Raw genomic sequence first — 72,089 nt, 5'->3', positions numbered from 1 at the left:
ACCCGTCCTCTGGTGGAGCTCATTGGACCCGTCCTCTGATTGCTTGACCATTTTCTTCTCTCTCGACTCAGTGTTTGCTCGCGCAATGATGTTTCATCTTGCTTGCGCACGCCACCTAGTGCTCGTTCGACTTTTGCATTGGATTTGACACCATAAAGCTAGTGGATAAATGAAGATAGCTCACTCAGGCCGTTTACCATTGTCTACTTAAGGGAGTGGCTCTCCCATAGACACCAATGCGATAGCAGCTGGGTATGGTCTACATAGTTCATTGACTTTTCATTGAAACAGAGAAAAAAACGAGGGAGTGGGATGTCTCACTTCCTCTTCCGTCTCTCTGGTGAAGCTCCTGATATTCACCTGGCTAGAGGTTATGTGGTGGGGTCCAGCTGAGGCTGATGGGAGATCATCAGGGTGGAGATGAAGAGGGGGGGGGGGGTATCTGTGATGGTACCGAGGGGTAAAGCAGGGGATCCTGATACGGGATGGTCAGCAGACTGTAAACAGTTATAAAAAGTTAATAAAAGTTATTTGTATTTGTTAGGTAAAGTGTAGATATACTGTCTTTATGAGCACATCAATATGATATTTACAGCAGAACGTTTTTTCTTTTGTCTTTGTAACACGAACACATGCATCGTTTTTTTTTTTTTTAACAAAATAATTTTCTTCTCTCTTGACTGTTTTCTTCTGTACGACGTTTGTGCAATGTCCACATGCAGCCTTCGTCTGTAGGTGTCACGTCCTGACCATAGTTCTTATGTGTTTTGCTTGTTTAGTGTTGGTCAGGACGTGAGCTGGGTGGGCATTCTATGTTGTGTGTCTAGTTTGTCTGTTTCTGTGTTCAGCCTAATATGGTTCTCAATCAGAGGCAGCTGTCAGTCGTTGTCCCTGATTGAGAATCATATATAGGTGGCTTGTTTTGTGTTGGGGATTGTGGGTGGTTGTTTCCTGTCTCTGTGTTTGTGGTCTGCACCAGATAGGACTGTTTTCGGTTTTCACATTTATTGTTTTTGTTGTTTGTAGTGTTCACACATTCTTTATTAAATATGTTGAACACTAGCCGCGCTGCATTTTGGTCCTCTCCTTCATCCCAGGAAGAAAGCCGTTACAGAACCACCCACCAAACTAGGACCAAGCAGCGTGGCAACGGGCAGCAGCGACAGCAGCAGCAGCAGCAGCGGGACCAGGAGAAATGGACTTGGGAGGACGTTTTGGACGGCAAGGGTTGCTACACATGGGAGGAGATCCTGGCTGGAAATGATCGCCTCCCATGGGAACAGCTGGAGGCAGCTAGGAGAGCAGAGGCAACCGGAGAGAGGAACCGGCGTTATGAAGGTACCAGTCTAGCACGGAAACCCGAGAAGAAATCCCAAAAATGTCTTGGGGGGGGGGGATAAAGGGTAGTGTGGCGAAGTCAGGTAGGAGACCTGCGCCCACTTCTCATGCTTACCGTGAAGAGCGGGAGTACGGGCAGACACCGTGTTATGCGGAAGAGCGCACGGTGTCTCCTGTACGTGTGCATAGCCCGGTGCGGGTTATTCCACCTCCCCGCACTGGCCGGGCTAGATTGAGCGTTGAGCCAAGTGCCATGAAGCCGGCTCAACATATCTGGCCTCCAGTACGTCTCCTCGGGCCGGTGTACATGGCACCAGCCTTACGCATGGTGTCCCCGGTTCGCCTACACAGCCCAGTGCGGGTTATTCCACCTCCCCGCATTGGTCGGGCTACGGGGAGCATGCAACCAGGTAAGGTTGGTCAGGCTCAGTGCTCAAGGGAGCCAGTACGCCTGCACGGTCCGGTATATCCGGCGCCACCTTCCCGCCCCAGCCCAGTACCTCCAGTTCCGGCACCACGCACCAGGCTTCCAGTGCGTCTCCAGAGCCCTGTTCCTCCTCCACGCACTCTCCCTGTGGTGCGTGTCTCCAGCCCAGTGCCTCCAGTTCCGGCACCACGCACCAAGCCTCCTGTGCGTCTCCAGAGCCCTGTACGCACTGTTCCTGCTCCCCGCACTAGCCTTGAGGTGCGTGTCTCCAGTCCGGTACCACCAGTTCCGGCACCACGCACCAGGCCTACTGTGCGCCTCAGCAGGTCAGAGTCGGCCGTCTGCCCAGCGCCATCTGAGCCATCCGTCTGCCCAGCGCCATCTGAGCCATCCGTCTGCCCAGCGCCATCTGAGCCATCCGTCTACCCAGCACCATCTGAGCCAGACGTCTGCCCAGCGTCATTAGAGCCGCCCGTCTGTCCCGAGCTATTAGAGCCGCCCGTCTGTCCCGAGCCGTCCGTCAGTCAGGAGCCGCTAGAGCCGTCCGTCAGTCAGGAGCCGCTAGAGCCGTCCGTCAGTCAGGAGCCGCTAGAGCCGCCAGCCAGTCAGGAGCTGCCAGAGCCGCCAGCCAGTCAGGAGCTGCCAGAGCCGCCAGCCAGTCAGGAGCTGCCAGAGCTGCCCGCCAGTCATGAGCTGCCCGCCAGTCATGAGCTGCCCGCCAGTCATGAGCTGCCCTCCAGTCATGAGCTGCCCTCCAGTCATGAGCTGCCCTCCAGTCATGAGCTGCCCTCCAGTCATGAGCTGCCCCTCAGCCCGGAGCTACCATTAGTCCGGAGCTGCCCTTCAGTCCAGAGCTGCCTCTCTGTCCGGAGCTGCCCTTCAGTCCGGAGCTGCCCTTCAGTCCGGAGTTGCCCCTCTTTCCTGAGCTACCTCTCTGTCCTGAGCTACCTCTCTGTCCTGAGCTACCTCTCTGTCCTGAGCTACCTCTCTGTCCTGAGCTACCTCTCTGTCCTGAGCTGTCTCCTCTATCTAGGGGGGACCTTTGTGAAGGTTCCTAGACCAGGGTCGGGGGCGAGGGTCGCCACTCAAAGGACGCTAAGGAGGGGGACAAAGACAATGGTGGAGTGGTGTCCTCGTCCTGCGCCGGAGCCGCCACCGCGGACAGATGCCCACCCAGACCCTCCCCGTTAGTTTTAGGGGTGCGTTCGGAGTCCGCACCTCAGGAGGGGGGTACTGTCACGTCCTGACCATAGTTCTTATGTGTTTTGCTTGTTTAGTGTTGGTCAGGACGTGAGCTGGGTGGGCATTCTATGTTGTGTGTCTAGTTTGTCTGTTTCTGTGTTCAGCCTAATATGGTTCTCAATCAGAGGCAGCTGTCAATCGTTGTCCCTGATTGAGAATCATATATAGGTGGCTTGTTTTGTGTTGGGGATTGTGGGTGGTTGTTTCCTGTCTCTGTGTTTGTGGTCTGCACCAGATAGGACTGTTTTCGGTTTTCACATTTATTGTTTTTGTTGTTTGTAGTGTTCACACATTCTTTATTAAATATGTTGAACACTAGCCGCGCTGCATTTTGGTCCTCTCCTTCATCCCAGGAAGAAAGCCGTTACAGTAGGTATTTTAGTTCTGGGATTTGTCTACCTGGGAAAGATATAACATTGGACGTAAGGAGAGAAAAGACTAAAACTAGCCAGTTATAGAATATTGTGTTGTAGGACAGCTGAGCTGACTGAAGACAGACGACTACTTGCAGTAGCTGATATCGTTTCCACGGTAACATGTATTTACATGATGTGATAAAACGGCCTTAGTTTTTGACTTATGCTCAGGTAAAACCATTTGGCCAATTTATACTCCTAAATGTTTGAAAACCTAAAAGCATTGTATTTGGGACATATTTCTCACTAAACCCTAAACCTCAACTAAATCTTGTAATGAATAATGTGGAAATTGAGCAAGTTGAGGTGACTAAACTGCTTGGAGTAACCCTGGATTGTAAAACTGTCATGGTGAAAACATATTGACACAACAGTAGCTAAGATGGGGAGAAGTCTGTCCATAATAAAGCACTGCTCTGCCTTCTTAAACAACACTATCAACAAGGCAGGTCCTACAGGCCCTAGTTTTGTTGCACCTGGGCTACTGTTCAGTTGTGTGGTCAGGTGCCACAAAAAGGGACTTAGGAAAATTGCAATTGGCTCAGAACAGAGCAGCACGGCTGGCACTTAAAAGTACAGGCTGTATCACAACCGGCCGTGATTGGGAGTCCCATAGGGCGGCGCACAATTGGCCCGGCGTCGTCCGGGTTTGGCCGGTGTAGGCCGTGATTGTAAATAAGAATTTGTTCTGAAAGGAATGTTATAATATCTGTGCATTATAGGAACACCTGTAATTACAAAAGTACAATGATGAATGTTTTGCTTTAGCTTTGAGATGAAGAATCATGCACCTTGCAAGTGCATGAAGAGGTCAACTGTACAAAAGTCAGATGTCTTTGTGTTGGAACTATACCTTCAATTCCTGTTGATACTATGTTCTAGTCTTACTTCTGCCTAACACATGATAGCAATAAGAGGAAGAAGGATTGGGAAACTAACTGCAAATAACAATAAACTGAACTCTGCCTAGCAGGGACATCTTTGTATTAGCAACTATTAATTATGAGCTTATATGGTATTAAAGTTAAGGGACATCACCTTGGGCGGGGTGATCCTCAGTAGGGGATTAAAAGGGAAAACACCATCTTTAGTGAGTGTGTTACTTGCACATTACTGTAAGTGTAAACTCCGGGTTGTAAATCCGGGTTACAATCCTTATTAAACAAACTAACCTCAGATCAAAGAAGTTTCCTGTGGTCTCTTGTGTAAACACAGGGCAGAATTCCCTTACAGTAATTAAATGACTTGACTATAGTTAAATAAAGGTTCAATTAAAATAAATACACAGAGAGCTAACATTAATTACATGCAGCACGGCTGGCTCAAAGTGGAGGAGAGATCGACTTCATCAAATCAAATCAAATTTTATTAGTCACATGCGCCGAATACAACAGGTGTAGTAGACCTTACAGTGAAATGCCGAATACAACAGGTGTAGTAGACCTTACAGTGAAATGCCGAATACAACAGGTGTAGTAGACCTTACAGTGAAATGCTGAATACAACAGGTGTAGTAGACCTTACAGTGAAATGCCGAATACAACAGGTGTAGTAGACCTTACAGTGAAATGCCGAATACAACAGGTGTAGTAGACCTTACAGTGAAATGCCGAATACAACAGGTGTAGTAGACCTTACAGTGAAATGCTGAATACAACAGGTGTAGTAGACCTTACAGTGAAATGCTGAATACAACAGGTGTAGACCTTACAGTGAAATGCTGAATACAACAGGTGTAGTAGACCTTACAGTGAAATGCCGAATACAACAGGTGTAGACCTTACAGTGAAATGCTGAATACAACAGGTGTAGTAGACCTTACAGTGAAATGCTGAATACAACAGGTGTAGTAGACCTTACAGTGAAATGCCGAATACAACAGGTGTAGTAGACCTTACAGTGAAATGCCGAATACAACAGGTGTAGTAGACCTTACAGTGAAATGCCGAATACAACAGGTGTAGTAGACCTTACAGTGAAATGCTGAATACAACAGGTGTAGTAGACCTTACAGTGAAATGCTGAATACAACAGGTGTAGTAGACCTTACAGTGAAATGCTGAATACAACAGGTGTAGACCTTACAGTGAAATGCTGAATACAACAGGTGTAGTAGACCTTACAGTGAAATGCTGAATACAACAGGTGTAGTAGACCTTACAGTGAAATGCTGAATACAACAGGTGTAGACCTTACAGTGAAATGCTGAATACAACAGGTGTAGACCTTACAGTGAAATGCTGAATACAACAGGTGTAGTAGACCTTACAGTGAAATGCTGAATACAACAGGTGTAGTAGACCTTACAGTGAAATGCCGAATACAACAGGTGTAGTAGACCTTACAGTGAAATGCTGAATACAACAGGTGTAGTAGACCTTACAGTGAAATGCTGAATACAACAGGTGTAGTAGACATTACAGTGAAATGCTGAATACAACAGGTGTAGTAGACCTTACAGTGAAATGCTGAATACAACAGGTGTAGTAGACCTTACAGTGAAATGCTGAATACAACAGGTGTAGTAGACCTTACAGTGAAATGCTTGGTTACGAGCCCCTAACCGACAGTGCAGTTTTAAAAAATACGGATAAGAAAGAGATAAAAGTAACAAGTAATTAAAGAGGAGCAGTTAAAAGAACAATATATAGAGGGGGGTGCCGGTACAGAGTCAATGTGGAGGCTATATACAGGGTATTACACTACAGAGTCAATGTGGAGGCTATATACAGGGTATTACGGTACAGAGTCAATGTGGAGGCTATATACAGGGTATTACGCTACAGAGTCAATGTGGAGGCTATATACAGGGGGTGCCGGTACAGAGTCAATGTGGAGGCTATATACAGGGTGTTACGGTACAGAGTCAATGTGGAGGCTATATACAGGGTATTACGGTACAGAGTCAATGTGGAGGCTATATACAGGGTATTACGGTACAGAGTCAATGTGGAGGCTATATACAGGGTATTACACTACAGAGTCAATGTGGAGGCTATATACAGGGTATTACGGTACAGAGTCAATGTGGAGGCTATATACAGGGTATTACGGTACAGAATCAATGTGGAGGCTATATACAGGGTATTACGGTACAGAGTCAATGTGGAGGCTATATACAGGGTATTACGGTACAGAGTCAATGTGGAGGCTATATACAGGGTATTACGCTACAGAGTCAATGTGGAGGCTATATACAGGGGGTGCCGGTACAGAGTCAATGTGGAGGCTATATACAGGGTGTTACGGTACAGAGTCAATGTGGAGGCTATATACAGGGTATTACGGTACAGAGTCAATGTGGAGGCTATATACAGGGTATTACGGTACAGAGTCAATGTGGAGACTATATACAGGGGGTGCCGGTACAGAGTCAATGTGGAGGCTATATACAGGGGGAACCGGTACAGAGTCAATGTGGAGGCTATATACAGGTGGTACCGGTACAGAGTCAATGTGGAGGCTATATACAGGGGGGTGCCGGTACAGAGTCAATGTGCGGGGGCACCGGTTAGTTGAGGTAGAATGTACATGTAGGTAGAGTTAATTAAAGTGACTACTTTAATCACTACTTGTATTTATGAGAGGTATTGACATGTTTAAAGCACTGAGCTGTCTGTTTGAACTACTGGCACACAACTCAGACACCCACCCATACCCCACAAGACATGCCACCAGAGGTCTCTTCACAGTCCCCAAGTTTCAGAACAGACTATGGGAGGCGCACAGCACTACATAGAGCCATGACTACATGGAACTCTAGTCCACATCTAGTAACTCATGCAAGAGGTAATATTAGATTTAAAAACCAGATAAAAATACACCTTATGGAACAGCAGGGATTGTGAAGCAACACAAACACAAGACACATGTATGCACACACACAATAACATATAGTATTAGTATTAGCACACACACAATAACATATAGTATTAGTATTAGCACACACACAATAACATATAGTATTAGTATTAGCACACACACAATAACATATAGTATTAGTATTAGCACACACACAATAACATATAGTATTAGTATTAGCACACACACAATAACATATAGTATTAGTATTAGCACACACACAATAACATATAGTATTAGTATTAGCACACACACAATAACATATAGTATTAGTATTAGCACACACACAATAACATATAGTATTAGTATTAGCACACACACAATAACATATAGTATTAGTATTAGCACACACTAATAACATTTAGTATTAGTATTAGCACACACACAATAACATATAGTATTAGTATTAGCACACACACAATAACATATAGTATTAGTATTAGCACACACACAATAACATATAGTATTAGTATTAGCACACACACAATAACATATAGTATTAGTATTAGCACACACTAATAACATTTAGTATTAGTATTAGCACACACACAATAACATATAGTATTAGTATTAGCACACACACAATAACATATAGTATTAGTATTAGCACACACACAATAACATAAGCACTATACACACACGTACACATGGATTTAGCACTGTAGATATGTGGTATTGGATTAGGGGCCTGTGTTGTGAAATCTGTTATGAATGTATTGTAATATTTTAAAAATTGTATAACTCCCTTAGTTTTACAGAACCCCAGGAAGAGTAGCTGCTGCCTTGGCAGGAACTAATGAGGATCCATAATAAACCCCAGGAAGAGTAGCTGCTGCCTTGGCAGGAACTAATGGGGATCCATAATAAACCCCAGGAAGAGTAGCTGTTGCCTTGGCAGGAACTAATGGGGATCCATAATAAACCCCAGGGAGAGTAGCTGCTGCCTTGGCAGGAACTAATGGGGATCCATAATAAACCCCAGGAAGAGTAGCTGCTGCCTTGGCAGGAACTAATGGGGATCCATAATAAACCTCAGGAAGAATAGCTGTTGCCTTGGCAGGAATTAATGGGGATCCATAATAAACCCCAGGAAGAGTAGCTGCTGCCTTGGCAGGAACTAATAGGGATCCATAATAAACCCCAGGAAGAGTAGCTGCTGCCTTGGCAGGAACTAATGGGGATCCATAATAAACCCCAGGAAGAGTAGCTGTTGCCTTGGCAGGAACTAATGGGGGTCCATAATAAACCCCAGGAAGAGTAGCTGCTGCCTTGGCAGGAACTAATGGGGATCCATATGTAACCCCAGGAAGAGTAGCTGCTGCCTTGGCAGGAACTAATGGTGATCCATAATAAACCCCAGGAATAGTAGCTGCTGCCTTGGCAGGAACTAATGGGGATCCATAATAAACCCCAGGAAGAGTAGCTGCTGCCTTGGCAGGAACTAATGAGGATCCATAATAAACCCCAGGAAGAGTAGCTGCTGCCTTGGCAGGAACTAATGGGGATCCATAATAAACCCCAGGAAGAGTAGCTGCTGCCTTGGCAGGAACTAATGGGGATCCATAATAAACCCCAGGAAGAGTAGCTGCTGCCTTGGCAGGAACTAATGGGGATCCATAATAAACCCCAGGAAGAGTAGCTGCTGCCTTAGCAGGAACTAATGGGGATCCATAATAAAGATCCATAATAAACCCCAGGAAGAGTAGCTGTTGCCTTGGCAGGAATTAATGGGGATCCATAATAAACCCCAGGAAGAGTAGCTGCTGCCTTGGCAGGAACTAATGGGGATCCATAATAAAGATCCATAATAAATCCCAGGAAGAGTAGCTGTTGCCTTGGCAGGAATTAATGGGGATCCATAATAAACCCCAGGAAGAGTAGCTGCTGCCTTGGCAGGAACTAATGGGGATCCATAATAAACCCCAGGAAGAATAGCTGCTGCCTTGGCAGGAACTAATGGGGATCCATAATAAACCCCAGGAAGAGTAGCTGCTGCCTTGGCAGGAACTAATGGGGATCCATAATAAACCCCAGGAAGAATAGCTGTAGCCTTGGCAGGAATTAATGGGGATCCATAATAAACCCCAGGAAGAGTAGCTGCTGCCTTGGCAGGAACTAATGGAGATCCATAATAAATACAAATACTTCCTATTCTTGAAGACTGGAAATCTAACAGACAGTTTATTCTGTAGGCCTGAAGATACCTAATCGTATTATTATCTGTAGTAGAAAGACTGGAAATCTGACAGACAGTTTATTCTGCAGGCCTAAAGATACCTAATCGTATTATTATCTGTAGTAGAAAGACTGGAAATCTGACAGACAGTTTATTCTGTAGGCCTAAAGATACCTAATCGTATTATTATCTGTAGTAGAAAGACTGGAAATCTGACAGACAGTTTATTCTGTAGGCCTGAAGATACCTAATCGTATTATTATCTGTAGTAGAAAGACTGGAAATCTGACAGTTTATTCTGTAGGCCTGAAGATACCTAATCGTATTATTATCTGTAGTAGAAAGACTGGAAATCTGACAGACAGTTTATTCTGTAGGCCTGAAGATACCTAATCGTATTATTATCTGTAGTAGAAAGACTGGAAATCTGACAGTTTATTCTGTAGGCCTAAAGATACCTAATCGGATTATTATCTGTAGTAGAAAGACTGGAAATCTGACAGACAGTTTATTCTGTAGGCCTGAAGATACCTAATCGGATTATTATCTGTAGTAGAAAGACTGGAAATCTGACAGACAGTTTATTCTGCAGGCCTAAAGATACCTAATCGTATTATTATCTGTAGTAGAAAGACTGGAAATCTGACAGACAGTTTATTCTGCAGGCCTAAAGATACCTAATCGTATTATTATCTGTAGTAGAAAGACTGGAAATCTGACAGACAGTTTATTCTGCAGGCCTGAAGATACCTAATCGTATTATTATCTGTAGTAGAAAGACTGGAAATCTGACAGACAGTTTATTCTGCAGGCCTAAAGATACCTAATCGTATTATTATCTGTAGTAGAAAGACTGGAAATCTGACAGACAGTTTATTCTGCAGGCCTAAAGATACCTAATCGTATTATTATCTGTAGTAGAAAGACTGGAAATCTGACAGACAGTTTATTCTGCAGGCCTAAAGATACCTAATCGTATTATTATCTGTAGTAGAAAGACTGGAAATCTGACAGACAGTTTATTCTGCAGGCCTAAAGATACCTAATCGGATTATTATCTGTAGTAGAAAGACTGGAAATCTGACAGACAGTTTATTCTGTAGGCCTGAAGATACCTAATCGGATTATTATCTGTAGTAGAAAGACTGGAAATCTGACAGACAGTTTATTCTGTAGGCCTGAAGATACCTAATCGGATTATTATCTGTAGTAGAAAGACTGGAAATCTGACAGACAGTTTATTCTGTAGGCCTGAAGATACCTAATCGGATTATTATCTGTAGTAGAAAGCAATGGGTTAGAAGAAGCCTAAATAACAAAACTCATGCAACATCCATTTGTGGCCAGTTTATGTAAAACTCTAACATTGATTTATCCTGCAATAGATGTACAAATAAATATCAATAGAAAAACAGGTCAAACAAACATACATCTATACTATCTGTCACTCTATCTAGCTGTCTGTCTGCCTGCCTGCCTGTCTGTCTGTCTGTCTGTCTGTCTGTCTGTCTGTCTGTCTGTCTGTCTATCTATCTATCTATCTATCTATCTATACTGAACAAAAATATAAACGCAACATGCAACAATTTCAGTTCATAGAAGGAAATCAGCCAATTGAAATAAATTCATTAGGCCCTAATCTATGGATTTCACATGACTGGGAATACAGATATGCATCTGTTGTTCATAGATACCTTAATAAAAAGGGTAGGGGTGTGGATCAGAAAACCAGTCAGTATCAGGTGTGACCACCATTTGCCTCATGCAGCGCTACACAATATCTCCTTCACATAGAGTTGATCAGGCTGTTGATTGTGGCCTCTGGAAGGTTGTCCCATTGCTCTTCAATGGCTGTGCAAAGATGCTGGATATTGACGGGGGCTGGAACACACTGTTGTACAAGTCGATCCAGAGCATCCCAAACATGCTCAACGGGTGACATGTCTGGTGAGTCTGCAGGCCATGGAAGAATTGGGACATTTTCAGCTTCCAGGAATTGTGTACAGATCCTTGCAACATGGGGCTGTGCATTATCATGCTGAAACATGTGATGGCGGCGGATGAATGGCATGACAATGGGCCTCAGGATCTCGTCACAGTATCTCTGTGCATTCAAATTGCCATCGATAAAATGCAATTTTGTTCGTTGTCCTTAGCTTAAGCCTGCCCATACCATAACGCCATAACTCTGTTCACAACCGCTTGCCCACACGACGCAATGCACGTGGTCTGTGGTTGCGAGGCCAGTTGAACGTACGGCCAAATTCTCTAAAACGAAGTTGGAGTCGGCTTATGGTAGAGACATGAACATTCAATTCTCTGACAACAGCTCTGGTAGACATTCCTGCAGTCAGCATGCCAATTGCACAACCCCTCAAAACTTGAGACATCTGTGGCATAGTGTCCTTTTATTGTCCCCAGCACAAGGTGCACCTTTGTAATGTTCATGCTGCTTAATCAGATTCTTGATATGCCACACCTGTCAGGTGGATGGATTATCTTTGTAAAGGAGAAATGCTCACCAACAGGAATGTAAACAAATTTGTGCACAAAATGTGAGAGAAAGCTTTTTGTGCGTATGGAAAGTTTCTGGGATAATTTATTTCAGCTCATGAAACATGGGACCAACTCTTTACATTTTGCGTTTCAATTTTGTTCAGTATAATATGACTAAATGTGTTTCTTTCTGTGCTGCAGGGGCAGTCAAGAAATGGAACGGCAAGGCCACAGAACATGACATAAGCAGAGCTGTGGGAGACCACCTCACGCCCCTGGTAGAGCCGGGGGTGGTGTTTACCACTCCACCACGGCTTCAGCAGGCTGGAAAAGTGGGATTGATCTGTTTGATCCATTTGTTTGTTTCAGTTTTCAGTAGTTGAATCCTTTGAAAAATGTTGAAATCAACAAAAATGCACTGGATTGGTTGAAAGTGATAAACTAACATACCATGCACAATTTTGACATAAAAACTGAATTGATACTGTTTTCATACTAAGATGGACCAAGATAAACTTTTACACATATTTGTTCATTGGTTTTGCAAATAGTCTGTTGATTCAAAGCAAGCTTTATTTATATTTATTATTTATTTTTATAGCACATTTTAGACATGGAAGCAAATCAATTCGCTTCAAAGAAAGAAATCATTTAAAAAATGAATGAAAATAAAAACTGAAATATTTACTACACAACAGGGGATAACAAACTAAAGAATAATAAATAAAAACTGAAAGACTAATGAGCATTCTAAGGAAATGACATTGATTAAAAGAGTAAGAATAGGATGTAATATCCAACCAGAAATATAAGCTTGTTTTACTACATTGTTAGTCAACAATATAATCGTAAAAACAAATTGTCAGTTGGTTGCATAAATAATTATGATTACTAAAATGTTACATGTAATGTAAATATGTTGAAATATCAAAACCAAATGTACACTCCTTTGTTATTAGTATTGGCAATAATTAACTTAAAGGTGAGGCATGGAATAATAAAACATGTATCTTTTGTCAGGCTGAATGTTTGAATATATGAGGTGATTTGAGTCATGCTTCTTCAGTAGTGGAATAAAGACAATTATCACTTGAATGTTGCAAAGAAATACTGGAGTGATGTAGGATTGTTAATAAAATTTGTTCATGGACCCATTTTTTAATACTGCATCCATGGAATACAAAAGGTAAAAACGTTGATAAAAAAATAAGTCTTTAATACTTAAAAAAAACAACGTAGATTTGACTTCGGTCTTCTTTTCAATTACATTTTGCTAGAAATACCAAAGTCAAAACATAGTTTTAACGCGTCCAAATCAATAACCAATATGCAGAAACAGTTTGTGATATATTGAAAAACCTAAACATAAAATGTACGATCTACACAAACACACTAATAATCATATTCCTTGTATTATTAAAACGAGCACCTTTATAAACTGTACAAGCACCAAAAACACTGTTGTTTTGACAAGTGGCAATAAATTACGGACATCGATCGGGTAAAAAAAATCAGGTTGTATGTGCTGTTGAAACTAACACAACTAAAAAAAACACATGGAAATGGGAGATATATTTCACCTCACTGGTTAGAGGACAACCTGCAGAAGACAGTCAGCTACATTTTGGAGAGATGCATTTACATTTAGGGGTCGCTAGAACGAAGAGAAACGCAACACTTATTTGTCATCACTCATAACGATATCACGTTGAAATCAATTGCGCGAGAGGGGGGAGATGAGGTTGCACGTCCCATTAAAACTAACAGCTCAAACACCACACAGAATCTGGGAATAATGTGTACATCACTGGTTAGAGGACAATTTGTAGAAAACATCTATCTACATTTTGAAGTGTTATATTTTGATTCAAGTGGGTCACCAACGTGGTAAGTGTAACGCAGCTCTTTTTGTTAAATCTCATAAATAGTACTCTTCCATTTCAGAGCCTGGATTTTCCCCCTGAGGCTAATATCCATATCATGCTGCAATCAATAGAACAGGGGGCAAACGTTTAGGATTCTACATTGTGACATTATTAACTAAAATAGTATAAGATTTCTTTCCTGTGTGAATTCTCTGCTGTGATTGTAATGTAGATGATTTTGAAAAGGTCTCCCCACAGTCAGAGCAGTAGATTCCCTCATGTGTGTGTTTTTAAATGTGCTATCAGGCTGCTTGAGTAAGCAAAACTCTTCCCACATTGAGTACAGCTATAAGGCTTCTCTCCTGTGTGTGTTCTCTGGTGTGATTTTAAATTTCCTGCGATAACAAAACTCTTTCCACAGTCAGAGCAGTGGAAAGGTTTCTCTCCCGTGTGTGTTCTCTGGTGTATAGTCAGCTGGCTAGGTGAAGTAAAACTTTTCACACATTGACCACAGCTATATGTTTTCTCTGCAGTGTGAATTCTCTGGTGTACTTTAAGTGAATCTGATCTTGAATAACTCTTCCCACAGTCTGAGCAGCAATGGGATTTATCTCCAGTGTGAATTCTCTGGTGTACTTTAAGTGAATCTGATCTTGAATAACTCTTCCCACAGTCAGAGCAGCGGTGAAGTTTCTTCTTCCCTGTGGGTTTCCGTTGATGTTTCTTGAGGTGTTCTGATGTGGAGAGTCTCTTCTCTGCATCATGATGTTGTTGAGACTCCCCAGAGGATCCACGATAGTGTCTCTCTCCTGTAGACTCCCCAGAGGATCCACGATAGTCCCGTCTCTCTCCTGTGTGAACAACAAAGTCAGACAGATGGTTAAAGGCCCACAACAGCAGAAATCCACTGTTCATTTTAGCTAAAAGGTGATGCCCATGATGTTGTGTACAAACTTATTTAACAATTGTCTTAATGATTTCTGCCCAGTGCTCGACCTATAAGCCCAGACAGATAGTGGAGCGTGGGCAAGCAAGTACAATACAAACCAAGAAAAGGGAAATAAATTAAGCAAGCAAGAAAAGCCATATTTAGTCTTATTTTTTCCACATAAGTATATTGGATGATTGTAGGCTAGAAATACAGTATTACAGTTGCAGAAACCTGCAGCTACACTACTTCCAGTCACCAATATTGGCCCCTTTCTGTGTTTGCTAAAGTTACTGCACGAGGGCGATGCACATGCAATTTGGTTGTAGAAACTCCTTCCTGCTAATGAGGAAACCGCTAGTTATGGATGTAGTATATCTACCTGGAGAAAAAATGGTGAGCGAAGATTTTAGTTTTTCACAATGTATTCTGAATATTACAGCATGTGCTATCAGCGCAAGATCAGGAGTGCTACTCAAGGAAACTCACATTAAGTTCTGTCTCTATTCACTAACTCACCACCGTGATGGAAAACTCAGGGGATTTCTCATAGGCTGACAGCAAAAATAGCCTCCATTTCCAGGTTGCTTATGAGTGCATTTCACACTACTATTGGATTAGAATTGTAACGCTCATTTGAATGTCCTGCTTAATATAGTGTTTTTGTCATCCTCGCAATTCAACTGCTTTATACTTAAAAAACACTACTACTTCAACCAGTAAAATGCTCTTTGGCTAGCTTTGCTACCAGCCTGTCAATGAGCGTTAGCATTCAAGCTAACAACTGCTGTGTCCAAAATAGGTATTTTGCAACTATCCCAACCAAATATTATCTTAGCGACTGTTCAAGCAACAATCAAAACAACAATTGTAAAGCCATCTCAAATCAACTGCTTTATACTGTTGGATTCTAGCTTGAATGTAACTATTCGTACCAGAACTTATTGATTACTTTACATGTATAATGAATGTATGTGTTGAGGTCAATGGAGGATAAGGTCGAGGCAGATGGAAAGTTACTGAGTGAGATAAGGGGGAGTGCAGAAAGTCAAAACATGTTATTGTTAAATCTCATTGCTCCAAAGGACGGAGGCAAATAAGGGGGTGGGGCAGAAAGTCAAAACATGTTATTGTTAAATCTCATTGCTCCAAAGGAGGGAGGCAAAGGGTAACAGTCCTTGTTTCAGTCACTGACAGCCGTGGAGTAGGGACTCAGCCCGAGGTCAGGTCAGGTGACGTGAGAAGGAACAGTTCTGTTAAAACACATATATACTTACATGCACACAAAGGTTCTAGCAGGAGGTGGGGCCATGACTACACCGGTGAGAGGAGCCAATGAAGTTCCTGACTAGCAACAGAGATGTATTGGCTGTCCTGACTAGTAACAGAGATGTATTGGCTGTCCTGACTAGTAAACAGAGATGTATTGGCTGTCCTGACTAGTAAACAGAGATGTATTGGCTGTCCTGACTAGTAAACAGAGATGTATTGGCTGTCCTGACTAGTAAACAGAGATGTATTGGCTGTCCTGACTAGTAAACAGAGATGTATTGGCTGTCCTGACTAGTAAACAGAGATGTATTGGCTGTCCTGACGAGTAACAGAGATGTATTGGCTGTCCTGACAAGCAAACAGAGATGTATTGGCTGTCCTGACTAGCAACAGAGATGTATTGGCTGTCCTGACTAGCAAACAGAGATGTATTGGCTGTCCTGACTAGCAAACAGAGATGTATTGGCTGTCCTGACTAGTAAACAGAGATGTATTGCCTGTCCTGACTAGTAAACAGAGATGTATTGGCTGTCCTGACTAGTAAACAGAGATGTATTGGCTGTCCTGACTAGTAACAGAGATGTATTGGCTGTCCTGACTAGTAAACAGAGATGTATTGGCTGTCCTGACTAGTAAACAGAGATGTATTGGCTGTCCTGACTAGTAAACAGAGATGTATTGGCTGTCCTGACTAGTAAACAGAGATGTATTGGCTGTCCTGACTAGTAACAGAGATGGATTGGCTGTCCTGACTAGTAACAGAGATGTATTGGCTGTCCTGACTAGTAACAGAGATGTATTGGCTGTCCCGACTATAGCAACAGAGATGTATTGGCTGTCCTGACTAGCAAACAGAGATGTATTGGCTGTCCTGACTAGCAAACAGAGATGTATTGGCTGTCCTGACTAGTAAACAGAGATGTATTGGCCGTCCTGACTAGTAACAGAGATGTATTGGCTGTCCTGACTAGCAAACAGAGATGTATTGGCTGTCCTGACTAGTAACAGAGATGTATTGGCTGTCCTGACTAGCAAACAGAGATGTATTGGCTGTCCTGACTAGTAACAGAGATGTATTGGCTGTCCTGACTATAGCAACAGAGATGTATTGGCTGTCCTGACTAGCAAACAGAGATGTATTGGCTGTCCTGACTAGCAAACAGAGATGTATTGGCTGTCCTGACTAGCAAACAGAGATGTATTGGCTGTCCTGACTAGTAAACAGAGATGTATTGGCTGTCCTGACTAGTAAACAGAGATGTATTGGCTGTCCTGACTAGTAACAGAGATGTATTGGCTGTCCTGACTATAGCAACAGAGATGTATTGGCTGTCCTGACTAGCAAACAGAGATGTATTGGCTGTCCTGACTAGCAAACAGAGATGTATTGGCTGTCCTGACTAGTAAACAGAGATGTATTGGCTGTCCTGACTAGTAAACAGAGATGTATTGGCTGTCCTGACTAGTAACAGAGATGTATTGGCTGTCCTGACTAGTAAACAGAGATGTATTGGCTGTCCTGACTAGTAAACAGAGATGTATTGGCTGTCCTGACTAGTAAACAGAGATGTATTGGCTGTCCTGACTAGTAAACAGAGATGTATTGGCTGTCCTGACTAGTAACAGAGATGTATTGGCTGTCCTGACGAGTAACAGAGATGTATTGGCTGTCCTGACTATAGCAACAGAGATGTATTGGCTGTCCTGACTAGCAAACAGAGATGTATTGGCTGTCCTGACTAGTAAACAGAGATGTATTGGCTGTCCTACTAGTAACAGAGATGTACTGGCTGTCCTGACTATAGCAACAGAGATGTATTGGCTGTCCTGACTAGCAAACAGAGATGTATTGGCTGTCCTGACTAGCAAACAGAGATGTATTGGCTGTCCTGACTAGTAAACAGAGATGTATTGGCTGTCCTGACTAGTATACTTAAAAAACACTACTACTTCAACCAGTAAAATGCTCTGTGACTTGCTTTGCTACAAGCCTGTCAGTGAGCATTTAGCATTCAGGCTAACAACGGCTGCATCCAAAATAGGTATTTTGCAACTATCAGAAACAAAATATTATCTTCGCGACTGTTCAAGGAATATTCAAAACAACAATTGTAAGCCTATGAGAACCCAACAAAAAGTGTTTTTGTTTAGAAGTAATAACCTGGTAAATCTAGACTGTTGAATGGTCCTGACTAGCAACAGAGATGTATTGGTTGTCCTGACAAGCAACAGAGATGGTGAACAGTTTATTTAGAAGTAATAACCTGGTAAATCTAGACTGTTGAATGGTCCCAGATGGTGAACAGTTTATTTAGAAGTAATAACCTGGTAAATCTAGACTGTTGAATGGTCCCAGATGGTGAACAGTTTATTTAGAAGTAATAACCTGGTAAATCTAGAATGTTGAATGGTCCCAGATGGTGAACAGTTTATTTAGAAGTAATAACCTGGTAAATCTAGACTGTTGAATGGTCCCAGATGGTGAACAGCAGTTATTTTCCCCCACGGTGGCCGTTGTACTTGTTTATGACGTGACTCGGAGTCATCGGGTTGTCATGGGCTGCATGGGGTGTTTTGGTTTCACTCTGGGTTGAGTCGACAAACAGAGAGGAGACAAAGACTCTCCTATTTCAGCGGCTGATAATACAGGGGGCGATCCAGCATTGGTCCATTTTGGTTTTAAAATTTCATGCAGTTCCACATATGAACTTACAGGGACAGAAGACTTTATACACTGAGTGTAGAAAACATTATGAACACCTGCTCTTTCCATGACAGACTGACCAGGTGAATCCAGGTGAAAGATATGATCCTTATTGATGTCACTTGTTAAATCTCATAAAGTTATATAAGTAACTAAACTATTTGGAGGCCAGATATCCCAGCTCATTAAGATAAACAAATAACTCAAAAATGCTACTCAGTTTGCCGCTCAAAACAAATATTAGACAGCAGGGCTCTTGATCCAGGAAGTGATTATCTGCTGTTACCAAGCAACGCTTGATCTTGGAAGAAGCTAACCACTTAGCTAGATAGCTACTACATTTACTGAACAAAATATAAACACAACAGGCAATAAGGAAATCAGTCAATTGAAATAAATAAATTAGGCCCTAACCTATGGATTTTACATGACTGGGCAGGGCCAGCAAAAATGGGTGGGCCTGGGAGGGCAAAGGTCAATCCACTGGGGAACCATGCCCAGCCAATCCGAATGAGTTTTCCCCCAGAAAAGGGCTAAATGACAGTCATAAATACTCAACACCAAATTCTTTAAAATGATGTTGGAGGCGGCTTATTGTAGAGAAATGAACATTCAACTCTCGGGCAACAGCTGTGGTGGAAATTCCTGCAGTCAGCATGCCAATTGCACTGCTCTCCCTTAAAACTTAATACATCTGTGGCATTGTGTTGTGTGACAAAACTGCACTTTTAGAGTGGCCTTTTGTTGTCAGATCCAGAATTGATGTGTTTCTCATTTCTCCCCCGTTTACAGAATGTAAAAGATCTAATGCCATTAAGATGGGGTTACTACACACAGTAAAAATAAGAAACAAGAAGCAACATTTTTTGATAGATGAGCTTTTGAATAAATGTAAAATATTTTGGGAGAAGGATTTTAAATGTATTTATTTTTTTAAACTAGGCTACCTGCCACCCCAATAAACCATTTAAACTATTTATTTTCAGTATTTTAATAAATGTGAATATTTTTGCAACTTTTTTAGTAAATACCTGCAGTCAAATTGTCAGGTTTCATACACATTTTGACAGGCAAGTCAGTTAAGAACAAATTCTTATTTACAATGTCGGCCTACCGGGGAACAGTGGGTTAACTTCCTTGTTCAGGGGCAGAACGACAGATTTTTACCTTGTCAGCTCGGGGATTCGATCCAGCAACCTTTCGGTTACGAGCCAGCTCTAACCGCGAGGCTACCTGCCGCCCCAATACCCGTTTAAACTATTTATTTTCAGTATTTCAATAAATGTTAATATTTTTAGCTACTTTTTTAGTAAATACCTGCAGTCAAATCGTTCAGGTTTCATACACATTTTGACAGTTGGAATTTCATGACATCTCCATGACTTTTAACGTAATTTCCATGACCAACAATTTGCAGCGTCTTTATGTATGTTATGAAAAGTAAGAGTGGTATCGACACCATGGGAGGCTGCTCTCTCTCTATGTATGTTATGAAAAGAGTGGTATCGACACCATGGGAGGCTGCTCTCTCTCTATGTATGTTATGAAAAGTAAGAGTGGTATCGACACCATGGGAGGCTGCTCTCTCTCTATGTATGTTATGAAAAGTAAGAGTGGTATCGACACCATGGGAGGCTGCTCTCTATGTATGTTATGAAAAGTAAGAGTGGTATCGACACCATGGGAGGCTGCTCTCTCTCTATGTATGTTATGAAAAGTAAGCATGATGTAGTAAGGACACCATGGGAGGCTGCTCTCTCTCTATGTATGTTATGAAAAGTAAGCATGATGTAGTAAGGACACCATGGGAGGCTGCTCTCTGATCCCATATACCAGCTCATTAAATATATCAAAGGTCCTTGTAGAATGTTGCGTTTATATTTTTAGTTCAGTATTATTAGAGTGTTCCGGATTTACATTTACTACGTTACGTCTCCCAGGTCAACGGCCTGGTGTAGGATCCTTTAGGGATGGCCTGGTGTTGGATCGTTTAGGGCCAAAGTAGTGGGATGGTCTGGTGTAGGATCCTTTAGGGATGGCCTGGTGTAGGATTGTTTAGGGCCAAAGTAGTGGGATGGCCTGGTGTAGGATCCTTTAGGGATGGCCTGGTGTTGGATCGTTTAGGGCCAGAGTAGTGGGATGGCCTGGTGTAGGATCCTTTAGGGCCAGAGTAGTGGGATGGCCTGGTGTAGGATCGTTTAGGGATGGCCTGGTGTTGGATCGTTTAGGGCCAAAGTAGTGGGATGGCCTGGTGTAGGATCGTTTAGGGCCAGAGTAGTGGGATGGCCTGGTGTTGTATCCTTTAGGGCCAGAGTAGTGGGATGGCCTGGTGTAGGATCGTTTAGGGCCAGAGTAGTGGGATGGCCTGGTGTTGTATCCTTTAGGGCCAGGTGTAGTGGGATGGGCTGGTGGGTTTTGGGGGAAAGTGTATAGGTACAGGGTTAGATGGTAGATCGTGTATAAGTACAGGGTTAGCAATACAACATCTAGTCTGACGAAAAGTCACATGAACCTGAATAAGGGTTCAACGATATGGCCGTTTTGATAGTGAGAGCGTGACCTTGCCCTCTAGTTCAACAACTGCAGTGGGTGTTTCTGTTTTAAGACAGTACTTACTGGGGTTAATCAAATGTCCAATATCCTCCTCTTCTTCTTCCAATATGACAGTTACCTCTCCCTCCTCCTTCTCTTCCTTCACTGCAACAGCCTCATCCTCTACTTGTTTTACTGTGACATCCTCCTCTTCCTTCTCTTCTTTCACAACAACGTTCAGCCACAGACCCTCTTTCTCCGTCCAGTAGACCTCTTCTTTAGCAGGAGAGTAGTTTAGTGAACTCATGGTCGGGGATGTTAGCTAACAGTTAGCTAGCTAGGCTAGTGCTAACTTAACCAGCCAGCTAGCTACGTTAGCTGACTAATAACAACAACGTAAATATGAAATTAAATGGGATAACTAGCTAGACGACAGAAGTATGTTTAAAACACAGTGGATTATATACATGAACGCGTCTAAAGAGCTGCAATGTTTCAGCTAGCAAGCTACCGAGGTGGCTGACCACTGTCGTTTAACTATAAAATAACATGGCTGTCTAGCTGCGTTGTCCATAGTTACTACAGCCACAAAGTCAACATTGGCTAAATATTTATGAAAACAGAAATTTACTTTTGGTCTTAATTGAAGGTTAGGAATAATCTTAGCAGTGTGGTTAAGGTTTAAAAATCAGATTTTAAGAAGAGAAGTTGTAGAAATGAGTGGCGTTTAGCAATAATTATGACTTTGTGACTGTGGTAACTAGTGACGACCGACTAGCTGATGTTGAAAAGAAATGTTCCTTCCACTATCACCACAGAACAATGAGACAGATAATTCACCGGATGTAGAAATATGAAGCATCCGCTTGGCGTTTCCACTCACTACAAAATAGTGTAATGTCTTTATTATTTTGGGAACTTCTGTGAGTGTAATGGTTACTGTTCATTTTTATAGTTTATTTCACTTGTGTATATAATCTACTTCACTTGCTTTGGCAATGTTAACATATTGAAATGACCCTGGGTTTATAAGCGCGGATATCGACTCTGCCGCTGGAGCAGGCTTTTGCGGCACAGCCGATAGCGCGCTGGACTTCGGGCTAGAAGGTCGAGGGTTCGCTCCCTGCCGTTTCATTACAATATGTTTCCCATGCCAATAAAGCACCTTGAATTGAATTGAAAACCGGTAGTGGGAAAAGAAGGTACGAGATGGATTGTGGCCTTTCTCTCTGACCCTCTGGTTCCTTTCATATAATGTGATATAATATTATTATTGGAAATAAAATAAAATCTATTAATGAAATTGTTTTAACTTTTAGTTATAAAATATAACATTCCCTCATCTGCGTTACCCACTCCAATCAGCAGAGGGCGCTGTGGGTGTTTCAGGCAAGTCTGCCAGAATGTGACGTGGTGGTGAATCGGACTCTTCTTTAAACAACAACAGCTAGTTGGTCGTCACTAGTTACCACAGTCACAAAGTCATAATTATGGCTAATCCTCGCCCAATTCTACAACTTCTCTTCTTAAAATGTGATTTTTAAACCTAACCTTAACCACATTGCTAATCTTATGCCTAACACTAACCTTAAATTAAGAAAAAAAAAACATTTTTGTTTTCATACATATTTACGATAGCCAATGTTGACTTTGTGGCTGTAGTAACTATGGACAACCCAGCTAGACAGCCATGTTATTTTATAGTTAAACGACAGTGGTCAGCCACTTCGGTAGCTTGCTAGCTGAAACATTGCAGCTCTTTAGACGCGTTCATGTATATTATCCATTGTGTTTTAAACTCACTTCTGTCGTCTAGCTAGTTATCCCATTTAATTTCATATTTACGTAATTTCATATTTACGTTGTTGTTATTACCGTAGTCAGCTAACGTAGCTAGCTGGCTGGTTAAGTTAGCACTAGCCTAGCTAGCTAACTGTTAGCTAACATCCCCGACCATGAGTTCACTAAGCTACTCTCCTCCTGCTAAAGAAGAGGGGGTCTGCTGGACGGAGAAAGAGGGTCTGTGGCTGAACGTTGTTGTGAAAGAAGAGAAGGAAGAGGGGGATGTCACAGTAAAACAAGAAGTAGAGGATGAGGATGTTGCAGTGAAGGAAGAGAAGGAGGAGGGAGAGGTAACTGTCATATTGGAAGAAGAAGAAGAGGAGGATATTGGAGATCTGATTAACCCCAGTAAGTACTGTCTTACAACAGAAACTCACACTGCAGTTGTTGAACTAAAGGGAAAAGTCACGCGGTAACAGAATCACACTCCCACAATCAAATCAATATTTATTATACAGCAAGCACATTTCAGGTTAATCATGTGCATTACAGGAAATAAAAACGAATGAAGAAAAAAAACACAGAAATATTTACTACACAACAAAAAAGAGGATAAAAAAAAATAAAAGAGTAACAATAAAAACGTAACTACTGTAATGAAACGGCAGGGAGCAGGTCTCGAACCCTCGACCTTCTAGCCCGAAGTCCAGCGCGCTATCGACTGTGGCGCAAAAGCCTGCTCTAGCGGCAGAGTCGATTTCCGCGCTTGTGAACCCAGGGTCGTTTCACTACTTTAGAAGCACGCTAAGGAAAAGCAAAGCTAAAAAGGTGTGTTTTTAATATCTCTTTTAAATATGTTCACAGTTTCGGCCCCCCTCAGGTTCTCTGAGAGGCTATTCCAGAGGCTGGGGGCATAGTAACTAAAGGCTGGGGGCATAGTAACTAAAGGTTGCCTCTCCATGTTTCTTGGTCCTAGACTTTGGGATTATAAAAACGCCCATATCTTCTTTTTATAATCAGAGCCAAGTCTTGCTCTTGTCAACCCTTCTTCTTCTTCATGTGACTTTTCACATGAAGAAGCTGTATTGATGCCTTTCGCAGGTCAGAGTGTGGTTTTGCACATTTTGGTCACTCCCCCCTAAACGATCCAACACCAGGCCATCCCACTACTCTGGCCCTAAATGATCCTACACCAGGCCATCCCTAAAGGATCCTACACCAGGCCATCCCACTACTTTGACCCTAAAGGATCCTACACCAGGCCATCCCACTACTCTGGCCCTAAAGGATCCTACACCAGGCCATCCCACTACTCTGGCCCTAAAGGATCATACACCAGGACATCCCACTACTCTGGCCCTAAACGATCCTACACCAGGCCATCCCACTACTCTGGCCCTAAACGATCCAACACCAGGCCATCCCTAAAGGATCCTACACCAGGCCATCCCTAAAGGATCCTACACCAGGCCATCCCTAAAGGATCCTACACCAGGCCATCCCTAAAGGATCCTACACCAGGCCATCCCTAAAGGATCCTACACCAGGCCATCCCTAAAGGATCCTACACCAGGCCATCCCTAAAGGATCCTACACCAGGCCATCCCTAAAGGATCCTACACCAGGCCATCCCTAAAGGATCCTACACTAGGCCATCCCTAAAGGATCCTACACCAGGCCATCCCTAAAGGATCCTACACTAGGCCATCCCTAAAGGATCCTACACTAGGCCATCCCTAAAGGATCCTACACCAGGCCATCCCTAAAGGATCCTACACTAGGCCATCCCTAAAGGATCCTACACCAGGCCATCCCTAAAGGATCCTACACCAGGCCATCCCTAAAGGATCCTACACCAGGCCATCCCTAAAGGATCCTACACTAGGCCATCCCTAAAGGATCCTACACCAGGCCATCCCTAAAGGATCCTACACCAGGCCATCCCTAAAGGATCCTACACCAGGCCATCCCTAAAGGATCCTACACCAGGCCATCCCTAAAGGATCCTACACTAGGCCATCCCTAAAGGATCCTACACTAGGCCATCCCTAAACGATCCTACACCAGGCCATCCCACTACTCTGGCCCTAAAGGATCCTACACCAGGCCGTCCCACTACTTTGGCCCTAAAGGATCCTACACCAGGCCATCCCACTACTCTGGCCCTAAAGGATCCTTCACCAGGCCATCCCACTACTCTGGCCCTAAAGGATCCTACACCAGGCCATCCCACTACTCTGGCCCTAAAGGATCCTACACCAGGCCATCACACTACTTTGGCCCTAAACGATCCTACACCAGGCCATCCCACTACTTTGGCCGCTTTGATCAGTCTCTACACTTCGACATCCCATGAAAGCAAAATTATTAATTTTTAAAACATGATTTGAAGCTTTACATATAAAATTGTTATATGGTTTTTAGTTAAGACAGACTGACATGATTAAATAAAAAATATATAAATATATTTCAATCTGTATGTAACTAGGCAAGTCAGTTAAGAACAAATTCTTATTTACAATCACGGCCTCCTGCCGGGACGGGGGATGAAAAATAAATGCAATAAAAATATAGGCGTAACCACACAGCATGACAAGAGAGACAACACGACATAAAGAGAGACCTAAGACGACAACACAGCATGGTAGCAACACAGCACGACAAGAGAGACAACACTACATAAAGAGAGACCTAAGACGACAACACAGCATGGTAGCAACACAGCATGACAACATGGTAGCAGCACAAAACATGGTACGAACATTATTGGGAACAGACAACAGTACAAAGGGCAAGAAGGTAGAGACAACATTACATCAGGCAAAGCAGCCACAACTGTCAGTAAGAGTGTCCATGATTGTATTTATGATACATATATATATTGTGTGGTTTTAAGGTAAGAGACTGATATGATTGTATATATGATGCATATATACATATATATATATTATATTATATATTATGTTATATGGTTTTTAGGTAAGAGACTGATATGATTGTATATATACACTGCTCAAAAAAATAAAGGGAACACTTAAACAACACAATGTAACTCCAAGTCAATCACACTTCTGTGAAATCAAACTGTCCACATAGGAAGCAACACTGATTGACAATAAATTTCACATGCTGTTGTGCAAATGGAATAGACAAAAGGTGGAAATTAAAGGCAATTAGCAAGACACCCTCAATAAAGGAGTGATTCTGCAGGTGGTGACCACAGACCACTTCTCAGTTCCTATGCTTCCTGGCTGATGTTTTGGTCACTTTTGAATGCTGGCGGTGCTCTCACTCTAGTGGTAGCATGAGGCGGAGTCTACAACCCACACAAGTGACTCAGGTAGTGCAGCTCTTCCAGGAGGGCACATCAATGCGAGCTGTGGCAAGAAGGTTTGCTGTGTCTGTCAGCGTAGTGTCCAGAGCATGGAGGCGCTACCAGGAGACAGGCCAGTACATCAGGAGACGTGGAGGAGGCCGTAGGAGGGCAACAACCCAGCAGCAGGACCGCTACCTCCGCCTTTGAGCAGGAGGAGCACTGACAGAGCCCTGCAAAATGACCTCCAGCAGGCCACAAATGTGCATGTGTCAGCATATGGTCTCACAAGGGCTCTGAGGATCTCATCTCAGTACCTAATGGCAGTCAGGCTACCTCTGGCGAGCACATGGAGGGCTGTGCGGCCCCACAAAGAAATGCCACCCCACACCATGACTGACCCATCGCCAAACCGGTCATGCTGGAGGATGTTGCAGGCAGCAGAACGTTCACCACGGCATCTCCAGACTCTGTCACGTCTGTCACATGTGCTCATGTGCTCAGTGTGAACCTGCTTTCATCTGTGAAGAGCACAGGGCGCCAGTGGCGAATTTGTCAATCTTGGTGTTCTCTGGCAAATGCCAAACGTCCTGCACGGTGTTGGGCTGTAAGCACAACCCCCACCTGTGGACGTCGGGCCCTCATACCACCCTCATGGAGTCTGTTTCTGACCGTTTGAGCAGACACATGCACATTTGTGGCCTGCTGGAGGTCATTTTGCAAGGCTCTGGCAGTGCTCCTCCTGCTCAAAGGCGGAGGTAGCGGTCCTGCTGCTGGGTTGTTGCCCTCCTACGGCCTCCTCCACGTCTCCTGATGTACTGGCCTGTCTCCTGGTAGCGCCTCCATGCTCTGGACACTACGCTGACAGACACAGCAAACCTTCTTGCCACAGCTCGCATTGATGTGCCCTCCTGGAAGAGCTGCACTACCTGAGTCACTTGTGTGGGTTGTAGACTCCGCCTCATGCTACCACTAGAGTGAGAGCACCGCCAGCATTCAAAAGTGACCAAAACATCAGCCAGGAAGCATAGGAACTGAGAAGTGGTCTGTGGTCACCACCTGCAGAATCACTCCTTTATTGAGGGTGTCTTGCTAATTGCCTTTAATTTCCACCTTTTGTCTATTCCATTTGCACAACAGCATGTGAAATTTATTGTCAATCAGTGTTGCTTCCTAAGTGGACAGTTTGATTTCACAGAAGTGTGATTGACTTGGAGTTACATTGTGTTGTTTAAGTGTTCCCTTTATTTTTTTGAGCAGTGTATATTATGTTATATGGTTTAAGGTAAGACAGACTGATATGATTGTATATATGATGCATATACACTGCCGGTCAAAAGTTTTAGAACACCTACTCATTCCAGGGTTTTTCTTTATTTTTACTATTTTCTATATAGTAGAATAATAGTGAAGATGTCAAAACTATGAAATAACACATATGGAATCATGTAGTGATCAAAAGAGTGTTAAACAAATCAAAATATATTTTATATTTGAGAATCTTCAAACAGCCACCCTTTGCCTTTATGACAGCTTTGCACACACTTGGCATTCTCTCAACCAGCTTCATGAGGTAGTCACCTGGAATACATTTCAATTAACAGGTGTGCCTTCTTAAAAGTTAATTTGTGGAATTTATTTCCTCAACGCGTTTGAGCCAATCAGTTGTGTAGTTACAAGGTAGGGGTGCTATACAGAAGACAGCCCTATTTGGTAAAAGACCAAGTCCATATTATGTCAAGAACAGCTCAAATAAACAAAGAGAAACGACAGTCCATCATTACTTTAAGACATGAAGGTCAGTCAATACGGAAAATTTCAAAAACTTTGAAAGTTTCTTCAAGTGCAGTCACAAAAACCATCAAGCGCTATGATGAAACTGGCTCATGAGGACCGCCACAGGAATGGAAGACCCAGAGTTACCTCTGCTGCAGAGGATAAGTTCATTAGAGTTACCAGCCTCAGAAATTGCAGCCCAAATAAATGCTTCACAGAGTTCAAGTAACAGACTCATCTCAACATCAACTGTTCAGAGGAGACTGCGTGAATCAGGCCTTCATGGTCGAATTGCTACAAAGAAACCACTACTAAAGGACACCAATAAGATGAGACTTGCTTGGGCCAAGAAACACGAGCAATGTACATTAGACCGGCGGAAATTTGTCCTTTGCTCTGGAGTCCAAATTTGAGATTTTTGGTTCCAGCCGCGGTGTAATTGTGAGACGCGGTGTGGGTGAACGGATCTCAGCATGTGTATTTCCCACAGTAAAGCATCGAGGAGGTGGTGTTGGGGTGCTTTGCTGGTGACACTGTCTGTGATTTATTTAGAATTCAAGGCACACCTAACCAACATGGCTACCACAGCATTCTGCAGTGATACGTCATCCCATCTGGTTTGGTCTTAGTGGGACTATCATTTGTTTTTCAACAAGACAATGACCCAACACACCTCCAGGCTGTGTAAGGGCTATTTTACCAAGAAGGAGAGTGATGGAGTGCTGCATCAGATGACCTGGCCTCCACAATCCCCCGACTTCAACCAAATTGAGATGGTTTGGGATGAGTTGGACCTCAGTGAAGGAAAAGCAGCCAACACGTTCTCAGCATATGTGGGAACTCCTTCAAGACTGTTGGAAAAGCATTCCAGGTCAAGCTGGTTGAGAGAAAGCCAAGAGTGTGCAAAGCTGTCATCAAGGCAAAGGGTGGCTGCTTTGAAGAAACTCAAATATAAATATATTTTCATTTGTTTAACACTTTTTTCTTGGTTAGTACATGATTTCATACGTGTTATTTCATAGTTTTGATGTCTTCACTATTATTCTACAATGTAGAAATATAGAAAAACCCTTGAATGAGTAAGTTTTCTAAAACTTTTGACCGGTAGTGTACATTATGTTATATGGTTTTCAGGTAAGACAAACTGATATGATTGTGTCTATGATGCAACATCATATAACATCTATAAACTCTGACCACTGGTTATTAGTTAATGTTCTATAAACTCTGACCACTGGTTATTAGTTAGTGTTCTATAAACTCTGACCACTGGTTATTAGTTAATGTTCTATAAACTCTGACCACTGGTTATTAGTTAATGTTCTATAAACTCTGACCACCTGTTATTAGTTAATGTTCTATAAACTCTGACTACTGGTTATTAGTTAATGTTCTATAAACTCTGGCCACCGGTTATTAGTTAATGTTCTATAAACTCTGACCTCTGGTTATTAGTTAATGTTCTGTAAACTCTGACCACTGGTTATTAGTTAATGTTCTATAAACTCTGACCACCGGTTATTAGTTCTATTAGTTAATGTTCTATAAACTCTGACCACTGGTTATTAGTTAATGTTCTATAAACTCTGACCACTGGTTATTAGTTAATGTTCTATAAACTCTGACCACTGGTTATTAGTTAATGTTCTATAAACTCTGACCACTGGTTATTAGTTAATGTTCTATAAACTCTGACCACTGGTTATTAGTTAATGTTCTATAAACTCTGACCACTGGTTATTAGTTAATGTTCTATAAACTCTGACCACTGGTTATTAGTTAATGTTCTATAAACTCTGACCACCGGTTATTAGTTAATGTTCTATAAACTCTGACCACTGGTTATTAGTTAATGTTCTATAAACTCTGACCACTGGTTATTAGTTAATGTTCTATAAACTCTGACCACTGGTTATTAGTTAATGTTCTATAAACTCTGACCACCGGTTATTAGTTCTATTAGTTAATGTTCTATAAACTCTGACCACTGGTTATTAGTTCTATTAGTTAATGTTCTATAAACTCTGACCACTGGTTATTAGTTAATGTTCTATAAACTCTGACCACCGGTTATTAGTTCTATTAGCTAATGTTCTATAAACTCTGACCACTGGTTATTAGTTCTATTAGTTAATGTTCTATAAACTCTGACCACTGGTTATTAGTTAATGTTCTATAAACTCTGACCACCGGTTATTAGTTCTATTAGTTAATGTTCTATAAACTCTGACCACTGGTTATTAGTTAATGTTCTATAAAGTCTGACCACTGGTTATTAGTTAATGTTCTATAAACTCTGACCACTGGTTATTAGTTCTATTAGTTAATGTTCAATAAACTCTGACCACTGGTTATTAGTTAATGTTCTATAAACTCTGACCACTGGTTATTAGTTCTATTAGTTAATGTTCTATAAACTCTGACCACTGGTTATTAGTTAATGTTCTATAAACTCTGACCACTGGTTATTAGTTAATGTTCTATAAACTCTGACCACTGGTTATTAGTTATATTAGTTAATGTTCTATAAACTCTGATCACTGGTTATTAGTTAATGTTCTATCAACTCTGACCACTGGTTATTAGTTAATGTTCTATAAACTCTGACCACCGGTTATTAGTTAATGTTCTATACACTCTGACCACTGGTTATTAGTTCTATTAGTTAATGTTCTATAAACTCTGACCACTGGTTATTAGTTAATGTTCTATAAACTCTGACCATCGGTTATTAGTTCTATTAGTTAATGTTCTATACACTGACCACTGGTTATTAGTTAATGTTCTATAAACTCTGACCACTGGTTATTAGTTAATGTTCTATAAACTCTGGCCACTGGTTATTAGTTCTATTAGTTGATGTTCTATACACTGACCACTGGTTATTAGTTAATGTTCTATAAACTCTGACCACTGGTTATTAGTTAATGTTCTATAAACTCTGACCACTGGTTATTAGTTCTATTAGTTAATGTTCTATAAACTCTGACCACTGGTTATTAGTTAATGTTCTATAAACTCTGACCACTGGTTATTAGTTCTATTAGTTAATGTTCTATAAACTCTGACCACCGGTTATTAGTTAATGTTCTATAAACTCTGACCACTGGTTATTAGTTCTATTAGTTAATGTTCTATAAACTCTGACCACTGGTTATTAGTTAATGTTCTATAAACTCTGACCATCGGTTATTAGTTCTATTAGTTAATGTTCTATACACTGACCACTGGTTATTAGTTAATGTTCTATAAACTCTGACCACTGGTTATTAGTTAATGTTCTATAAACTCTGGCCACTGGTTATTAGTTCTATTAGTTGATGTTCTATACACTGACCACTGGTTATTAGTTAATGTTCTATAAACTCTGACCACTGGTTATTAGTTAATGTTCTATAAACTCTGACCACTGGTTATTAGTTCTATTAGTTAATGTTCTATAAACTCTGACCACTGGTTATTAGTTAATGTTCTATAAACTCTGACCACTGGTTATTAGTTCTATTAGTTAATGTTCTATAAACTCTGACCACCGGTTATTAGTTAATGTTCTATAAACTCTGACCACCGGTTATTAGTTAATGTTCTATAAACTCTGACCACTGGTTATTAGTTAATGTTCTATAAACTCTGACCACCGGTTATTAGTTAATGTTCTATAAACTCTGACCTCTGGTTATTATGTTTGTCTTTGGCAGGCGAGAGACCAGACTCTCACTGTGACAGTGGAAAGGGTCCTTCAGGGGAACGAGACCCAGAGACGCCCAAACCAGCGAGACCACACCACTGCTCCCAGTGTAATAAAAGTTTTAAGTGGTTATGTAAGCTGAAAAAGCATGAGAAAATACACACAGGGGAGAAGCCTTTCCAATGCTCCCAGTGTGGAAAGAGTTTTACCCAGTTAGGGACCCTGAAAAGGCACGAGAGAATACACACAGGAGAGAAGCCTTTCCATTGCTCCCAGTGTGGAAAGGGATTTACACGGTTAGGGAACCTGAAAAAGCATGAGGGAACACACACAGGAGAGAACCCCTTACAATGCTCTCAGTGTGGAAAAGGTTTTACCAAGTTAGGGAACCTGAAGGAGCATGAAAGGACACACACAGGGGAGAACTCTTACCATTGCTCTGTGTGTGGAAAGGATTTTACCAAGTTAGGGAGCCTAAAAGTACATAAAAGAATACACACGGGAGAGAAACCTTTCCAATGTTCCCAGTGTGGAAAAGGTTTTACACGGTTAGGGCATCTGAAGGAACATAAAAGAATACACACAGGAGAGAAACCTTTCCAATGCTCCCAGTGTGGAAAAGGTTTTACCCTATTAGGGAACCTGAATATGCATGAAAAAACACACACAGGAGAAAAGCCTTTCCAATGCTCCCAATGTGGAAAGAGCTTTACACAGTTAGGGAACCTGAAGGAGCATGAAAAGACACATACAGGGGAGACATCTTACCATTGCTCCCTGTGTGGAAAGGATTTTACACGGTTAGGGAACCTGAAAAGGCATGAGAGAATACACACACTCTTTCCAATGCGCCCAGTGAGGAACAGGAGTTGGAAACGGTTCAGGGAACAGAACTTAAAACTGGAAAAGAGCAAAACATTTGAGGAACAGAAACAGAACAGATAACGAAAGTGATCTCCACTGTTCAAGAACAGAACCGTTAACGAAAGTGATCTCCACTGTTCAAGAACAGAACCGTTAACGAAAGTGATCTCCACTGTTCAAGAACAGAACCGATAACGAAAGTGATCTCCACTGTTCAAGAACAGAACCGTTATTTTGAAATCTTGAGAACCCGGTTAATGTTATTTTAAAGTAATTGCCTAGTGGAAATTTAACTTTTCAAAGTTCATATTCTGTTAAAGCCATACCAAAAGAATGTCTACTCATATTTTATACACCTGTGAGAAAAGGGTGTAGCTGAAATAGCAAAATCCACTCATTTGAAGTGGTGTCCACATACTGTTGACCATGTGGTGTAACTCATCAATGTTCCCATCAGTATTATTCCACCATGTTAGAGAGAACACAGGTGCAGATTGTAAAACACATTTGATTAATGCAAACGTTTTTTTCTGAATAAAAATAAAATGTGTAACGCCACTAGTGAACGTTCATTATATACATCTACGTATTGTTACATGTAGGAGCAGTATGGACCTAGTCTGTTCATTATATACATCTACGTATTGTTACATGTAGGAGCAGTATGGACCTAGTCTGTTCATTATATACATCTACGTATTGTTACATGTAGGAGCAGTATGGACCTAGTCTGTTCATTATATACATCTACGTATTGTTACATGTAGGAGCAGTATAGACCTAGTTGCTTATTTTGATGCTTTCTGTTTGTTTTAATGACTGAATAAGAAGTTGCCTTAAATGCAGATCTGTGGTAGATGTTACATTTTTTATTGTATTCTCACTCATTAAAAATCTTCACTAATCAATCAACACTTGCTTCTCTTTGTACGTCTCAATACAATATTGTTAGCTATTTAGATAAATACAATTTTTTTAAACTTTGTCTGGAAATTACATGTATTTTCCATCTAGTTCCAGGACAGTAGCTTCAGCCCCACATCACACACAATTCTTATTGACTTTGAGCTACTTTTTGATTGGTTCTCATATGCATGCTATTTGCATGCGTAACGCCCACACACCTCCTCGTCATGTTGCTAATTATCCCTGTAATTATCCCTGTATATACTGTCATTGTATTATCACCATGAATTATCCTTGTATAGACTGTTACTGTATTATCACCATGAATTATCCCTGTATATACTGTTACTGTATGTATTATCACCATTAATTATCCCTGTATATACTGTTACTGTATGTATTATCACCATGAATTATCCCTGTATAGACTGTTACTGTATTATCACCATGAATTATCCCTGTATATACTGTTACTGTATTATCACCATGAATTATCCCTGTATATACTGTTACTGTATTATCACCATGAATTATCCCTGTATATACTGTTACTGTATTATCACCATGAATTATCCTTGTATATACTGTTACTGTATTTATTATCACCATTAATTATCCCTGTATAGACTGTTACTGTATTTATTATCACCATGAATTATCCCTGTATATACTGTTACTAAATGTATTACATATGTATTCATGCAAACGCATCCTAATAACAAAGACAACATGTATAACCATCCTAATGACAAAGACAACATGTATAACCATCCTAATGACAAAGACAACATGTATAACCATCCTAATGACAAAGACAACATGTATAACCATCCTAATGACAAAGACAACATGTATAACCATCCTAATGACAAAGACAACATGTATAACCATCCTAATGACAAAGACAACATGTATAACCATCCTAATGACAAAGACAACATGTATAACCATCCTAATAACAAAGACAACATGTATAACCATCCTAATAACAAAGCCAACATGTATAACCATCCTAATAACAAAGCCAACATGTATAACCATCCTAATAACAAAGCCAACATGCATAACCATCCTAATGACAAAGACAACATGCATAACCATCCTAATGACAAAGACAACATGCATAACCATCCTAATGACAAAGACAACATGCATAACCATCCTAATAACAAAGCCAACATGCATAACCATCCTAATGACAAAGACGACATGCATAACCATCCTAATGACAAAGACGACATGCATAACCATCCTAATGACAAAGACGACATGCATAACCATCCTAATGACAAAGACGACATGCATAACCATCCTAATGACAAAGACGACATGCATAACCATCCTAATGACAAAGACGACATGCATAACCATCCTAATGACAAAGACGACATGCATAACCATCCTAATGACAAAGACGACATGCATAACCATCCTAATGACAAAGACGACATGTATAACCATCCTAATGACAAAGACGACATGTATAACCATCCTAATGACAAAGACGACATGTATAACCATCCTAATGACAAAGACGACATGCATAACCATCCTAATGACAAAGACGACATGCATAACCATCCTAATGACAAAGACGACATGCATAACCATCCTAATGACAAAGACGACATGCATAACCATCCTAATGACAAAGACGACATGCATAACCATCCTAATGACAAAGACGACATGTATAACCATCCTAATGACAAAGACGACATGCATAACCATCCTAATGACAAAGACGACATGCATAACCATCCTAATGACAAAGACGACAAGTATAACCATCCTAATGACAAAGACAACATGCATAACCATCCTAATGACAAAGACAACAAGTATAACCATCCTAATGACAAAGACAACATGTATAACCATCCTAATGACAAAGACAACATGTATAACCATCCTAATGACAAAGACAACATGTATAACCATCCTAATGACAAAGACAACATGTATAACCATCCTAATGACAAAGACAACATGTATAACCATCCTAATGACAAAGACAACATGTATAACCATCCTAATGACAAAGACAACATGCATAACCATCCTAATGACAAAGCCAACATGCATAACCATCCTAATGACAAAGCCAACATGCATAACCATCCTAATGACAAAGACAACATGTATAACCATCCTAATGACAAAGACAACATGTATAACCATCCTAATGACAAAGACAACATGTATAACCATCCTAATGACAAAGACAACATGTATAACCATCCTAATGACAAAGACAACATGTATAACCATCCTAATGACAAAGACAACACGTATAACCATCCTAATGACAAAGACAACACGTATAACCATCCTAATGACAAAGACAACACGCATAACCATCCTAATGACAAAGACAACACGCATAACCATCCCAATGACAAAGACAACACGCATAACCATCCCAATGACAAAGACAACACGCATAACCATCCCAATGACAAAGACAAAACGCATAACCATCCCAATGACAAAGACAACACGCATAACCATCCCAATGACAAAGACAACACGCATAACCATCCCAATGACAAAGACAACACGCATAACCATCCCAATGACAAAGACAACACGCATAACCATCCCAATGACAAAGACAACACGCATAACCATCCCAATGACAAAGACAACACGCATAACCATCCCAATGACAAAGACAACACGCATAACCATCCCAATGACAAAGACAACACGCATAACCATCCCAATGACAAAGACAACACGCATAACCATCCTAATGACAAAGACAACACGCATAACCATCCTAATGACAAAGACAACACGCATAACCATCCTAATGACAAAGACAACATGCATAACCATCCTAATGACAAAGACAACATGCATAACCATCCTAATGACAAAGACAACATGCATAACCATCCTAATGACAAAGACAACATGCATAACCATCCTAATGACAAAGACAACATGCATAACCATCCTAATGACAAAGACAACATGCATAACCATCCTAATGACAAAGACAACATGCATAACCATCCTAATGACAAAGACAACATGCATAACCATCCCAATGACAAAGACAACATGCATAACCATCCCAATGACAAAGACAACATGCATAACCATCCCAATGACAAAGACAACATGCATAACCATCCCAATGACAAAGACAACATGCATAACCATCCCAATGACAAAGACAACATGCATAACCATCCCAATGACAAAGACAACATGCATAACCATCCCAATGACAAAGACAACATGCATAACCATCCCAATGACAAAGACAACATGCATAACCATCCCAATGACAAAGACAACATGCATAACCATCCCAATGACAAAGACAACATGCATAACCATCCCAATGACAAAGACAACATGCATAACCATCCCAATGACAAAGACAACATGCATAACCATCCTAATGACAAAGACAACATGCATAACCATCCTAATGACAAAGACAACATGCATAACCATCCTAATGACAAAGACAACATGCATAACCATCCTAATGACAAAGACAACATGCATAACCATCCTAATGACAAAGCCAACATGCATAACCATCCCAATGACAAAGCCAACATGCATAACCATCCCAATGACAAAGCCAACATGCATAACCATCCCAATGACAAAGCCAACATGCATAACCATCCCAATGACAAAGCCAACATGCATAACCATCCCAATGACAAAGACAACATGCATAACCATCCCAATGACAAAGACAACATGCATAACCATCCCAATGACAAAGACAACATGCATAACCATCCCAATGACAAAGACAACATGCATAACCATCCCAATGACAAAGACAACATGCATAACCATCCCAATGACAAAGACAACATGCATAACCATCCCAATGACAAAGGCAACATGCATAACCATCCCAATGACAAAGGCAACATGCATAACCATCCCAATGACAAAGGCAACATGCATAACCATCCCAATGACAAAGGCAACATGCATAACCATCCCAATGACAAAGGCAACATGCATAAGCATCCCAATGACAAAGGCAACATGCATAAGCATCCCAATGACAAAGGCAACATGCATAAGCATCCCAATGACAAAGGCAACATGCATAACCATCCCAATGACAAAGACAACATGCATAACCATCCCAATGACAAAGACAACATGCATAACCATCCCAATGACAAAGACAACATGCATAACCATCCCAATGACAAAGGCAACATGCATAACCTTGTAATAATTTTTAGATTACAACAACATTCAGTTTTCCATTGCTCCCATTCACCCACACAGGAGCTGAGCATAGGGTCTCTGTCTGATCACAAAGTCGGTGAGCAGCCTTTAAGCTAGCTAGCAAAACGGCTAATGGCTCATTACCAAGTGGTCTTAAACATACAAATAACACATTTTACATTGTTTTAAACATGTTTGCTACTGACTAAATAACACACAGTAACATCTGTGACATTCTGACATGAAGAAATACATTCGAAATTGCATTCATACCTAAAATGAGGATATATGGAAATAAATTACTTGGAGATATAGCTACGGCTTCAAGTCACTTTAAGTATATACTGTATATATTTCACCTTTATTTAACCTGGTAAGCTAGTTGAGAACAAGTTCTCATTTACAACTGTGACCTGGCCAAGATAAAGCAAAGTCACTAATGAGTGAGCTGGGAATCGCCGAGCGCCCCCGATAGGAATTCTTAGGTATAACCAATCAAAACTCAGATCAGACATCAATAGAGCACACAGATCGTTTTGTCAACATTTAGATAAATGAAAAGCATATTTACTTCCTGGTGGACATTATGATTCTGTTTTTTATTTTTTATTATTTAATTAGAATTAAAAGTGCCTTATGAGAAATGTCTGTTTCCATTGCAATCAATCTGTCACGATCGTCTTTAGGTGAAAGAGAGGACCAAGGCGCAGCGTGATATAAATACATAGTTGTATTTATTTAAGAACGATGAAGAACACTAAAACAAACTGACGACCGTGAAGCTATACAAACAAATAAGTGCAGACACTGGCAACTTACAACATAGACAATTACCCACAACCTACCTAATGACTATGGCTGCCTAAATATGGCTCTCAATCAGAGACAACGATAGACTGCTGTCTCTAATTGAGAACCAATCCAGGCAACCATAGACTTACATAAACACCTACACTGAACACAACCCCATGAACTCTACAAAAAAAACCTAGACAATACAAACACCCTATACGAGACAAAAACACACAAACATCCCCCATGTCACACCCTGACCTAAACTAAAATAATAAAGAAAACAAAGATAACTAAGGCCAGGGCGTGACACAATCCAAATTTCAATCAAATGTATTTATATAGCCCTTCTTACATCAGCTGATGTCACAAAGTGCTGTACAGAAACCCAGCCTAAAACCCCAAACAGCAAGCAATGCAGGTGTAGAAGCACGGTGGCTAGGAAAAACTCCCCTAGAAAGGCCAAAACCTAGGAAGAAACCTAGAGAGGAACCAGGCTCTAAGGGGTGGCCGATCCTCTTCTGGCTGTCCCGGGTGGAGATTATAACCATTCCATTCTCCTTCCTGGCTATAATTTACTACATTACAGGTCCCTCTCAAATGCCCGCTGGACAAGCTGGGATTTTCGTTGATGTGACATGCTCTGTGTTCAGAGTCTGTGTTCACTGAATACGTACTTCAGGGTGGAGAAGGAGTTTTCACACATTGCTGTAGAGGCCTCAAAAAGGGTTCATCGTGTTTCAGTGCCAACAGCACAGACAGCAATGCTGCTGACAAAGCCACCGCCGTATCTCTGAAGAACACTGAGTGGGGCTCCATTCGTTGTTGCTGACTGTTGTTGGCAAATTTTCCATTGTGCAAGAATGTGCGAGTCACAATGAACTCTGCTTCCACTGGTTCGGTACTGGTTAGTTCCAACAGGTCGTCCGGTTCTAGTGGCTGGGGAAACGGAGGTGCAGGTGCTTGTTGTGATGTTACCCTCTTGCTGCTGGCGCTAAGCCCTGGCTCTTCTCCATCTTGTTGGTCAGCAGGTGGCGTGGGGGAGGGCAGGTATTACAATGGCTGCTAGGGTCCTCAGCCTCGGTGGTCGGGCCTGTAGGCTGGTCGGTGAGCTTGGTATCGCTCTCGACATGGTGTTCCTCAGTTTTTTGCTCTTGGCAGTGCCCAGCCATTTTCGGATATCCATGCAGACCAAAGCTTAGCCAACTAGCTATAATTATTCAGCGCACCGCTTCCAAAACATATCGAAGTTAGTAGCTACTAGCTAGCCTATTGTTAGCTGTAGCTGTCTGAAAAAGTGAACAGCCTTTTCCCCTTTCTGTGAGAAAAAAAAACCCTCCCTGGGATCCAATGAGCTTCCTAAACAAGATAATGAAGGCGGTACCTTATGACATTGCATGGCTAGGTGCCCAATCAGAATGCATTTTGGGATTTTAAGTACTAAATATTACATTATTACATCTACTTACCTCACCGCTCCTTAGATCATGAGTTCTCACCTGGCATATAACATCTCTGTCCCGGTCTGCGCTACATTGGTAGAACCGGACAGGGTAATTCACATTCCATTTGTTATGTTTATGGGAAACAAAACTGTGGGAAGAGGAGGGGCACAAATACAAATTCTATCTGGGGAATCCATGCCACCCCCTAAAGCCGGCCCCAGACTCAGACTAATTAAGCAAAGAACATAGGTTGAAAAGGAGTTTGATTGATACTGTCTGGTGTGTAAAGGTGAAAAAAACAACATTTGATTTATCGTAGTTTTAATGAAATCACATCTGAATAAGACTGATTCAACCACTTTGTGCCCAGTGGGAAGAGTGAACTCTGTATTTTTGAGGTTCGCTGCATGACTGTCTGTTTATGTCACGAGAGAGCTCTTTTGGCACCTTTTGGGTGTAGTGAATTGCAATACAGTCAAGGTTACTGAGGTGAAGGATTAAACTGAAGCCTTAGTGGGAGGAAACTCCATCAGGGTTACTGAGGTGAAGAATTAAGTTGAAGCCTTAGTGGGAGGAAACTCCATCAGGGTTACTGAGGTGAAGGATTAAATTGAAGCCTTAGTGGGAGGAAACTCCATCAGGGTTACTGAGGTGAAGGATTAAATTGAAGCCTTAGTGGGAGGAAACTCCATCAGGGTTACTGAGGTGAAGGATTAAATTGAAGCCTTAGTGGGAGGAAACTCCATCACGGTTACTGAGGTGAAGGATTAAACTGAAGCCTTAGTGGGAGGAAACTCCATCAGGGTTACTGAGGTGAAGGATTAAGTTGAAGCCTTAGTGGGAGGAAACTCCATCACGGTTACTGATTCATTCCAACCAATCATGGCTCTTGGACACACTCCGGGGCTCTGCCCCTGCACACCTTACGTTAGAGTGTGTTTTGCCGTCGAGAGAAAATAAGTGTTTGATGCTGATGGACCATTCACATGCTGTTTCCTTACTAAAGTGTTGTGCGTCCATAGGAATACCACACACTAATATAAAACCCTTCAATGGAAGCAGCTGTGTCCGCATGTGTGTGTGTTGGTGACCAAATGACAGTAATGGGCCTCAACATGTTGTTCTAACCAGACAACACCCTTAGTTCATCTCACCACGGTTTTATATTGGTGTGTGGTATTCCTGTACAACACTTTAGTAAGGAAACAGCGTGTGAATTGCGGGTGAGGGCTCAGAAGCCAACCACTCAGACCAGCTCCAACAGTTTGTTTTTCATGGTCCTTCGTATCGCCGGATTCTGACCTGTTATAGTTGAGATGTTTAGGTACCCTGAAGAGGAGTTCGTTCATCTCACCACGAGCCACTGGTCACCAACCACTTCAGCCCACATCTCCCCACGAAGCCGTCATGCACCTGAGGAAGATGAGCTGCAAGGCCTTACAACCCCCATCTCATCTAAGAGACTACTACAGCATCAATCTGCTCCTGCTGGTGAGGTTCTAGGGAGGAATATTGATTTCAGAACAGAAGCCTTGTCCTCCGACAAAGTAGGCAGCCCTTTTCCCTGATGTCGTGTTTTCTTGTTCGTTTGTCCACAAATTGTTCCTCCACTCTATGTCCTCGGGGCTGAGATGCTCAGCGAAACGCAGACCACGGCTCTGAAGGAAGGCCTTCTTCCCAGCAGCTTTCCAGACAGCATCAGAATCAGACAGCTGAGATGCTCAGCGAAACGCAGACCACGGCTCTGAAGGAAGGCGTTCTTCCCAGCAGCTTTCCAGACAGCATCAGAATCAGGCAGTGAAGAGGAGGATGATACCCCTTGGTCTTGAATCGTTTTGCTGTTTCTTCTTGCCGAGGCGATGCACAACGTCGATGGTATCAGCAACTTTGTTTTTCTCTGCAGGCATAACTTACTGGCAGATGCGGATAGCCTCGAGCCACACATCCTCATTCTCCACCGTTGAGTCTTAGGATCCATCTTCTTGTGTATCGTTCCAGATCAGTGAGGTGTCTATGGTTCCACCTTTTCCACACTATTTTCAACTTTAGACACTCACATTTTAACATCCTTGATTTTACCACATGCAAACTCCAGTCTTTTTCCAGCCTTCCATTACCATGGTGTTTGCGCCTACCATTTTCACAATGGCGGTGATGAGTAAGGAGAGGGTAGCCACGAAGAGCATGTTGTTTTTTTTGAAAACTGGAAGTTTGCACGGAGTAACCGGTAAAGAGGGTGTCATGGAGAATCATCTCAGAAATATAACACTCTTACAAGAACTTGTGAATTCAATAAAGACTTTAATACAAAGTAGTAAAGTCGTCGCCCCTCCATGGAAAAAGACTAAATTCTCATATTACAGAGTCCTGACTTTATAGGATTCTGTCTTTGCATAACGTATAGAGTCCCCCACTCATAATCTACAACAGCCGTCGAAAGCGTGAGATTATCCATATAAGCGTAGCGAAGGCAGTTGTCTTCAATAAGCACGTTCCTCTCTTGTTGCTTAGCAATAGAACGGCTAGCTGTAACGATTGTCGTTGGGAGAAGGAGAAGAGGACCAAGGTGCAGCGTGGTAAGTGTTCATATTTTTTTAAATAAAATACGCAACACTTGACAAAACAACAAAAACGACAAACGAACAGTCCTGAATGGTGAAACAAACACTAAACAGGAAACAACCACCCACAAACACAGGTGGGAACAGGCTACCTTAGTATGATTCTCAATCAGAGACAACGATAGACAGCTGGCTCTGATTGGGAACCATACCAGGCCAAACAGACAGAAATACAAAACAAGGACAACATAGAACACCAGACATAGAATGCCCACCCAAACTCACGCCCTGACCAACCAAAACAGAGACATAAAAAGGATCTCTACGGGCTTGACACCTATATACTGTATCCAATAGAACGGCTAGCTTCTTCTTTTCTCTTTCTGTCACGACTTCGCATGGACAAGCAGAAATAAATGATCCATTCCAGTCACAGGGAAGTATTTAATATATAGTATATATATATATATTATATATAGTATATATATAATATCTAGTTCTTCATATCCTGAGCAAATTAAACCAATGATAGGAATGACCGGAAACTACTTTCTTTTTAATTTATCATGGTGCGCAGCCATCTTGGCCCTCCCAGCTATAAACAGCGTCTCTTCGAGCATATGAACTCGGTAGCACAGACTAGATCCATATTTTAGTATATTTTTTATTTATTTCACCTTTATTTAACCAGGTGAAGTTGAGAAATACTGCATTGTGGGACGATATCCGGAAATAAGTGAATAAATATGTAATAACGCAAATATAACAGTTTGTACTTGTAGGTAATCAGATCGTGACTACAATGAATTTACTACATCTTTAACCACATTGTGTTGTTACATTGGTGAGTAAAAACTCATGCTTCCTACCCTTTATGGTAGCCCCCCGACTGATTCAGAGGAATGCGGAAAACATATTTCAGTTGAATGCATTCAGTTGTACAACTGACTCGGTATCCCCCTTTCCCTTTAACTTGTTGTCTGAAAATAAAATATACATTTTACTCAACTGTGTTACCCACTCCAGTCAGCAGATGGCGGTATGATACTTTAAGGCAATGCTGTTTGTGTGACGTATAATGTAGTGGACTGGACGCTTCTTTCAACAGCAGCAACAGTTCGTCAGCCACCTCTGTAGCTTGCTAGACAAAATAGACGAACCAATAAAGCTCTTTAGACGCTTTCCTGTATATTAGCCACTGTGTTTTAAACACATTTCTGTCGTCTAACGTTAGTTAGTTATACCATTTACGGTCACATTTACGTTGTTATTAGTCAGCTAGCTGGCTTGCTAAGGTATCACTAGCCTAGCTACCTAACATCCCCGACCATGAGCTCACCAAGCTACTCTCCTCCTGTCAAAGAAGAGGAGGTCTGCTGGACGGAGAAAGAAGGTCTCGTGAAAGAGGAGGAGGAAGAGAAGGATGTTACAATACAAAAACAAGATGAAGGAGAGGCTGTTACCGTGAAAGAAGAAGAGAAATACGTTACAGTGAAAGAAGAGGAAGATGCGTTCAGAGTGAAAGAGGAGGATGTTACAGTGAAAGAAGAGGAGGAAGAGGATGCTGTTTTTGGAGTGAAAGAGGAGGAGGAGGAGATGACTGTCACATTGAAAAAGGAGGAGGAGGAAGAAGAGGAGGAAACTGGATATCTGGGCCCCGTTTCCCAAAGGCAACTTAAGGCATCCAATGGTTCTAACGATGAATTTAGCCATAAGATGCTTTTGGGAAACCGTTCCCTGATTACCACTGGTAAGTACTGTCTTAAAAACAGAGGCACAAACTCTGCAGTTGTTGAACTGATGGTTGGTGTTAAAGGGGAAATCTGCAGTTGCTACATCCATATTGTGACTTTTAAATTATTTATTTATAGCCATTGATTCTTGAAGAATATAACACATGCCTCATGAGCTTAGTTCAACTGTTGTACCCCATCAGAACCCCAAATAAGCTTTTTTTACTCCAATGTTTAGAAACAATGTAAATCAACACTGTATAGCCTCAACATGGTTAAAACTATAATGTTGATATCATGGATGATTGGTCCTTGCATCCATAGGTCTGTCTGTCTGTAGTTACATTTCTCCAACCCCATAATCATCTTATTACCAAAACAGTGGAGGAATGACATATTTGTTATTGTTTGAACTGCAGATTGGTTGATTGATGTGTGGCTTTTTCAAAGGGGCAGACTAGGATTTAAACAGCAACAAAATGGCTGCCCAGAGACTTGGTTTGGTAAACAGCTGAGGGATGGTGGAAGGAGAAATGTAACCACTCTCAAGTTCATAGAGAAAGCTATTGTAGCAACCGTAACCCAACACCTAGCGACCTCGTCAAGAAGTTCAGACATCTTCTATGAATTTGAGTGACTGTCAAGCCAACACCTTATAACTGTTACGCCAAGATGTCTGAACATCGTGATGAGGTCACTAGGTGTTGGGTTACGGTTGATACAATAGCTTTTTTCTATGAATTTGAGAATAGTTACATTTCTCCAGCCCCCATCCCTCTTCTTATTACTAAAACAGTGGCAGAATGACAGCTTTGTTATTGTTTCAACTGCAGATTGATTGATGTGGGGCAACCTGGGATTTAATCAGCAACAAAATGTCAGACCTGAGACTTGGTTTGGGCGTCGATATGTATGTGGTGGTGAGAGACCTTTAACCGTTAACCTGTGTGTGTGTACACATGGTCGTGTTGGTGAGAGACCTTTAACCGTTAACCTGTGTGTGTGTACACATGTACGTGTTGGTGAGAGACCTTTAACCGTTAACCTGTGTGTGTGTACACATGGTCGTGTTGGTGAGAGACCTTTAACCGTTAACCTGTGTGTGTGTACACATGGTCGTGTTGGTGAGAGACCTTTAACCGTTAACCTGTGTGTGTGTACACATGGTCGTGTTGGTGAGAGACCTTTAACCGTTAACCTGTGTGTGTGTACACATGGTCGTGTTGGTGAGAGACCTTTAACCGTTAACCTGTGTGTGTGTACACATGGTCGTGTTGGTGAGAGACTTACCTTTCCACAGAGGGATCATATTAGTGTGGAGCCCAAACTGTTCAGATGTTTTCGTGAGAAGACCGATTTTCAGGTCTCATGATCTGACAAACAATGATGTATCTCTACCATCTTTTCACCGCAGTTTAAACAGACAGATTTTTTTATATATTTATTTAAAAGTCAGTTATAAACTTTTCTTATTTACAATGACGGCCTACTTGTAAATGGTGGGTTTTGTATTATGCTAATTAGATTTCAGCTCTAGGGGGTTAACCTGTCTCTGCCACCTTTCGGTGAGGAAGGCTGATATCGGCAGTGGATTGAGATGCAGCCTCTATACAGACACAGATATCTGTGGCTCTGCCACCTTTCGGTGAGGAAGGCTGATATCGGCAGTGGATTGAGATGCAGCCTCTATACAGACACAGATATCTGTAGCTTAGACACACAGATTCTGATGGTGATTTTGATTTTTTTCATCTACTGTAAGGGGTTAACTTGTCTCCTCCCCCTCATCTACACTGATTGGACTGGATTTAACAAGTGACATCAATAAGGATGATATCTTTAACCTGGATTCACCTGGTCAGTCTGTCATGGAAAGAGCAGCTGTTCATAATGTTTTGTACACTCAGTGTAGATATCAAATCAAATGTATTTATATAGCCCTTCTTACATCAGCTGATATCTCAAAGTGCTGTACAGAAAACCCAGCCTAAAAGCCCAAACAGCAAGCAATGCAGGTGTAGAAGCACAGTGGCTAGGAAAAACTCCCTAGAAAGTCCAAAACCTAGGAAGAAACCTAGAGAGGAACCAGGCTGTGAGGGGTGGCCAGTCCTCTTCTGGCTGTGCCGGAAGAGGTCCCTGTAAGAGGTCGGAAGAAGTGGTCCCTAAGTTCATAACTTACTGGCAGATGCTGCATGAAATGTGTTTTTAATCATTTAGAAATGTGTTCCCAATGTCCCACATTGTCCTCGTTATTAATAGAAAGACTCATATAGCATTAGTTTAAAACCAAAACGGACCAATCCTGGATCGCCCCCTGTATTATCAGCCACTGAAATAGGAGAGTCTTTGTCTCCTCTCTGTTTGTCTACTCAACCCCCATGTAGCCCATAGCAACCTGATGACTCAGAGTCACGTCATAAACAAGTACAATGTTCACCGTGGGGGAAACAACTGATGTTCACCATCTGGGACCATTCAACAGTCTAGATTTACCAGGTTATTACTTCTAAATAAACTGTTCACCATCTGGGACCATTCAACAGTCTAGATTTACCAGGTTATTACTTCTAAATAAACTGTTCACCATCTGGGACCATTCAATAGTCTAGATTTACCAGGTTATTACTTCTAAATAAACTGTTCACCATCTGGGACCATTCAACAGCCTAGATTTACCAGGTTATTACTTCTAAATAAACTGTTCACCATCTGGGACCATTCAACAGTCTAGATTTACCAGGTTATTACTTCTAAATAAACTGTTCACCATCTGGGACCATTCAACAGTCTAGATTTACCAGGTTATTACTTCTAAATAAACTGTTGTTCACCATCTGGGACCATTCAACAGTCTAGATTTACCAGGTTATTACTTCTAAATAAACTGTTCACCATCTGGGACCATTCAACAGCCTAGATTTACCAGGTTATTACTTCTAAATAAACTGTTCACCATCTGGGACCATTCAACAGTCTAGATTTACCAGGTTATTACTTCTAAATAAACTGTTCACCATCTGGGACCATTCAACAGCCTAGATTTACCAGGTTATTACTTCTAAATAAACTGTTCACCATCTGGGACCATTCAACAGTCTAGATTTACCAGGTTATTGCTTCTAAATAAACTGCTGTTTACCATCTGGGACCATTCAACAGTCTAGATTTACCAGGTTATTGCTTCTAAATAAACTGCTGTTTACCATCTGGGACCATTCAACAATCTAGATTTACCAGGTTATTACTTCTAAATAAACTGTTCACCATCTGGGACCATTCAACAGTCTATATTTACCAGGTTATTACTTCTAAATAAACTGTTCACCATCTGGGACCATTCAACAGTCTAGATTTACCAGGTTGTTACTTTTTGGGGTTCTCATAGGCTTACAATTGTTGTTTTGATTGTTGCTTGAACAGTCGCTAAGATAGTTGCAAAATACGTATTTTGGATGCAGCATTTGTTAGCTTGAATGCTAACACTCATTGACAGGCTGGTAGCAAAGCCAAAGATAATTTTAGTGGTTGAATTGTTTTTTAATTATAAAGCGACGATGACGCAAAACATTAGATTAAGCAAGACATTTAAAGGAGCTTTACAATTTATAATCCGAAAGTAGTGTTAAATGCATAAGCGGCAGGTAGCTTAGTGGTTAGAGCATTGGGCCAGTAACCGAAAGGTTGCTAGATCGAATCCCTGAGCGAACAAGGTAAAAATCTGTTGTTCTGCCCCTGAACAAGGTTAACCCACTGTTCCACTGTTCCAAAGCTGTTCTTTTAACTTCTTTGGGCTGCAAGCCCGAAGCCGGGCACATTATGACAACAGCCACTTCAAGTGCAGGGCGCGAAATTCAAAATATATTTTTTTGAAATATTTAACTTTCACACATTAACAAGTCCAATACAGCATATGAAAGATAAACATCTTGTGAATCCAGCCAACATGTCCAATTTTTTAAATGTTTTACAGCGAAAACACCACATATATTTATGTTAGCTCACCACCAAATACAAAAAAGGACAGACATTTTTCACAGCACAGGTAGCATGCACAAAGCCAACCTAACTAACCAAGAACCAACCAAACTAACCAAGAAACAACTTCATCAGATGACAGTCTTATAACATGTTATTCAATAAATCTATGTTTTGTTCGAAAAATGTGCATATTTGAGGTATAAATCAGTTTTACATTGCAGCTACCATCACAGCTACCATCACAAATAGGACCGAAGCAGCCAGAGTAATTACAGACACCAACGTCAAATACCTAAATACTCATCATAAAACATTTCTGAAAAATACATGGTGTACAGCAAATGAAAGACAGGCATCTTGTGATTCCAGCCAATATTTCCGATTTCTTAAGTGTTTTACAGCGAAAACACAATATAGCATTATATTAGCTTACCACAATAGCCAGAAACACAAGCCATTCCCCAGCAGCAAAAGTTAGCGATCGTAACAAACCAGCAAAAGATATATAATTTTTGATTAACCTTGATAAGCTTCATCAGATGACAGTCCTATAACATCAGGTTATACATACACTTATGTTTTGTTCGAAAATGTGCATATTTAGAGCTGAAATCAGTGGTTATACATTGTGCTAACGTAGCATCTTTTTCCCACAACGTCCGGATATTTTTCTGACACCCACATATTCTGACCAAATAACTATTCATAAACATTACTAAAAAATACATGTTGTATAGGAAATGATAGATACAGTAGTTCTTAATGCAATCGCCGTGTTAGAATTCTAAAAATAACTTTATTACGACATCCAGCTTAGTTATAGCGAGAGAGTGCCCAAACTCTGGGTGCAAACTACTAGTACAACATGTTCAACAGATATATGAAATAGCATCATAAAATGGGTCCTACTTTTGACGATCTTCCATCAGAATGTTGTACAAGGGGTCCTTTGTCCAGAACAATCGTTGTTTGGATTTAGAATGTCCTCTTCTCCAGTCAATTAGCACGGAAAGCTAGCAAAGTGGCGCGAAGCTCTCCTTCCTGAACAAAGGCACACAACGCAACACGCCTAACGTCCCGAATAAATTTCAATAATCTAATAAAACTATATTGAAAAAACATACTTTACGATGATATTGTCACATGTATCAAATAAAATCAAAGCCGGAGATATTAGTCGTCTATAACGACAGCTTATCAGAAGGCAAAACCAGGTCCCTTCACGCGCTCTCCAGAAAACAGGAAACTGGTGACACGTCATACAAAGAGCTTTTATTCGACCCCAGATCAAGTTATACACTCCATTTCTTCTCTCACTGCCTGTCGACATCTAGTGGAAGACGTATGAAGTGCATGTATTCTAATAAATATCAAGGACATTTATAGGCAGGCCCTAGAACAGAGCATCGATTTCAGATTTTCCACTTCCTGTCAGGAAGTTTGCTGCAAAATGAGTTCTGTTTTACTCACAGATATAATTCAAACGGTTTTAGAAACTAGAGAGTGTTTTCTATCCAATAGTAATAATAATATGCATATTGTACGAGCAAGAATTGAGTACGAGGCCGTTTGAAATGGGCACCTTTTATCCAGGCTACTCAATACTGCCCCTGCAGCCCAAAGAGGTTAACTGACTTGCCTAGTTTACATCCCTGTTAGGGAGCATTTCTCCTTTGCCAAGATAATCCATCCAGGTGTGGCTTATCAAAAAGCTGATTAAACGACATGATCATTACACAGATGCACCTCGTGCTGGGGGACAATAAATGGCCACTCTAAAATGTGCCGTTTTGTCACACAACACAATGCCACAGATGTCTCAAGTTTTGAGGGAGCATGCAATTGGCATGCTGACTACAGGAATGTCCACCAGTGCTGTTGCCAGATATTTGAATGTTAATTTCTCTACCATAAGCCGTCTTCAATGTTTTTTAAAGATTTTGGCAGTACGTCCAACCGGCCTCACTGCAGACCACGTGTATGGCATCGTGTGAGTACGCGGTTTGCTGATGTCAACGTTGTGAACAGAGTGCCCTGTGGTGGCTGTGGGGTTATAGTATGGGCAGGCATAAGCTACGGAAAATGAACACAATTGCATTTTATTGATGGCAGTTTGAATGCACAGAGATACACCGAGACGAGATCCTGAGGCCGGCCCTTAGTCGTGCCATTCATCCGTTGCCATCACCACTATTCCTGGAAGCTGAAAATGTCCCAGTTCTTCAATGGCCTAGCACACTCACCAGACATGTCACCCATTGAGCATGTTTGGGATGCTCTGGATTGTGTACGACATTGTGTTCCAGTTTGCACCAATATCCGGCAAATTCGCACAGCCATTGAAGAGGAGTGGGACAACATTCCACAGGCCACAATCAACAGCCTGATCAGCTCTATGTGAAGGAGATGTGTCACGCTGCTTGAGGCAAATGGTGGTCACACCAGATACTGACTGGTTTTCTGATCCATGCCCCTACTTTTTTTTTTAAGGTATCTGTGACCAACATGTGAAATCCATAGATTAGGGCCAAATGATTTCCTTATACGAACTTTAACTCAGGAAAAAATCTTTGAAGTTGTTGCATGTTGCGTTTATATTTTCTGTTCAGTAAAAAAACTTTGCTCCACGCAGATATATTACATACCTAGCAGTTTCCTCATTAGCAGATATATTACATACCTAGCAGTTTCCTCATTAGCAGGGAGGAGTTTCTACAACCAGATATATTACATCCATAACTAGTGGTTTCCTCATTACCAGATATACTACATCCATAACTAGTGGTTTCCTCATTACCAGATATACTACATCCTTAACTAGTGGTTTCCTCATTACCAGATATACTACATCCATAACTAGTGGTTTCCTCATTACCAGATATACTACATCCATAACTAGTGGTTTCCTCATTACCAGATGTACTACATCCATAACTAGTGGTTTCCTCATTACCAGATGTACTACATCCATAACTAGTGGTTTCCTCATTACCAGATGTACTACATCCATAACTAGCGGTTTCTGCTTTAGCAGGGAGGAGTTTCTGCAACCATATTGCACATCGCCCCCATGCCGCAATTTTAGCAAACACAGAAAGGTGCCTATATTCTAGCCTAGAATCAATTTTTCTACAAAAGTGTAAAAATAAGACGAAATATGACTGTTGTTGATCACTGACTGTCATTTAACCTGTTTGGGGTGCAGCCCGACACCGGTACACTTATGACAACATCCAGCTCAAGTGCAGGGCGCGAAATTCAAAATATATTTTTTTTAAATATTTAACTTTCACACATTAACAAGTCCAATACAGCATATGAAAGGTACACATCTTGTGAATCAAGCCAACATGTCCGATTTTTAAAATGTTTTACAGGGAAGACACAATATGTAAATCTATTAGCTAACCACGTTAGCAAAAGACACCACTTTTCTTACTCCATCAGTTTTTTACTCCATCAGTAGCTATCACAAATTCGACCAAATAAAGATATAAATAGCCACTAACCAAGAAACAACTTCATCAGATGACAGTCTGATAACATATTTATTGTATAGCATATGTTTTGTTCGAAAAATTTGCATATTTCAGGTATAAATCATAGTTTACATTTCAGCTACAATCAGAAATTGCACCGAAAGCAGCCATAATATTTACAGACACCAACGTCAAATACCTAATTACTCATCATAAAACATTTCTGAAAAATACATAGTGTACAGCAATTGAAAGACAGGCATCTTGTGATTCCAGACAATATTTCCGGTTTATCAAGTGTTTTACAGCGAAAACACAATATAGCGTTATATTAGCGTAGCCACAATAGCCAGAAACACTTGGGCTCCCACGACCAGTTCACATGCACGACAGATATTAGAAATAGCATCATAAATTGTTTCTTACTTTTGGTGATCTTCCGTCAGAATGTTGGACAAGGTGTCCTTTGTCCAGAACAGTCGTTGTTTGGATCTGGAACGGCAAATTTCCCTCTTGATTTAGCATGGGCACTTGCCAAGTGGCACGGATCTCTCCAACGTCAACAAAGTCAGAGAACGGAACACGGCAAAACTCCCGAAAAAATTTCAATAATCTGATTAAACTATATTGAAAAAACATACTTTACGATGATATGGTCACATGTATCAAATAAAATCTAAACCGGAGATGTTAGTCGTCCATAACGACAGCTAAACAGAAGGCAAATCCATGTCCCCTTTCGCGCGCTCCAGAAACAGGAAATGGACGGTCACGTCATACAAAGACCTTTAATTCCACCTCAGACCAAGATAAACATGAAATTTCTTCTCTCACCGCCTCTTGACAACCAGGGGAAGGTGTATGAAGTGTACGTAGACTCTTACGTATCATGCCCATGTATAGGCAGGAAGTTGAACAGAGCATCGATTTCTGACATTCCACTTCCTGGTCAGGAAATGTGCTGCAGAATGAGTTCTGTTTCACTCAGAGAAATAATTCAAACGGTTTTAGAAACTAGAGAGTGTTTTCTATCCAATAGTAATAATAATATGCATATTGTACGAGCAAGAATTGAGTACGAGGCCGTTTGAAATGGGCACGATTTAACTGGCTACTCAATACTGCCCCTTGCAGCCATAACAGGTTAAAGAGAATTGTCAAATAAGTTCATAAAAGCATTTAAACATTCATTACAGACGTAAATTGTTGTACAACGTCATGGGCATCACCTTTCAGCTAAAATAAACAGTGTGTTTCTGCTGTTGTGAGCCTTTAACCATCTGTCTGACTTTTGTTGTTCATACAGGAGAGAGACGGGACTATCGTGGATCCTCTGGGGAGCCTCAACAACATCATGAAGCTGCTGAGGCAGAGAAGAGTCTCTCCAGGTCAGAACGTCTCAAAAAACACCGGCAGAGACTCACAGGGAAGAAATCTCACCGCTGCTCTGACTGTGGGAAGAGTTACTCAAGATCAGATTCACTACAACTTCACCTGAGAATTCACACAGGAGAGAATTCTCACTGCTGCTCTGACTGTGGGAAGAGATTCACCTCTTCAGCAGACCTTAAAAAACATTTGAGAATCCATACAGGAGAGAAACCTTATAGCTGTGATCAATGTGGGAAGAGTTTTACTCGTACAAGTAATCTGAAAGCACACCAGAGAATACACACCGCAGAGAAACCCTATAGCTGTGATCAATGTGGGAAGAGTTTTTCTTCGTCTAGTCATCTGACTATACACCAGAGAATGCACACAGGAGAGAAACCTCATCACTGCTTTGACTGTGGAAAGAGTTACTCAAGATCAGATTCACTGAAAGTGCACCAGAGAATTCACACTGGAGAGAAACCTTATAGCTGTTATCAATGTGGGAAGAGCTGTAATAACACAAGCAGCTTGAAAACACACCAGAGAATTCACACTGGAGAAAAACCTTATAACTGTGATCACTGTGGGAAGAGTTTTAATGATACAAGCAGCCTGAAAACACACCAGAGAATTCACACTGGAGAGAAACCTTATAGCTGCTCTGACTGTGGGAAGACCTTTTCAAAATCATCTACATTGCAATCACACCAGAGAATTCACACTGGAGAGAAACCTTATAGCTGCTCTGACTGTGGGAAGACCTTTTCAAAATTATATACATTACAATCACACCAGAGAATACACACAGGAGAGAAACCTTACAGCTGTGATCAATGTGGGAAGAGTTTTGTTACGTCTAGCCATCTGACTATACACCAGAGAACACACACAGGAGATAAATATTATAGCTGTGATCATTGTGGGAAGAGATACTCTGGTAAAAGATCTCTGATTAAACATCAGAAAATGCATACATGAAGGAGTTGTTTCATGATATCAATGAAATAATGTCACAATGTAGAATGTTTTAACATTGTAGAAGGAGTATTTTAATGATGTCACAATGTAGAATGTTTTAACATTGTAGAAGGAGTATTTTAATGATGTCACAATGTAGAATGTTTTAAAATTGTAGAAGGAGTATTTTAATGATGTCACAATGTAGAACCCTAAATGTTTGTCCCCTGTTCTATTGATTTCAGCGTAATATGGATATTAGCCTCAGGGGGAAAATCCAGGCTCTGAATTGAAAGAGTTACAATTGATGTGATTGACAAAAAAAGTGTTGCATTGGTGACCCACTTGAATTAAAATGCAACACTTCAAAATGTAGCTAGCTGTTTTCTACAAGTTGTGCTCTAACCAGTGATGTACACATTATTCCCAGATTATGTGTGGTGTTTGAGCTGTTAGTTTTAACAGGACGTGCAACCTCATCTCCCCCCTCTTGCGCAATTGATTTCAATATGATATCGATATGATTGATGACAAGTAGGTGTTGTGTTCCTTTGTTTAGCGACCCCTACATTTAAATGCATCACTCCAAAATGTAGCTGACTGTCTTCTGCAGGTTGTCCTCTAACCAGTGAGGTAAAAGATATCTCCCATTTCCATTTTTAGTTGCGTTAGTTTCAACAGCACGTACAATCTGATTTCCCCCCTTATCGATATCAGTGATTTATTGCTACTTGTCAAAACAAGTGTTTTTGGTGTTTGTGCAGTTTATAAGGTGTTTTTAAAAAATACGAGTAATATGTTTGTGTCGATAAAACGTTAAAACTGTTTTGACATTGGGCTATCCCACCTAGTGTCATAGATGACTATGCCCGACGTCCAATCTTCGTTCGGTTTTGGTTGAACGTTGAAAAGACGTATTTTTCAAGTCGTTTCAACGACTCCACTGGATCAACCTAATTTTAACGTACTTGCCATATAGAAAATTGGTTTATGAACAATTTTATTAACAATCGTACATCACTCCCAATATTTACACACACAGTATTTCTTTACAACATTCAATTGCTAATTGTCTTTATTAATTATTGAGAAAACATATTACCAAAGGGGTGTACATTCGGTTTTGATATTTCATATAATGTAACATTTAGTAATCATAATTATTTATGCAACTAACTTACTATTTATTTTTGTATAATTATATTGTTTAGTAACAATGTAGTAAATCAAGCTGATAGTTTGTGCCAGGAGTCATTACATCCTATTCTTACTGTTTTAATCAATGGCCTTTCCTTAGAATGCTCATTAGTCTTTGTTTTATTTATTATTCTTTAGTTTGTTGTGTAGTAAATATTTCAGTTTTTCATTGCTTTATAATTTTCCTGTGAAGCGCATTGTGTTGAATCCATGTCTGAAATGTGCTGTATAAATAAAGCTTGATTGGATTTTCACTGGGTCCTCAGAGTAGAGGAAGGCTGAGGAGGGATGGAAGGATCAATCAGTCAACAAGTCAGTAATATAAAGAGTCTTGATCATCTTAAATGTCCATCTCCCACCCATGGAGAGACCTATATACTGTATCCAGGGTTGGGTAGGTTACTTTCTAAATGTAATCTGTTAGTTACTAGTTACCTGTCTAAAAGTGTCATCAGTAACGTCACTGTTGGATTCCCCAAACTCACTAATATAATCTGATTACTTTCTCCTCAAGAGGTTCAAGTTAGTACCACAGTCATTAAATCTATAACCTTAACCACACTGCTAACCCTAATGGCTAACTGCTAACCCTAATGGATAACCCTAATGGCTAACTGCTAACCCTAATGCCTAACTGCTAACCCTAATGGCTAACTGCTAACCCTAATGGCTAACTGCTAACCCTAATGCCTACCTTGTCCCAGAACTTACCTTGAAAAACTCTAACCTTAACCACACTGCTAACTCTAATGATGGTTCTGGTCATGGTTGGGGTCAAACAGAGTTCAAACTGATCTTCAGACCCTCAGAAATCACCACTGGAATATTCACACAGAAGGCTGGTAGGGAGAATATTGTATTTTTGAATAAACCTTTTCTGTCTTACTGTTCTGATATGGGATATGATATATGTCCTGTCTAGGTCGGTGATAGGGTAGAATATTGAATCAGAGGGGATATGATATATGTCCTGTCTAGGTCAGTGATAGGGTAGAATATTGAATCAGAGGTGGTATGGGATATGATATATGTCCTGTCTAGGTCGGTGATAGGGTAGAATATTGAATCAGAGGTGGTATGATATATGTCCTGTCTAGGTCGGTGATAGGGTAGAATATTGAATCAGAGGGGATATGATATATGTCCTGTCTAGGTCAGTGATAGGGTAGAATATTGAATCAGAGGTGATATGGGATATGATATATGTCCTGTCTAGGTCAGTTCTACATCTACAAATAAAGTTAATAAATAAGTAATAAGTAAATAAAGTTTAAATGACACAAATAAGCAGCTTTTCACAGCTGTTCTACTTCCCAACATTAAAACAAATGGTACATTTTCACACAGGATTCAAGAGTTTTAAAATCCCAACGTTACAGTATGTGTTTAACGTTACCCAGCAGTCACTGCCAAGTCTTTGCTTAAGGACGTATTGTGAATGTAGCTGCAGAGCATGTTTGTAGTGTGGAGGTTTCGGTTGATGGGGTTTCATGCAAGGGCTTTTGTTATGTCATATTTCATCACATTTAGTCGTCGATGTTACATTCAATCGCAAATTAAGCAAGCACATTTCCCTCATATACTCACCGGGTATCATCAATGGCTGCCCCCCCCCCCAAAAAAATTATTTTGTGATGAAGTGACGTTACGAAAATTTCAGAGGTACATGATTGGCTTAAAACCAATTGGAACAAGCTAGGCTCTTCATTGGCGGATTTTTTGCTCTCTTTCTCTGAATTGGAACAAGCTGAAGCATCTGATTGGAGGAGAGGAACAATTGGAACAAGAATAGAGAGGAATGCGTGAAAGGATCTCACGAAGAAATTGCCCATTCTTCTCAGTCCAATGAGGAGGGGAAATGGGGGGTTTTGCTGGGTGAGAGAAGTTGACAACAAAGCATATTAAGTAGCCATGTGCTTTGAGCACCAGGTCAAAACAGTGAAGACAGACACAGACGACCAGTCTATGAGCTTTAATGATGAACCAGAGTATACATAGGGAAACAAGATGAAATGGAAGATAATTATTGCAATGTAAACCAATAAACATTAAATAATAATGTTAGCAATCTCTATACACACACAAAATAACACACCATAATGGCTCTAATGTATTGTGTGTGTGTACGCCTTAGTACATGGGACATTTGCATGCATACAGGCTCTATTTCTTCTAACCCGTCAGGTGTATGTATAACATTTGCGGTGATAGGGCGCCTGGAGCATTGATTGATTGGCGGTACACCATCAAGAGCAGTTTGAAGTGCGTCTGGGCCACTGACCTGTGGACAGAAATGTCTATACACTTGCAAAAAGGTAAGTTATTCACGTGCCTTATATTGTTTAACCTATGTGTTATAGCTACTGCTGTTGAACATGAGCTCAACCAAGAAGTTGAAGATGACCTGAAGATGTATTGATAAATCATGTTTGATTTGTATATTTTATTGTCTTATCTTATCTTTTTTTTTTTTTTTACAGGTGCATCACGATCCTGTCTGTCTTTGCTATATAGTGCTTTTATTGAACTATGTAAATAAAATGATAATGTGTTCATAAAATGTGCATTTTGCTTGGGAACGGACCGCCGTTAGTCTGGTGTCTCGCCTCAGAACTGCCTACCATGGGTTACCCTACCAGTAGGTCTTATGTCTTACAGACATATAGCTCTGAGGGTCCTCGACACACACAAGCCTCTACACCGCATTCAAGGTCTCGGTCCAGGTAGAGGGGAACAGGGAACTATTTACAATAAAAACGTCCGACCACCCAGCCAGTGGCTCAGTGTTCTTCACCTCTCCCCTTAGTGTCCTTCATTTCCGCCAGCCACTGGGCCACGGTCTTACCCCCCGCAGCAACAGAGCAGAACGCCACGCCGCCGAAGCGGCTGTGCCCCGTCTCCCGCCGCTTCGGCAGCCTGCATTTGGAGCAGACGTACTGCTCGCGTTGCTTTCTCTTCCCAGCTGTCCCCTCCTCTCTGTCCTCCGCCATCCTCTTCCTCCTCCAAGCCGTTGTTCTTGGCACCGGAGGAGGTAAAGAGGAGCCCGTCTGTGGTCCTTGGGCTTGGGAGGGGCCGGGAAGTGTGGGAGGTTGTTGCTCCAGGTGGGCTGGCAGAATGGGCGCGTGGGCGTGCCCTCCTTGCTGGGTGGTCTGGCGTGGGACCGGGGGGGGCGGCGTAGGGAAAGGGAAGAGTGCCTGGATTCCCTCCTGCTGGTAGTGGAGGGGCTGGGTGGTGACGCTGGGTGCAGGAGCGAGCCCCAATCCCTGCTGCAGCACCATCCTCTCCCTCTGATGCCGGGAGTACCTGAAACAGAGAACACAAACACAAAAGCTGTCACTCAGATTGTCATTAGTCACATAGCTTTATGTAACAAGTCTTCCATAAGTTAATATCTTACCACTGACTGATGGTCCTTTGATTCAGCTCAAAGAGCTGAAGGTTGGTCCGGGTCATCAACCTCGGGCTGTTCAGCACTGCCTCCCTGATGGCCACGTAGTCTGCCAGAATGAGCGCCCACCTGCTCTTCTTCACGCCGGCAGACTGCGTGGCGCTGGGATGGATTTGACAGAGCTGTCTGCAAATTGCCTCCACCAAACGGCTGGTGCCCGGCCAACTTGCAGGGCCCGAGTTGAGTCCGAGAAGGCAACTGAAAACAGAGGAGATAAATAATTAGAGAACATTGAAAAATAATGACGGCCAAAGTATAACGATAGCCATCGCCTGACCTTCATATGCATTTAATGTGGAGGCAGGCAATATAATAGTAAGGTGGAGGACATGAACACTAACAACATACCGTTGGAGAGAGTCTTTTCCTGGGACAATGGACGACTTCCCCTTCGTTGCCTTCAACCGCCCCTGAACGATCCTCTCCTGGTGTCGGGCAGGGTAGATCAAGCGTTGCTTGTCGAAGTCTGGCAGCGCCAGCCACAGCTCCACCAGACCGTCTACCCTGCGGTCTGACAGCCACTGACGGTTCCTCACCCCCACCAAGGCCCTGGCAAGCCTACGGACATGCTGGTAGCCCGGCATTGCATCAGGGTCTTTCGTCTCCCCCTGAAGATAAAAAAGAGACATGGAAGAAACGATGAGGACGATGTCACACATTTAGGGGGTAACACATAAGATTCTTCTACAAAAGGAAATAGGAGTTGTTATTTTATATTATGTAACTGAAAGTCACACTGATGGATTCTGTTAAAATGTAACATGTTTCAAGTTAAACTGTAGTTTGTTTTTTCATCCTGTTTAGTGAATGATTAGTGTGAGTATTAATGGAGTTTAGGTCATGAAACTTTGTGTTTGCTAATTTAGAAACCATGACCTAATCAGATAAGAGGAAATTGCCTAGGATCAGAGATCAGGGTCAGGCACCAGAAGATGGACAGCTAGACAAAGAGAGGACCATGGACATTCCACAGGGGAAAGGAGGGGAAAGTCATTGTGGTCATAAAATGTATATCTGGGGAGGTGACGCCTACAAGGGAAGAGAATAAGACGTGTTGTGAACTTTCTAAACTCAGCTGATGGCATCCTTGGTATTATTAAACACCTGAAACTTGTCTTGAGTTTGTCACAATTCCTTATTTTCAAAGAGGTTGCAATAGCATTTTTCTTTTTAACAACAACAAAAAGGTCAATTATAATTACCTCTGAATCAGAGGAGTGGTCAGGGTGAGGAGAACCGTGTCGATCAGGGACCTCAGGAGAGCTTCTGTCTTCAGGGGCGGTGGGACTGGATGGCCCAGACCTGGGTGCGTCAGCGGGTTCCCCTGACAGAGGTGCATCAGCGGGTTCCCCTGACAGAGGTGCATCAGCGGGTTCCCCTGACAGAGGTGCATCAGCGGGTTCCCCTGACAGAGGTGCGTCAGCGGGTTCCCCTGACAGAGGTGCATCAGCGGGTTCCCCTGACAGAGGTGCATCAGCGGGTTCCCCTGACAGAGGTGCATCAGCGGGTTCCCCTGACAGAGGTGCGTCAGCGGGTTCCCCTGACAGAGGTGAGTCAGCGGGTTCCCCTGACAGAGGTGAGTCAGTGGGTTCCCCTGACAGAGGTGCATCAGCGGGTTCCCCTGACAGAGGTGCATCAGCGGGTTCCCCTGACAGAGGTGAGTCAGCTGATTCCCCTGACAGAGGTGCCGCTGAGCTGGAGGACGGGGCGCTCATAGTAGTGACATGAGGGATGTGGACTGTCGGGTCCACATCTTCCTCCTGAAAGCCCTCGTTCTCCTCGTCGAGCTGCTCGACGGCGGATGCCTCTTCCGGAAGGTCAGGGTCCGCGCTGACATCCTGCAGCACTCTGCCAGTCTGCGAGTACAGGTACTCCACTCCGAGGAGTTCCCCTATTAAAGAAAAAAAAATAATCTGAGTGCATTCAAAAGCAGAGTAGGGAAGTGTTAATGGGATGTAATGAATGCAATTGATGTAAATGTTCATTCTCTTACTCGACTTACCCGTGTACTCGCTAGGCTTGGTGTAGTCCTTCACCTGTTCTTTGCCAAGCACCCTTTGGCTGCTAAGGTTAAGGATGTGCTGCAGGTGGCCACTGTAGGAGAGCAGAGGCTGCCTGTTCTTTCCCTCCACTGCCGCTTGCGCATGGTCCTCGTTCCACCTCACCAGTCCATCCAACAGGAATGCCTGGAAATGCATGGCATTTGCCCTGGTACCTGAGAGAACAATGCACGATTAGGGTGGGAGAGCTGTTGCTGTTAACATTAAACATGAAGCATTACTTTAAGCTTAAACAACAGCAATTACCTGGGATGAACCGGTTGAGGTGGAGGTGGAATGACTCCAAGGATGTGGAGCCCCGTGCGCAGCGATAAACCGGCAAAATCGCGCCGCCCTTGGTGATTTTGCCGGTCTCGGTGTACAGCTGTACACCGGGCGGGTCCTGTATGCAGTGGAGGTGGCGCCTCTGCTCTTCCCAGATTGCCTGGATGCGGATGGAGTCCAGCAACGGGATGCCCAGGGTGTCGACCCCCTTCTCGCTGTTGAACGTCTCGAGGAGGTCAAGGAGAAGGACTTCGGTCGCCGCAGCTCCACGCGTACGACGCCGACAGTGAAGCGCCAACTCCTTCCTGCCGATCTGCCTCGTAACCTCCGCCTCGGTGAGGCCGACCATCCCGTGCTTCCCCTCCAGCTCAGACCTCTTGGCCTCCAGCAGTCGGCGGACATCGCCTACATCCCACTCAAAGACGCAGGCTGACAGCTGCCGCATGAAGGGACCGTAGAGCTGGTGGCTCTCAGTGGTGACACCTGCCGCGAACCGCCGCATCAGGTGCCAGATGTCCAGCCGAACCACCAGCTGGTCCCACTCATTGTACATGGCAGCTGTCTTTGATCTGCCGAAGCTGGAGCAGCAGTCTCGGTCCACGTACATGAGCTGGGGGGGCGCCACCCCGGCGAGCCGGTACCGCTCCATGAGACCAGCCGCCATGGGGAACAGGCCCTCGCCCTCACCAGCAGTGAGGACACTGACGAGGACCTGCCCATGCTCGTTACCGACGTTGGTAACCCAGGCGGCCGTGTCTGCAGCGGTACCCGCGAGCTTTTTAGTCACCTGGAGACAGACACACAAAGACAGAAAGGTAAAGACATTATTTAAATATAGATATACAAAAATCAGACATGACTTATCTTTACATTTTTAAGTGAAAACTCACCTTCTTGGTAGAGTCCATCTTTAAGATGGACCCAAAGATGGAGGTGACCCTGGCCTTCACCTCGTCCAGCCGCGACAGCACGTCATGGCTGTAGACCGTCAGCAGCAAGACGGGTGAGGGCACCGGGGGCATCTCCGGTGGATCTGTGAACTGCCACCCAGTGCCCAAGGCCAGAAACTGCTCGCACTCCCCGAGGTACCGTATACCGCTCCGCATCCAGGACTCGCTGTGACTGTCACACAGCTTGCTGTAGGTCTGTGACGCACTGTTCCCCAAAGAGCGCGACCTCAGCATCCTCACAACCCGCAGGTCACAGGACAGCCTAGAGAGAGAGAGAGAGATAAAGCATATGAATGACATGCATTCATTTGACTTGATTACAGCCTCCCGGGTGGCGCAGTGGTCTAGGGCACTGCATCGCAGTGCTAGCTGCGCCACCAGAGTCTCTGGGTTCGCGCCCAGGCTGGGCTGGGTTCGCGCCCAGGCTCTGTCGCAGCCGGCCGCAACCGGGAGGTCCGTGGGGCGACGCACAATTGGCATAGCGTCGTCCGGGTTAGGGAGGGTTTGGCCGGTAGGGGATATCCTTGTCTCAGTATGTAAAATGTAATAAAAATGTATGCACTCTACTGTAAGTCGCTCTGGATAAGAGCGTCTGCTAAAATGACTAAAATGTAAAATGTAAATGTAATTACTAACTAACAAAATCTTGTGAACTTACTTGTATGTCAATATTGCTGGGAACTGGCAGCGATGCCGAGCGTCCAGCTGACTGACAAGGTCCCGTGACCACCCCGCAACCTTCTTCTTACACCGACCGCATTCCAGGTACTCAGTGGCCATGAGATACCAGCGGTCGATGTCCAAGACCCTCCGGATGGTCTTGTAGAGCCCAGCCTTGCAGAGTGTGCCTCTGCACCCAGACTGGGGGCATGCCAGCTTGTATGCCCATATACGTGCGGGCATCCAAAGGAACAGCTGACATGCGAAGAAGGGGTCGGGGGATGCGGGTGGCTGATTGTAGATCGGCCGCGGTTGGGGAGGCGTCCACCACGTGACCAGGTCAGTGGTGAGTGTCGACCTCCCAATGCTGTTCCTGGTGAACAGCGTGCGGCCGATCCACCGCTGCTGCTCCTTGGTGAGAGATGAACGCCAACTCTCTGGAAGCAGCAGCTGAGTGAGAGGAGAGAGTGATGGAGGCGGGGGGGAAGGGATGGTATTGGTAATGTTTCCTGAGGTTACCTGTTTCTGTCTCTAACCCTTACATGCTGAGTGAGAGGAGAGAGTGATGGAGGCGGGGGGGAAGGGATGGTATTGGTAATGTTTCCTTACATGCTGAGTGAGAGGAGAGAGTGATGGAGGCGGGGGGGGGGGATGGTATTGGTCATGTTTCCTGAGGTTACCTGTTTCTGTCTCTAACCCTTACATGCTGAGTGAGAGGAGAGAGTGATGGAGGCAGGGGGGAAGGGATGGTTATGTTTCAGAGAAACAGACAGGGAGAGAGGATGCAGGAGACAAGACAACTGTGTAGAATGGCATACTGTTTAATATCTTAACTGTGTGGTGTCATTACAGTTGATGAATTTACCTCAGCACTTCCTGAGGCGAGCCTTGGAGGCAGGAAAGACTGCCGGGGCATATCCTCCTCTTCGCTCCACCCCAGTAGGGCAGGAGCAGGGGCCGGGGCAGGAACCGGGGCCGGGGCTTGGTCAGTTGGAGGCAGAGGGAGCGATGGGGGGACCTGTAGGACTACGGCTTTTGCAGTGACACAGAAATAAATAAGTTGAATGAATTAATGAATTCATAAATAAAATAAATAAATGAAGACATATCACAAATTTTGATTACATTGATTAAATTAATAGCACATTCCAACATGCCCACATGAATATCAATCACTGATAGGATGTAACAAAAGAATGAAATGAGTGTTGGTCAAGTTTGAGAGTAAAACTGAAATGAAATTAGTGACTAAAATGGAAGAGAGAAACTCATGATTACGTGACATACAGGATGACAGGATGACAAATAATACATGTTTTTAAGAACAAAAATAGGTGGCAGGTTTGTGAATCCTGAGCAGAAGGCGTCAGACATACAGGATGACAGCTACATGGAGGATGATAGCTACATGGAGGATGACAGCTACATGGAGGATGACAGCTACATGGAGGATGACAGCTACATGGAGGATGACAGCTACATGGAGGATGACAGCTACATACAGGATGACAGCTACATGGAGGATGACAGCTACATGGAGGATGACAGCTACATGGAGGATGACAGCTACATGGAGGATGACAGCTACATACAGGATGACAGCTACATGGAGGATGACAGCTACATGGAGGATGACAGCTACATGGAGGATGACAGCTACATACAGGATGACAGCTACATACAGGATGACAGCTACATGGAGGATGACAGCTACATGGAGGATGACAGCTACATACAGGATGACAGCTACATACAGGATGACAGCTACATACAGGATGACCGCTACATGGAGGACGACAGCTACATACAGGATGACAGCTACCTACAGGATGACAGCTACCTACAGGATGACAGCTACCTACAGGATGACAGCTACCTACAGGATGACAGCTACATGGAGGATGACAGCTACATGGAGGATGACAGCTACATACAGGATGACAGCTACATACAGGATGACAGCTACATACAGGATGACAGCTACATGGAGGATGACAGCTACATGGAGGATGACAGCTACACGGAGGATGACAGCTACATACAGGATGACAGCTACATACAGGATGACAGCTACATGGAGGATGACAGCTACATGGAGGACGACAGCAACAAGGTAAGATATTTAATAGTGCATACATGGAGGATGACAGCTACATGGAGGACGACAGCTACATACAGGATGACAGCTACATACAGGATGACAGCTACCTACAGGATGACAGCTACATACAGGATGACAGCTACATACAGGATGACAGCTACATGGAGGATGACAGCTACATACAGGATGACAGCTACATGGAGGATGACAGCTACATACAGGATGACAGCTACATACAGGATGACAGCTACATGGAGGATGACAGCTACATGGAGGATGACAGCTACACGGAGGACGACAGCTACATACAGGATGACAGCTACATGGAGGACGACAGCTACATACAGGATGACAGCTACATACAGGATGACAGCTACATACAGGATGACAGCTACCTACAGGATGACAGCTACATGGAGGATGACAGCTACATACAGGATGACAGCTACATACAGGATGACAGCTACATGGAGGATGACAGCTACATGGAGGATGACAGCTACATGGAGGATGACAGCTACACGGAGGACGACAGCTACATACAGGATGACAGCTACATGGAGGACGACAGCTACATGGAGGACGACAGCAACAAGGTAAGATATTTAATAGTTCATACATGCAGGATGACAGCAACAAGGTAAGATATTTAATAGTTCATACAGGATGACAGCTACAAGGTAAGATATTTAATAGTTCATACATGCAGTGACTCTCCTTTAAACCCAGATGACTCTTACCAATACATTTCCTTGGGCTGATGATAGGGGAAAAAAATTGAAAACACTTTAATACTTCAGCAAAACTTTAACTGAATACTTATCCAAACTTACTGAATGTCTCTTTGTAATAGTGAAGTGAAAACACACATGTCAGCAGCTGCTTTGCTCTGCGTCCGAATTGATCATTACTTCATATGCAGTTCAATTCAGTTTACAAAGAAAGACACGTTTGCCCCAACGACCATCAGGTTGTCACATATCATGAATGCATTCAACTACATACACTTCAAACGCATTCTCATCGACGGGGCTGTAGTGGAGCAGGTTGAGAGCTTCAAATTCCTTGGTGTCCACATCAACAACAAACTAGAATGGTCCAAGCACACCAAGACAGTCGTGAAGAGGGCACAACAAAACCTATTCCTCCTCAGGAGACTGAAAATATTTGGCATGGGTCCTGAGATCCTCAAAAGGTTCTACAGCTGCACCATCGAGAGCATCCTGACTGGTTGCATCACTGCCTGGTACGGCAACTGCTCGGCCTCCGACCGCAAGGCACTAGAGGGTAGTGCGTACGGCCCAGTACATCACTGGGACTAAGCTGCCTGCCATCCAGGACCTCTACACCAGGCGGTGTCAGAGGAAGACCCTAAAAAAGGTCAAAGACCCCAGCCACTCCAGTCATAGACTGTTTTCTCTGCTACAGCATGGCAAGCGGTACCAGAGCGCCAAGTCTAGGCTTCTCAACAAATTTTACCCCCAAGCCATAAGACTCCTGAACAGGTAATGAAATGGCTACCCGGATAATTTGCATTGTGTCCCGCCACCCCCTCCCCCTCTTTTACGCCGCTGCTACTCTCTGTTTATCGTCTATGCATAGTCACTTTAACTATACAGTCATGTACATATTACCTCAATTAGCCCGACTAACCAGTGCCCCCGCACATTGACTCTGTACCGGTACCCCCTGTATATAGCCTCCACATTGACTCTGTACTGGTACCACCTGTATATAGCCTCCACATTGACTCTGTACCGGTACCCCCTGTATATAGCCTCCACATTGACTCTGTACAGGTACCCCCTGTATATAGCCTCCACATTGACTCTGTACCCCCTGTATATAGCCTCCACATTGACTCTGTACCGGTACCCCCTGTATATAGCCTCCACATTGACTCTGTACCGGTACCCCCTGTATATAGCCTCCACATTGACTCTGTACCCCCTGTATATAGCCTCCACATTGACTCTGTACCGGTACCACCTGTATATAGCCTCCACATTGACTCTGTACCGGTACCACCTGTATATAGCCTCCACATTGACTCTGTACCGGTACCCCCTGTATATAGCCTCCACATTGACTCTGTACCGGTACCCCCTGTATATAGCCTCCACATTGACTCTGTACCGGTACCCCCTGTATATAGCCTCCACATTGACTCTGTACCGGTACCACCTGTATATAGCCTCCACATTGACTCTGTACCGGTACCACCTGTATATAGCCTCCACATTGACACAGTACTGGTACCACCTGTATATAGCCTCCACATTGACTCTGTACCCCCTGTATATAGCCTCCACATTGACTCTGTACTGGTACCACCTGTATATAGCCTCCACATTGACTCTGTACTGGTACCACCTGTATATAGCCTCCACATTGACTCTGTACTGGTACCACCTGTATATAGCCTCCACATTGACTCTGTACTGGTACCACCTGTATATAGCCTCCACATTGACTCTGTACTGGTACCACCTGTATATAGCCTCCACATTGACTCTGTACCGGTACCACCTGTATATAGCCTCCACATTGACTCTGTGCCGGTACCATCTGTATATAGCCTCCACATTGACTCTGTACCGTAATACCCTGTATATAGCCTCCACATTGACTCTGTACCACCTGTATATAGCCTCCACATTGACTCTGTACCGGTACCCCCTGTATATAGCCTCCACATTGACTCTGTACCGGTACCACCTGTATATAGCCTCCACATTGACTCTGTACCGGTACCACCTGTATATAGCCTCCACATTGACTCTGTACCCCCTGTATATAGCCTCCACATTGACTCTGTACCACCTGTATATAGCCTCCACATTGACTCTGTACCCCCTGTATATAGCCTCCACATTGACTCTGTACCCCCTGTATATAGCCTCCACATTGACTCTGTACCCCCTGTATATAGCCTCCACATTGACTTTGTACCGGTACCTCCTCTATAGAGCCTCGCTACTGTTATTTTCACTGTAATTTAACTGTTTTTTTATTTGATTTCTTTACTTGTCTATTTTTTACTTAAGAATTGGTAAATATTTCTTCTTGAACTGCACTGTTGGTTCAGGCTTGTCAGTAAGCATTTCACTGTAAGGTCTATTCTATTCGGCGCACGTGACAAATAAACTTTGATTTACCACCACGCTGTCTCTCTAAAACAATGATGTGATGATGTAATTAGATTGTTAACGTAGCTAGAACAAGCTGTGGCTCAAAGCAGCATAAACCTTTTCAGTCAGACATTCACCCTTACACTACAGAGTTGAAATATCCACCAAACACTTAGAATTGAATAACATTGCTTGTGAACTTCAAAGCTGTAACGATTTCACACTGGCTTTGGTTAAAGGCGAGGACAAACACATACTAGTAGTCATCTCTCCTGCTGGAGTCTCCACAATGTTACCATCTCGATGGCCTCTTCTCTAACGAGCTCTCATTGGCTATTTCATTGCACATCTGTGTCATTGCACATCTCAACACTAAAAAAGCATTGCATATTTTGTGCAGATAAAATCAAACATGTTTTGAAAATATCGGGACGTCTGGGACAGCTCATAGATGTGATCAGCAGCCCTCAGATTGTGTCTCTGCCCAGCTCACATTAAACGAGTGTCAGTGACAGCCTCACACCCCGAGTAGGCAACGACACGGGGACTTTGTCTCCGATCACAAATACTTGTCAAAGACAGCTAAATCGGGGCCAAAATCATGTAGTGTACACGCCCCTTCTTGTACTGTCCCCACAGCCTCCACAATGGATTAGTCCACTGAAACGGCGCAAGACAGGTGTCTTGTGCCATAAAAAATATATATAATTTGCTCAACTAAAAAGATGTTGGTCGACCTACAGCCTATCGACCAGTCGACTAAATGGGGTCAGACATTATAGCCATTGATTCTTGAAGAATATAACTTATAAATGCCTCAAATGATTCAACTGTATTTCACCACCAGAAACCTAAACATAAGCTCGTATAACGCCACTGTTGGTAAATTAACACTGTATAGTCTCAAAACCTGGTTAAACCTATAATTTTGACCTCATGGATGGCCAGTCCTTGTATTCATAGTGTAGTGAATTCAGGGGGTAGCCCTGAGCTGAACTCAAACCTGGGTCCAGCGACTGTCAAGCCAACACCTTATAACTGTTTTGCCAAGATGTCTGAACTTCTTGACGAGGTCGCTAGGTGTTGGGTTAAGGTTGCTACAATAGCTTTCTCTATGAATTTAATAGTGGTTACATTTCTCCTTCCCCCATCCCTCAGCTGTTTATCAAACCAAGTCTCTGGGCAGCCATTTTGTTGTTGTTTAAATCCTAGGTTGCCCCTTTAAAAAAGTCACATCCATCAAGCAATCTGCAGTTCAAACAATAACAAATCTGTCATTCCACCACTGTTTTGGTAATAAGATGATGGGGCTGGAGAAATGTAACTACTCTCAAATTCATAGACAGACCAATGGATGCAAGGACTGACCAACCATGATATCAACATTATAGTTTTAACCATGTTGAGGCTATACAGTGTTGATTTACATTGTTTCTAAACATTGGAGTAAAAAAAGCTTATTTGGGGTTCTGATGGGGCAAACAAGCTCATGAGGCATGTGTTATACTCTTCAAGAATCAATGGCTATAAATAAATAATTTAAAAGTCAAAATATGGATGTAATTGCAGATTTCCCCTTTAACACCAAACATCAGTTCAACAACTGCAGAGTTTGTGCCTCTGTATTTAAGACAGTACTTACTTTTAATCAGGGCACGGTTTTTCAAAACCATTTCACGGCTAAGTTCATCGTTAGAACCATTGGACGCCTTAAGATGGCTTTGGGGAACCGGGCCCAGATATCCAGTTTCATCCTCCTCCTTTTTCGACGTGACAGTCATCTCCCCCTCTTCCTCTTTCACTCTGAACGCATCTTCCTCTTCTTTTACTGTAACATCCTCCTCCTCTTTCACTCTGAATGCGTCTTCCTCTTCTTTCACAGTAACGTCTTTCTCCTCTTCTTTCACGGTAACAGCCTCACCCTCTACTTGTATTGTAACAGCCTCCTCTTCCTCCTCCTCTTTCACGGGAACTTCTTTCTCCGTCCAGCTGATCTCCTCTTCTTTATCAGGAGGAGAGTAGCTTAACGTTAGTGAGCTCATGGTCGGAGATATTAGCTAGCTAGGCTAATGCTAACTTAATCAGTCGGGTGGGTATAATTTGTGGAACGTTCCAACAGGAATCCGTTCCAAAAACTTCGTAAATATCAAGGTTGCCAACAAACAACGCATACAGTCGTATAACAGTAGAATGACATACCGGGTAGGGAGTGAGCTATGTAATTACGTTTTTCACTCACCACGTTTATTCGGAAAAATGTCTCTTCGATCTGGTAGCCTCCACCATTTCTCGTTCGTTGGTTTAGTTATTATTTCCGGTGTTCCTGCATTTGCCGGTGAACTCTGTTGCGCCTCAATTAGGGAATCGCTGTGGTTGAAATGTAACTAATGACCGCTAGTCCCAGTATTTTTTTAGCTAGGTGGGTTGTACACAATTGTTACCGATGATACTGTATATACCTACTCTTACTACAGAAACATGCATTTTGCCAAGTTCTCTCTGTGTTAATCCTGTTTCCCAAATATAGCAGGTAACTTGTGTCTGTCGATGTTGTTGAGTTCATCTTGCCTAGTTAAATAAAGATTAAATAAATTAGAACATTTAAAATATATACTTTGACCTATTTCAGGTAACCCCAAGATGCTTGATTCACTACACCTGCTTTTGAATAACTTTCCAGTCGTTTTTGCTTTACATTCCGACTTTTGAACGTCTGTTTATTGGACATATATATTAGTGTCTAATAAAAAAGAGCAACTTATGTAAAGCATCCTATCTGTTTTAAGGTTATAGTGTGTGTGTATATGTGTGTGTAGTGTAGGTCCTCTTGATGTCCACTAGGTGTCAGCACAGCTTCAATAATGTCACACCAGGTTCACAACATGTTTTCATGTGTCACAAATCAAATTGTATTTGTCACATGCGCCGAATACTACATGTGTAGACCTTGCAGTGAAATGCTGAAATTAAGCCCTTAACCAACAATTTAGTTGTAAGAAAAATAAGAAATAAAAGTAACAAATAATTAAAGATCAGCAGTAAAATAAAAACAGCGAGCCTATATACATGGGGTACCGGTACAGAGTCAATGTGTCGGGGCACCTGTTAGTCGAGGTAATTGAGGTGTTCCTTTCAAGTCCAGTGGTGTAAATTACTTAACAAAAATGTATTTAAACTACTCCACTACATTCCGTTTATATCTGTTTTTTTTGTATCTGTACTTTTACTCTTTCTGTTTCTTTACAACATTATATTTTACTTCACCACATTTCTAAAGAAAATAATATTTTTTTTACTCCATACAGTTTCCCTGGCACCCAAAAGTACTTTTTGCATTTTGAATGCTAAGCCGGACAGGAAAATGGTCCAATTCACACACTTATCAAGAGAACATCCCTGGTCATCCCTACTGCCTCTGATCTAGCAGACTCACTAAACACATGCTTCGTTTGTAAATTATGTCTGAGTGTTCCCATGGCTATTTCTTAAATAAAAATACAAGAGAATTGTGCTGTCTGGTTGGCTTAATATATGGAAGGTCAAATAATTTATACTTTTACCACTGATACTTAAGTATCTTTTAGCAATGACATTTACTTAGTATTTTACTGGGTGACTTTTACTTGAGACATTTTCTATTAAGGTATCTTTACTTTTACTCAAGTATGACAATTGGGTACTTTTTCAACCACTGTTCAAGACGTTTAGCACCCAATATCCAACATTCACTTGGTGGCTTGAAGTAGGAGTGCTGAACTAGGATCTGTTTAGCATTTGTGAGTAGAATGAATAACATTACTTTGACGGGGGGTGGGGGGTACTGATTCCAGTTCAGCACTCTTAGCCTGAGACATTTCATAAATGCGTACAGAGGAGCACTTTTCTACGATCAGCTTTGCCTTGATCATTCTGAATCAGTTGTCTCTGGAATAAGATTATATGGACAGGGGTGGGTTTGATCATAGATCAGCACTCCTACTCAACACCAGTTGCTGTACCCTAACATTTTATAATCCAATTTCCCTTGCTGTCTATGTCCTTCCGGAACCCCACCTCAACATTGTTCTGTCAAGGCAACAAAAGCAAGTTGGCATGCTCTTGAAAGGAATTTAACTCACAACCTCTCCTTTGGGAATTCACCACCATAACTAC

General features: G+C 42.3%; 3 protein-coding genes across 3 annotated transcripts; 2 read left to right on the top strand and 1 right to left on the bottom strand.

The window, feature by feature from the left end:
• The first annotated feature begins 22,924 nt into the window (after positions 1-22,924).
• Positions 22,925-33,304, top strand: LOC120043031 (gastrula zinc finger protein XlCGF8.2DB-like). The gene is made up of 3 exons (XM_038987764.1): positions 22,925-22,987; positions 23,369-23,447; positions 31,827-33,304. The coding sequence occupies exons 1-3, from the start codon at positions 22,925-22,927 to the stop codon at positions 32,759-32,761; spliced, it is 1,077 nt and encodes a 358-aa protein (XP_038843692.1). The 3' UTR covers positions 32,762-33,304.
• An 8,147-nt stretch (positions 33,305-41,451) lies between these two features.
• LOC120043030 (zinc finger protein 239-like) lies at positions 41,452-54,147 on the top strand. The gene is made up of 3 exons (XM_038987763.1): positions 41,452-41,535; positions 42,043-42,046; positions 53,102-54,147. The coding sequence occupies exons 1-3, from the start codon at positions 41,452-41,454 to the stop codon at positions 54,145-54,147; spliced, it is 1,134 nt and encodes a 377-aa protein (XP_038843691.1).
• A 3,133-nt stretch (positions 54,148-57,280) lies between these two features.
• On the bottom strand, positions 57,281-69,739 carry LOC120043018. The gene is made up of 10 exons (XM_038987751.1): positions 69,580-69,739; positions 63,571-63,737; positions 62,704-63,155; positions 61,986-62,307; positions 61,078-61,882; positions 60,774-60,986; positions 59,974-60,662; positions 59,120-59,379; positions 58,721-58,969; positions 57,281-58,626 (listed from the first exon to the last, which is right to left on the bottom strand). The coding sequence occupies exons 1-10, from the start codon at positions 69,716-69,718 to the stop codon at positions 58,104-58,106; spliced, it is 3,819 nt and encodes a 1,272-aa protein (XP_038843679.1). The 5' UTR covers positions 69,719-69,739; the 3' UTR covers positions 57,281-58,103.
• Between the last annotated feature and the right edge of the window lie 2,350 nt (positions 69,740-72,089).

Source organism: Salvelinus namaycush, unplaced genomic scaffold (genome assembly GCF_016432855.1).
Source record: "Salvelinus namaycush isolate Seneca unplaced genomic scaffold, SaNama_1.0 Scaffold84, whole genome shotgun sequence".
Classification (NCBI taxonomy): Eukaryota; Metazoa; Chordata; class Actinopteri; order Salmoniformes; family Salmonidae; genus Salvelinus; species Salvelinus namaycush.
The sequence above is the reverse complement of the archived record's forward strand: the minus strand, read 5'-3'. Positions and strand labels throughout refer to the sequence as shown.

Coding starts and splice junctions, on each gene's coding strand:
- LOC120043031 (XM_038987764.1), top strand. CDS start 22,925: ATGGACAACCCAGCTAGACAGCCATGTTATTTTATAGTTAAACGACAG. Junction 22,988..23,368: donor GACAGTGGTCAGCCACTTCG/GTAGCTTGCTAG, acceptor GTTGCAGTGAAG/GAAGAGAAGGAGGAGGGAGA. Junction 23,448..31,826: donor TGGAGATCTGATTAACCCCA/GTAAGTACTGTC, acceptor TGTCTTTGGCAG/GCGAGAGACCAGACTCTCAC.
- LOC120043030 (XM_038987763.1), top strand. CDS start 41,452: ATGCACCTGAGGAAGATGAGCTGCAAGGCCTTACAACCCCCATCTCAT.
- LOC120043018 (XM_038987751.1), bottom strand. CDS start 69,718: ATGACTGTCACGTCGAAAAAGGAGGAGGATGAAACTGGATATCTGGGC. Junction 63,156..63,570: donor TCGCCTCAGGAAGTGCTGAG/GTAAATTCATCA, acceptor CCTCTCACTCAG/CTGCTGCTTCCAGAGAGTTG. Junction 59,380..59,973: donor ACCACTCCTCTGATTCAGAG/GTAATTATAATT, acceptor TTTTATCTTCAG/GGGGAGACGAAAGACCCTGA.